The sequence below is a fragment of the Elaeis guineensis genome, chromosome 10 (genome assembly GCF_000442705.2).
Source record: "Elaeis guineensis isolate ETL-2024a chromosome 10, EG11, whole genome shotgun sequence".
Lineage (NCBI taxonomy): Eukaryota > Viridiplantae > Streptophyta > Magnoliopsida > Arecales > Arecaceae > Elaeis > Elaeis guineensis.
The window spans coordinates 81,422,663-81,494,751 of NC_026002.2; the positions used below are offsets into that span (position 1 = coordinate 81,422,663).

The 72,089-nt window shown below is 40.7% G+C and overlaps 3 protein-coding genes across 6 annotated transcripts; 1 reads left to right on the forward strand and 2 right to left on the reverse strand.

Annotated features, from left to right (window-relative positions):
* Positions 1 to 20,607: 20,607 nt before the first annotated feature.
* On the reverse strand, positions 20,608 to 24,594 carry LOC105050549 (probable anion transporter 3, chloroplastic). Of its 3 annotated transcripts, none has more exons than XM_010930621.4 (9): positions 24,142 to 24,594; positions 23,589 to 23,815; positions 23,054 to 23,420; positions 22,890 to 22,934; positions 22,656 to 22,802; positions 22,103 to 22,240; positions 21,963 to 21,996; positions 21,676 to 21,855; positions 20,608 to 20,978 (listed from the first exon to the last, which is right to left on the reverse strand). In XM_010930621.4, exons 1-9 carry the CDS (start codon positions 24,565 to 24,567, stop codon positions 20,974 to 20,976), a joined length of 1,569 nt encoding a protein of 522 aa, XP_010928923.1. In that variant the 5' UTR covers positions 24,568 to 24,594; the 3' UTR covers positions 20,608 to 20,973. The 3 variants fall into 3 exon arrangements, with proteins under 3 accessions (XP_010928923.1, XP_019707664.1, XP_019707665.1); XM_019852105.2 differs by having other exon boundaries at positions 20,699 to 20,978; positions 23,589 to 23,828; positions 24,142 to 24,370; XM_019852106.2 differs by lacking the exon at positions 24,142 to 24,594 and having other exon boundaries at positions 20,699 to 20,978; positions 23,054 to 23,403; positions 23,589 to 23,798.
* Positions 24,595 to 34,201: 9,607 nt separating this feature from the next.
* Positions 34,202 to 37,652, forward strand: LOC105050547 (sedoheptulose-1,7-bisphosphatase, chloroplastic). Of its 2 annotated transcripts, none has more exons than XM_010930617.4 (8): positions 34,202 to 34,491; positions 34,633 to 34,755; positions 34,854 to 35,039; positions 35,145 to 35,226; positions 36,011 to 36,232; positions 36,335 to 36,435; positions 36,533 to 36,604; positions 37,137 to 37,652. In XM_010930617.4, the coding sequence occupies exons 1-8, from the start codon at positions 34,369 to 34,371 to the stop codon at positions 37,416 to 37,418; spliced, it is 1,191 nt and encodes a 396-aa protein (XP_010928919.1). In that variant the 5' UTR covers positions 34,202 to 34,368; the 3' UTR covers positions 37,419 to 37,652. The 2 variants fall into 2 exon arrangements, with proteins under 2 accessions (XP_010928919.1, XP_010928921.1); XM_010930619.4 differs by having other exon boundaries at positions 34,268 to 34,485.
* A 6,256-nt stretch (positions 37,653 to 43,908) lies between these two features.
* On the reverse strand, positions 43,909 to 46,587 carry LOC105050546 (protein OCTOPUS). The gene has a single exon (XM_010930616.4). It carries the CDS (start codon positions 45,993 to 45,995, stop codon positions 44,058 to 44,060), a length of 1,938 nt encoding a protein of 645 aa, XP_010928918.1. The 5' UTR covers positions 45,996 to 46,587; the 3' UTR covers positions 43,909 to 44,057.
* Between the last annotated feature and the right edge of the window lie 25,502 nt (positions 46,588 to 72,089).

The following is a 72,089-nucleotide window of genomic DNA, read 5'->3' on the forward strand; positions in this document are numbered from 1 at the left end:
ATCCAGCACCTGAGGAGCCAGCTCCGAACGCTAGTAAGGCGATCCGAGATGCTTACTTGAAGTGGCTCAATGACCGCACCACCGTTCTATGTATTATGCTAGCAGCAATGAATGACGAGTTTAGCCGAAGGTTTGAGAACGCCCAGCCACAGGAGATGCTTCAAATGTTGAACGACTCCTTTGGCATGCCTGACGACGTTGAAAGGCACAAAACTAGTTGTGCCATTTTCAATGCTCGAATGAGGGATGGGGCCTCAGTCACTGATCATGTACTGTACATGATCGAGATGATTGAGCGCCTAAGCAAATTGGGCTTTCCTCTGCACGAGCAGCTCGGTAAGGATGCGATCCTTAATTCCTTGCCCAAGTCCTTCCTCCCATTCTTACTCATTTTCGAATGACAAAGCCTGCAGTAAACTACCACGGATTGTTGGGGTTGCTGCAGAACTTTGAGAAGGATCACCAACTCCATAAGGAGTCGGTGAATGTAGTGGGAGGGTTTCTTCTCGTCGTCAACCCTTTGGGAAGGGGAAGAAGAACAAGAAGAAGAAAAATAAGAAGGTGCAATCTCATGCTGGGACAGTAGCACGGGGTCAGACCAAGAAGCGCAAGCACGACCAGAGCCAGGCGGAGTGCTTCTTTTGCAAGAAGCACGGGCATTGGAAGAGGAACTGTCCTCAATACATTGCCTCCCTGGATCCGAACAGGCCAAAGAAGAAGCAAGATAATTATATGATAACTCCTTGCAACTTTTCGATTTGTGATACTACTGCCTCGGTATTGGATACCGGAAGCCCTTATCATATTTGTAATTCGATGCAGGGTCTGCAGGTCAGTAGGAGATTTGATGAAGGCGAGAGGTTCCTGAATGTTGGAGATGGAAGCAAAGTTCCAGTTCTAGCTTTAGGAATCATGAGTCTTGTAATCAATTCTCGTAATGTAATTCTGAGTGAATGTCACTATTGTCCAAGTTTTTTATTAAATATTATTTCTGTAGGCCTTTTGGCTATGTACGGTTATGATTTTTTAATAAAAGAAAATATTTGCAATATCATTTTGAATGGTGTTACAATATTTATTGGACAATTAAATAATAGAATTTACTTACTATCACAGCCTATTAATGTAGTTCAAAAATTTGATAAACGCTCTAGAATAGATAATGTGTCAGAAGTCTACCTTTGGCACTGTAGGCTAGGTCATATCAATAAGAACAGGATAAACAGGTTGGCTCAAGAAGGAATTCTTGAAGTTAGTGATTGTGAATCACTTCCAACCTGTGAGTCCTGTCTTCTTGGAAAGATGACCAAGTCACCTTTTATTGGAAAAGGTGAGCGTGCCAGTGAACTCTTAGGTCTGGTACATTCTGATGTATGTGGACCCATGAGCTAAAGTGCAAGAGGTGGATTTTTCTACTTCATAACCTTCACAGACGACCTATCTAGGTATGGGTATGTCTATTTATTGAAGCATAAGTCGGAATCATTTGAAATGTTCAAACTATTCCGAAATGAGGTAGAAAAATAAACTGAAAAGTGTATTAAAACTCTTCGATCTGATCGAGGAGGTGAATACCTTTCCAATGAGTTTCTGACGTATCTAAGGGAGAATGGGATTCTCTCTCAGTGGACTCCTCCTGGAACACCACAGCATAATGGTGTGTCTGAAAGGAGGAATCGGACCCTGTTAGACATGGTTCGATCCATGATGGGGTTTGCTGGTCTGCCGATCTTCCTCTGGGGATATGCGCTCGAATCGGCTTGTTACTTTCTAAATAGAGTTCCAAGTAAGTCTGTAGCCAAAACGCCATATGAGATATGGATAGGACGTAAGCCAGTACTCTCGCACCTTAGGGTTTGGGTGTGTCCGACTTATGTTAAATGTTTAATTACAGACAAGCTTGGACCTAGGTCTGACAAGTGTAATTTTATAGGGTACCCAAAAGAGACCAAAGGGTATTATTTCTACCTTGCTGATGAGCAAAAAGTGTTTGTCAGCCTTAAGGCAATCTTTTTAGAAAAAGAATTTCTTAGTGAAGGAACTGTTGCCTCTAAAGTTAAACTTGACGAAGTTCGACAGGTGGAAAATCCGACACATGTTACTGAACCTGAACCGGATTTGATTAGATCAGATCCGGAGCTCATTGATTATGCACCCTTAAGGCGGTCTGGTAGAGTACCACATCAACCGGACAGATACTATGGTTTCTTGATTCGGGATGGTGATCCTGTCGAACTTGATGAAAACGATGAGGATCCGATCACCTACATGGATGCAATGCAGAGACCTGACTCTGAGAAATAGCTAGAGGCCATGAAATTCGAAATGGAGTCCATAAAGGTCAACGATGTGTGGACATTGGTTGACCCACCCGAAGGAGTAAAACCCATAGGGTGTAAGTGGGTCTTCAAAAGGAAGAGGGGCGCAGACGGAAAGGTGGAGACCTATAAAGCCTATCTGGTTGCCAAGGGATATCGTCAACGTTATGGTATAGACTATGACGAGATATTTTCTCCTGTGGCAATGCTCAAATCCATTCGGATTATGCTTGCGATAGCTGCCCATCTGGACTATGAAATCTGGCAGATGGATGTGAAGACAGCTTTCCTAAACGGAGAGCTGGACGAAGAGGTGTATATGATACAACCTGAAGGGTTCACATCCATAGATGAGTCTAAGGTGTGCAAGCTACAGAGGTCCATTTATGGACTTAAGCAGGCATCTCGGAGTTGGAACATACATTTTGATAGGATGATCAAAACGTATGGCTTCATTAAGAACGGAGAAGAGCCCTGCATTTATAAGTGGGCTAATGGTCCAGTAGTAGTATTTCTTGTATTGTATGTGGATGATATTCTCTTAATCGGGAATGATATCCCTGCATTACAGGGAATAAAGATTTGGCTATCGTCACAGTTCTCCATGAAGGATCTGGGAGAAGCTTCCTACATCTTAGGGATGAGGATCTATAGGGATAGATCCAAAAAGTTGCTTGGCTTATCCCAATCCACGTACATTGATACTATGCTGAAAAGGTTCAGCATGAAAAATTTCAAGAAAGGCTATCTGCCGATAGGTCATGGAATTTCTCTCTCGAAGAGGGATTGTCCGACAACACCTCAAGAGAGAGAGCGTATGGGTAGGATTCCATATGCTTCGGCAGTGGGATCTATCATGTACGCCATGACATGTACACGACCACATGTGGCATACTCACTAGGGGTAGTGAGTAGATACCAATATGATCCAGGAGAGAATCACTGGAAGGTTGTTAAAACCATCCTAAAGTATTTAAGAAATACTAAGGATCAGTGGCTTATATATGGTGAATCGGACTTGAGACTTACAGGGTTTACAGACTCTAGTTTCCAGTCTGATCGCGATGATAGCAAGAGTGTGTCAGGATTTATTTTTACCCTTAATGGTGGGGCTGTCTGCTGGAAGAGTTTCAAGCAGCACACTGTGGCTGATTCAGTATGCGAGGCGGAGTATATTGCTGCATCAGATGCTGCCAAAGAAGCGGTGTGGCTGAGGAAATTCATCACCGAACTCAGAGTAGCACCCTCCCTTGTTGGTCCTGTTCTGCTCTACTGCGACAGCTCTGGAGCCATTGCTCAGACGAAGGAACCAAAGGCACACCAGCGGACGAAGCATATTCTGCGCCGCTACCATCTCATCTGGGAGATCGTGGATCGAGGTGACGTCGACCTTCAGAAGATCGACGGGAAGGAGAACCTGGCCGACCCATTCACTAAAGCCATTGCGGTGAAGGAGTTCAACGACTACAAGTCGAAGATGGGTATTAGATACTGCACCGATAGGCTTTAGGCCAAGTGGGAGATTGTTGGGAATAGTGTCCCAAAGCCAATCGTCAGCCTGTTGATTGTTGTGCTCCTTTTTGTATTAGTACATGAATTATAAATAAATAAAAATTATTTTGATATTTTTTCATCACAAATGTTTCATCTTCTAATGAACTCCTGTGTTGTGGTGAAGTCCTTCGGACTATTTAGACTCGACAAAGGAGGATTTGTCGCTTAGTTCTTAAATATTTTCGCGATCAAATGATACGTTGTTACCAAGGACGACAATGTTTATCGAGCATAGGTCGTTGTGTGCCATATGGGTTGGTTGTCCTCATAACCAAAGAGTGTGGAGACACTGGTATGGCATACAGGTGAGATGTAATGGTATATCTGCACTGAACGTGACCAACTCCGGAGCTATTTCTGCTATCAAGATTTGCTCCGATGGGATATGGATATAAATGTCCCTCCGATCTGAGACCGCCACGGTGACTTGCAAGCAACTCACTGCACTTAGGCACTGGACTACCTGAATTTCTAATTCAGTGACGGAAGGTTGCTTGGTGTAGTCAAGTACTTGACTTGTCGGTGCGTGTGTCAAGATGGGATTGACCACTCCAGTTTAGGAGCTGTGTACAGTCGTGTTTCAATTTAGCAAAATCTTGGCCAGGGTAGTCCTAGTGAGGAGTTACAGGACTAATTGAGTTGAGCACGATTCGGATGATATCATCAGGGTTGACAGTTTAACCCTGAGTCGTCCTAAACACAGGGGTCAAAAGGGATGAATTATACGGTAACCATATTCACGTAGGTTCTGAATGTTGCAATTACGATTATTCGATCTATCCGATCGTCGGGTACCATTGCTAGATGGTCACTTCGATTAGTACAGAAATTGGTTCCTGTGCTACCGGTTTAGGTTCGAACCTGCGGGGTCACACACATTAGAGGTTCCTTTCTGATCTGATGGCTGATTATGAGTCTTATCTATCTGGAACTCTATGATTGAGAATTGGGATTCTCTAATAATGAGTTCCACACATTTTGGGTACCGGGGTCAAAATTTTGAATTTTAAATTTTGAATTTGAAATTTGAACTCTTTGATCAGGGTTTCATATCGATGGTCTCTGATGCCTGATTGCCCATCGGATTTGGACTCGATATTTATGAGAGGTTTAATTAGTGATTTAATCACTAATTAACTCAATTTGATTGAGTAATTATTTTTGGATCAAGTCCAATTGAATTGGATTCAGTTTGGATTGACCCGATTAGGTTAAATGTTGACCTAATCGCTAAGGTGGTTTAGTCTCTGATTTGATCAGGAGTTAGGTTTAGTTAATTCCTGATTTGATTAAGATTTTATTGAGCCTAATTAAGCCTAATTATGTTGGGTTTAATCTGGTCTAATTGTGCTTGATCTATTTTAAACTAGGTTGGCTCAATTTGAATCAAACTACCTTGTTTTGAATTTCCTGCGACACCCAACTTCCTTGCACCCATTTGAATTCACGAGAAATGAGTTAACACATTTGGTGAACAGAAAATAAAGTCTTTCAAATTTGAAAATTATTTTCCAAATGTCAAACCCTGACCCATCAGCCCAAGTACTTAATTAAAAGAATTAAGTATTGTCTAGTAGGTCTAGAATTGTGAATTAAGACCTAAGACAATTGCATAAACTTGTGGGTCAATGGGTTAGATGAATTAGGTCCATAATTGGGTTAGACCTAAGGTTAGTTTAAAAAAATAGACTAAATGGAGTAATTGGTCAAATCTAATCAAAAGTTGAATTAGATTAGGTCAAGGATACTCTAGACTCAACTTCAATAGTTGTAGTTGAATGGGTCCATGTCTTTAACTAGACCAAGATGGACTTAATTCATGGCTACGCGGTGGAGCCCTATTTACTAAGTTGATCAAAATTAAAACTAATGAACCGGTTGGTGTCTAAGGTAAGTTCGACAGTTTTGACCAGTGGTTCTTAAGCGGGAGCTACTCGCATTGATTCGATCATTGACGAGTTAATGGCAAATCCCCACCACTGATCTCACTTACCTGGCCAATCTGGTAAGTTAGATTTTGATTAGATCACTTGGTGATTAGAGCTCACCCATGTCATTAGGTAAATCAGTGTGACTGATTAGGTGCTCCTAATGCCAGTTTTAATTAAATCTTTTTTTAATCTGACTTGGTGAAGTCAGTGGGAGGATTAAAATTGGCTGGATGATTTCTTCTCTACTATTCTTTAATAAAATCCTCAAAATTATTAGGTCCCTAAAATGATTAAGTTATAATGATAACTAAGTCATAGCCTCCCATTAAGTGAATGATAATGAGTCTATTAGTTCAATGATCATTGGAGGCCCAAAGGCCTGGTGCTCATTGGCTAATGAAATTATTATTCATAATATGATAATTTGATTGAGTCTTTCTGATGGTGGTTAGGTTGGCCGGCCAAAGTCGGGCCTGATCATTTATTGATCCGATTCACTAAATTAAGTCATGTTAATGGTTGGACCTAACCAGATCTTTTCAGTGGAGGCCAAAGCCTACTGATTAGGTTCTGGGGCAAAATCAATTACTAGAAGTTGTTTAGAGAAACAACTGGTTAAGAACCTACCCATAGATGCACATGGGTTGACCAACCAAAGTTGGACTCGTGTGTAGTCTGTATGGATTCTAGTACCCATTAAGGAATTAAAGTAATTCCTCGAATTGGAGGATGAGGCTACCAGTTCGTAAAAATATTGGGAAAAACTTTAGACTAAAATCCAAGTCTTTAGTATTAATTTATGTACTAATAGAGGTCTCGTTTTCCTTTAAGCAGCTATGGCCACTACCCTGTCGCTCCGGTCATTATTAGATAATGACAAGCTCATGGGACCCAATTTCGATAGCTGGTATCGAAAATTGAAAATCGTCCTTGAGCATGAGCGGATCCTTTATGTAGTAACGGATCCAGCACCTGAGGAGCCAGCTCCGAACGCTAGTAAGGCGATCCGAGACACTTACTTGAAGTGGCTCAATGACCGCACCACCGTTCGATGTATTATGCTGGCAGCAATGAATGACGAGTTCAGCCGAAGGTTTGAGAACGCTCAGCCACAGGAGATGCTTCAAATGTTGAACGACTCCTTTGGCACGCCTGACGACGTTGAAAGGCACAAAACTAGTTGTGCCATTTTCAATGCTCGAATGAGGGATGGGGCCTCAGTCACTGATCATGTACTGTACATGATCGAGATGATTGAGCGCCTAAGCAAATTAGGCTTTCCTCTGCACGAGCAGCTCGGTAAGGATGCGATCCTTAATTCCTTGCCCAAGTCCTTCCTCCCATTCCTTACTCATTTTCGAATGACAAAGCCTGCAGTAAGCTACCACGGATTGTTGGGGTTGCTGCAGAACTTTGAGAAGGATCACCAACTCCATAAGGAGTCGGTGAATGTAGTGGGAGGGTCTTCTTCTCGTCGTCAACCCTTTGGGAAGGGGAAGAAGAACAAGAAGAAGAAAAATAAGAAGGTGCAATCTCATGCCGGGACAGTAGTACGGGGTCAGACCAAGAAGCACAAGCACGATCAGAGCCAGACGGAGTGCTTCTTTTGCAAGAAGCACGGGCATTGGAAAAGGAACTTTCCTCAATACATTGCCTTCCTGGACCCGAACAGGCCAAAGAAGAAGCAAGGTAATTATATGATAACTCCTTGCAACTTTTTGATTTGTGATACTACTGCCTGGGTATTGGATACCGGAAGCTCTTATCATATTTGTAATTCGATGCAGGGTCTGCAGGTCAGTAGGAGATTTGATGAAGGCGAGAGGTTCCTGAATGTTGGAGATGGAAGCAAAGTTCCAGTTCTAGCTTTAAGAATCATGAGTCTTGTAATCAATTCTCGTAATGTAATTTTGAGTGAATGTCACTATTGTCCAAGTTTTTTATTAAATATTATTTATGTAGGCCTTTTGGCCATGTACCGTTATGATTTTTTAATAAAAGAAAATATTTGTAATATCATTTTGAATGGTGTTACAATATTTGTTGGACAATTAAATAATGGAATTTACTTTCTATCACAGCCTGTTAATGTGGTTCAAAAATTTGGTAAACGCTCTGGAATAGATAATGTGTCAGAAGTCTACCTTTGGAAGATGACCAAGTCACCTTTTACTGGAAAAGATGAGCGAGCCAGTGAACTCTTAGGTCTGATACATTCTGATGTATGTGGACCCATGAGCTCAAGTGCAAGAGGTGGATTTTTCTACTTCATAACCTTCACAGACGACCTATCTAGGTATGGGTATGTCTATTTAATGAAGCATAAGTCGGAATTATTTGAAATGTTCAAACTATTCCGAAATGAGGTAGAAAAATAAACTGGAAAGTGTATTAAAACTCTTCGATCTGATCGAGGAGGTGAATACCTTTCCAATGAGTTTCTGACGTATCTAGGGGAGAATGGGATTCTCTCTCAGTGGACTCCTCCTGGAACACCACAGTATAATGGTGTGTCTGAAAGGAGGAATCAGACCCTGTTAGACATGGTTCGATCCATGATGGGGTTTGCTGGTCTGCCGATCTTCCTCTGGAGATATGCGCTCGAATCAGCTTGTTACTTTCTAAATAGAGTTTCAAGTAAGTCTGTAGCCAAAATGCCATATGAGATATGGATAGGACGTAAGCCAGTACTCTCGCACCTTAGGGTTTGGGGGTGTCCGGCTTATGTTAAACGTTTAATTACAGACAAGCTTGGACCTAGGTCTGACAAGTGTAATTTTATAGGGTACCCAAAAGAGACCAAAGGATATTATTTCTACCTTGCTGATGAGCAAAAGGTGTTTGTCAGCCTTAAGGCAATCTTTTTAGAAAAGGAGTTCCTTAGTGAAGGAACTGTTGCCTCTAAAGTCAAACTTGACGAAGTTCGACAGGTGGAAAAACCGACACATGTTACTGAACCTGAACCGGATTTGATTAGATCAGATCCGAAGCCCATTGATTATGCACCCTTAAGGCGGTCTAGTAGAGTACCACATCAACCGGACAGATACTATGGTTTCTTGGTCCGGGATGGTGATCCTGTCGAACGTGATGAAAACGATGAGGATCCGATCACCTACATGGATGCAACACAGAGACCTGACTCTGAGAAATGGCTAGAGGCCATGAAATTCGAAATGGAGTCCATAAAGGTCAACGATGTGTGGACATTGGTTGACCCACCCGAAGGAGTAAAACCCATAGGGTGTAAGTGGGTCTTCAAAAGGAAGAGGGGCGCAGACGGAAAGGTGGAGACCTATAAAGCCCGTCTGGTTGCCAAGGGATATCGTCAACGTTATGGTATAGACTATGACGAGACATTTTCTCCTGTGGCAATGCTCAAATCCATTCGGATTATGCTTGCGATAGCTGCCCATCTGGACTATGAAATCTGGCAGATGGATGTGAAGACAGCTTTCCTAAACGGAGAGCTGGACGAAGAGGTGTATATGATACAACCTGAAGGGTTCACATCCACAGATGAGTCTAAGGTGTGCAAGCTACAGAGGTCCATTTATGGACTTAAGCAGGCATCTCGGAGTTGGAACATACATTTTGATAGGACGATCAAAACGTATGGCTTCGTTAAGAATGGAGAAGAGCCCTGCATTTATAAGTGGGCTAATGGTCCAGTAGTAGTATTTCTTGTATTGTATGTGGATGACATTCTCTTAATCGAAAATGATGTCCCTGCATTACAGAGAATAAAGATTTGGCTATCGTCACAGTTCTTCATGAAGGATCTGGGAAAAGCTTCCTACATCCTAGGGATGAGGATCTATAGGGATAGATCCAAAAAGTTGCTTGGCTTATCCCAGTCCACATACATTGATACTATGCTGAAAAGGTTCAGCATGAAAAATTTCAAGAAAGGCTATCTACCGATAGGCCATGGAATTTCTCTCTCGAAGAGGGATTGTCCGACAACACCTCAAGAGAGAGCGTATGGGTAGGATTCCATATGCTTCGACAGTGGGATCTATCATGTACGCCATGACATGTACACGACCAGATGTGGCATACTCACTAGGGGTAGTGAGTAGATACCAATCTGATCCAGGAGAGAATCACTGGAAGGTTGTTAAAACCATCCTGAAGTATTTAAGAAATACTAAGGACCAGTGGCTTATATATGGTGAATCGGACTTGAGACTTATAGAGTTTACAGACTCTAGTTTCCAGTCTGATCGCGATGATAGCAAGAGTGTGTCAGGATTTATGAGAGATTTAATTAATGATTTAATCACTAATTAACTCAATTTGATTGAGTAATTATTTTTGGATCAAGTCCAATTGAATTGGATTCAGTTTGGATTGACCCGATTAGGTTAAATGTTAACCTAATCGCTAAGGTGGTTTAGTCTCTGATTTGATCAGGGGTTAGGTTTAGTTAATTTCTGATTTGATTAGGATTTTATTGAGCCTAATTAAGCCTAATTATGTTGGGTTTAATCTGGTCTAATTGTGCTTGACCTATTTTAAACTAGGTTGGCTCAATTTGAATCAAACCACCTTGTTTTGAATTCCCTGCGACACCCAACTTCCTTGCACCCATTTGAATTCATGAGAAGAAACTTCTCGTGAAGTTTTTCTCACGCGAAATCTTTCCCCACGCCCTCATTTGTGCGCCATATGGATGGATAAAATAATTAGTTAGCCATTCAAATTCAAAGCATGTTTGAATTTGAATGGATAACTTATCACTAGCCCTTTCATCCTTATCCATTTTGTGCGCTACATTACTTACACGAGAAAAGGTTTCTCGTGAAACATTTTCCATGCACAATGAGCCACGCCCCTTCTCTTTTCACGCCCAAAAGGATAGGGATATGTTGGTTTTCGTTTGAATTCAAATTTGATTTGAATTCAAATGTGTAACCTCTTGTCTTTATCCTCTCATGCGGATAAGACACGTTCGACGTTGTTTTAAAAAGAGGAGAAAGGTGGGACGTGTGTAAAAATTTTAGGAGAGAAACCTTGGGGTGTGAGGAAGGCTTCTACGTAAGGTGAAGGTCCAAAACCTTTCGAGAGAAAAAGAAAGAAAAGAGAGAAAATTGGGCGCAGGGATTTTGGTGTGTACCCTCGGGTTTCTACCTAGGGTTCGGGAAGTGAGATTGGTGTGCCACGAGTGTCGTGAGTCCACCAAATTTTAGAGAGAGATCCATCAGCCTCTCAAGCAACTGTGAAAATGATCCGGAGTGTCCGAGAAGTCGGCACATATCGATCGAAGGAGTTCGATCAACATCTGCCATCAAAAGGGTGAAATCACGAACTAGCATTCGTGAGGAGCTGATCAGACGGGAGCTTCATGTGGATGATCCGCAGAGGTCAGACATTTGTGTGGCTGTGACATGATGATCAGAGCCCCCCAACGGTTATCAGATTACGGTGATCGACTACCCGCAAAAGGTGATGTGTTCTGAACACAGTACTGTAAAACGTTTACTGATTCAAATTTGAATTTCAAATTTAAATGCATGCTGTTGTATCATATTTAGATCCTAGTGTAGGGTTAATTAGTATTAATTAATGAGATTAATTAATAATTTCGCTGTAAAATAGTAATTTTGAAAAAATTTTAAAATTACCATTTTGCCCCTGCACTAAATTTTTGCTTCACCGAGGCCCCTGGTTTTGTAATAGAATCTTTATAGGAACAGATGTATTCTCTTCTTTTGATGAATATGAATCATACTTTTAAATATGTGAATCAAAATCTTTAACATATGCTCGGCCTTTGGCTGTCACTACAAAATTTGTTTGGAGTAATAGTCTAGACGAATACTTAGTCTGTGTTGTGCTTCAAACAAAGCACAAGCTGAGCTAAAGTTAGGGCAGAAATCCAAGCTAGCTCTAGCTGTGGTTAGAATTATAATTGTAGTAGAGATTATAATTCTCATTTCGATCCAGGACGAAATTCCATACCTGTTGTATAAATTTTAAAAAGACTAAAATTTGAATTGCATCTACATGGGAGGAATTGACGTACGTCTGCATACATTCCTTCGAAAGTGGTATAAAGTGTGATTCGCCTGTCATTGGCATTAACTAATATATCGGTGGCAGCAATCATGCCCATTTGTAGTCTCTACTTGTTGTGCATACGCTAGTCTTCTATCGATGCACATCTCCTACAATTAATACGCTGATGGGAGGCGGCTTTTTGAGGTTCTATTCAAATCTGAGGTTATTTAAAATCTCTAGACAGAACGAGATGCGGACTTTACAAAGTTCTAGTTTTCTCCTTCCATTGTGAATTCCTCTTTTTTCATCTTTTCATGGCTTTCCTACATGAGAGAGAGATGGCCGCCATGGAGCCTGACTTTGTGCTGCTAGACTTCAAATCAGAGTTGACAAAGCGGGACATAATTGTGCTGCATGAGCAATATCAAATACCTCTCGCATTCCAACTTGAAGTTCTGGATCGGGTGATCGAGTCTGCCGTCTGCCTTCAGGACGTATGGATTTCTACAAGAAGTACTTTCGAGCTGGGTTGAGGCTTCCTTTCCATCTCTTTTTTGTGGCGCTCCTCTAATATTTTGAAATATCATCATGTACAGTGGTGCTGAATGTATGGTGACATATCTGCGGCTTCATCTTGGTATGCGTGCTGGTTGGGATTGTACCTAATGTCACATTCTTCCATTTTCTCTTCAGTCTCAAGCGGTACCCAGACTCATGCGGATGGTAGTATGTGACTCTGCAGAAAAAGAAGGATGGCTTCCGTCTGATATTTTTGAATATGCCTTCCACCGTGTACGGTTGAAAGCCAAGATTTCTCTTCATCTCGCAGACGTCAGTTAAAAACTGAAATTTTACCATCTGGGGTGAACCTTAAGAAACTGCACTAAAGGAACCTTCGACGAACGAGAGCTTGGAACAGGAGATGGCAGCTCTGTGGAGCTTTAGGGTTCTAGAGTTGAAAGAGCCGCTGTCGGCTCAGGCACTGTTTAATACTGGTATCAGCCAAGTCCCTCTTCAAAGTATGCGAGTCAGCTGTCTTGGCTTTAAAATTTTCTGACTCTGTTTGTCTTACAATTTGATCACCATGATCGCAGAGCTGAATGCTGGAAAGAGCTTAAGCCCGCCAAAGGAGAAGAAAATCCTATAGAAAAGAGGTGCCAAGCCCGCCACCTGACGGAGCCTCCAGGTTAGAGTCAGAGATCCCGCACAACCGACTTTGGAGGTCAGGGAGTTTGAACCTTCTCATCCGAAAAACTATGATATTATGCTGATGAAAAGCGGCTTGCCTACCACTTCAACTATTGCAAGTTAATAGGTGGGCTGTGTAGACCAAGATCTGGAGGAGATGATTCTGAGCCTATCTGCTACTTTCAGCTCACCGACCCGACCAGCTTCACCCACTATTGAATCCTTCTCAAATGAGGCACCAGTCGAGGTTGCCGGTGCATCTGAACTGCACCAGTCGGGCTGAAGCTTGAGGCCTCGGTGCTGAGGGATCCCATGCTGGTGAGCGAACTACTCTTCGGACTACTCTTTACTGACATGAATGAGCTATTGAATGTTCCTCAAAGGAAGATGAGGAGAGGAGCCATGGATTGTCTCATCCAGATATGGTGAGATTTTCTCATTTAGTACTTACTGTATGCTCATTTATTACTTATGAATTTTTTTTCACTTACCAGCTCACCCATTACTTGAATGGATACATTGAAAGCTCATATAAGCTGGCCAAAGAGGCGAAGAAGTCTGGGCTTGAAGCTGAGATGCTCAATAGAGCAAAAGAGAAGATCGAGAAGAAAGTTGGAGAAATCTCCATGAAAGCCGATGCCGTCGAGAGGAGAGCTGAAGATACTGAGATGGAATTAAGGAAGACTGTTGAGGAGAATTCTCGACTGCTGGACAAGGCAGTAGAGTTCGAAGCTCAGGCAAAGAGGAACGCGGTCACTAGCGAGGAGAATTCTTGCCTGCAAAAAGAAATAAGAGAGCTGAAGGCCTAACTGGGGGTGGAGGAGAAACAAACAGTCGAGACCGCTTCTAAGGCTGTGGAAGACTTTCAGGTCTCAAAAAAATATGAGGAAGAAAGAGCTAAATATTCCGCCAATGCCTATGACGTCGGAAGACAGTTTATCCGAGCCTGAGTTGTTGCCAAATATCTGGATTTAGATTTGAATTTCTTAGATAAAATCTGAGATCCTACTACGGTGGATGTCTCAGCGGCTGGCACTTCAGCTCCAGACACCATCCTGTAATTTTTGTATTTCTCTTTTTCGTATTTTAAGGTCATTGTAAAAAATTTTTGAAAGGAATAAAATGAATAGAATCTTTTTTGTTATACTTCTGCTATGTGAACTTACTCATGCTGATCTGAGGTAATTTAAGTGAATGGTAGCCTCATTCTGCTTCGTTAAATGTGGACGATTATGGAGAATGACGATCGATGACTTACCTGATAAGACCACACTTGGGAGACAGCACGGGGTCCATGAAGATGCATCATGTGGGCACATTTTGTTTTGCAAAGTGTCACAAAAATTTATTCCCACTCCAAAGAAGGCACGTCTTTAATTGCTTGGGCATTAACCCTTGGGAAGCATTGATTGGCAATTGATGTGGCTACTAGCACTTATAAATAGGAAATCAGAGAGCAAATGGATCTCTACCCCTCCTTCTGTGGCAAAAAGTCCTCTTCTTCACCTGCTGCCATATCGTTGTCTTCGAATCTGCCACACTTGGAGTTAATTAAGCAATGGATGAAAGAGCAAAATGCCTTTGCAAGGGATGTCCGTCGGAGGTATTTAGCCCATGAAAAGGAGAGAGCTAGGCGGGCCGGTGCATCCTCTTCTCATGGGGTCCCCCCTTCTCTGTCTCCTGTGACCAGGCTGCCCCCTCAGCTTGAGTACATTTCACCTGCAATTTGGGAGCACTGCATTGCAGAGTTTCAGAATTCTACGGCATTCAGGAGGAAAATGCTCGACGTCGCCACTGCCTTCATCCAGGACTTCGATGATTGTAAGACCCGTTTGCTGAGGATAATGCTATATCTAGAACTTCACGGCATACAAACTGGCAGTACTGATGAAGAGGTGAAGACCTCAACAGATGAAGATTGAATCAGTTCACTCGAATGGTGAGGAGCTGAAGTCCTCGATGGACCAAGATTGAACCAACTCACCTAGCCGATCCGATGCTCCATCAATTGCAGTAGGACGTCCCTCCTCATCTCTCTCTTATTTTTCTCTCTTATTCGCAAGACGGTGCCTGGAGCAACCATCCTTTAAAATGTTCGAAACATCAACTTTTTCTTTGTAAAGTGCTTGGAGCACCGACTTTTTTTTGTAAAGACTTTAATGAATAAAAAAGGAAGGCTTTGTTTTGGAAGTCGTTGCTTCATTTTCAACTTTAAATTTACATCTATGGACTTTATGAGTTTTATTTGGCTCATAGAGGACCGCATAAATAGATGCTCAGATCAGTGTGAGAAAGTACTCAGTGCTCAGTTTAGTACGAGTAAAATTCTAGATAGCTCAGCTTTAGTATAAATATATTTAGGATAACTTCGATTAAAGTGAATAAATTTAGAGCAGTTTAGAATAACTTGAATATAATCCGACCATCTATGGATCTGAAGCATCATAATAATCATCTCAGCACTATCCTCCTATTCCTGAGTCTGAGATAATGCCTCAGACGGAAGGAGTACTATTGAGATAATATCTCTGGCCATACGTTGTCCGTCTTTTTATTCTTCTGAAGAAGTAGTGTGTGCCGGCGGCGATCTTGTACCTATGGCATTTAGGGCTTTTTTAGTGACATTTCGACGGTTTGATTAATTATCCCTCATGAGTGGTATTATATGCTTGTGGCGATCTTGTGCCTACGACATCTAACACTTTTTATCTTCGCACGAGAGACAATATGTGCCGGTGGTGAGCTTATACCTACGACATCTTGCACTCTCGACAGTATTCTAAGAGTCTGATTAGTTATCCCTCCAGAGATTTTCTCAAGGATCTCCCTCCACTTCTCGCACGACTCAGACTCTGTAGGGATCTGGTAAGTTAGCCCCACCTCGAAATTCCTAAGATCTTTTTAGGAGTTTGATAAGTTAGCCCTCACGAATGGCGTTGTGTGCCTGCGGTGTTTTATACTTACGGTATCTAGCATTTCTCGTCTTCACGGAAGAGGCAGTGTGTGCTAGCGGCGAGCTTGTGCCTACGGCATCTTGCACTTTCGACAGTATTTCGAGGGTCTAATTAGTTATCCCTCACGAGTGGCGATGTGTGCCTACGGCGATCTTATGCCTACGACATCTAGCACTTCTCGTCTTCATACGACAGGCAGTGTGTGCCAGTGACGAGCTTATGCCTACGGCATCTTGCACTCTTGACAGCATTCTGAGGGTCTGATTGGTTATCCCTCACGAGTAGCATTGTGTGCCTGTGGCGTTCTTATGCCTACGGCATCTAGCACTTTTCGTCTTCGCATGAGAGGCAGTGTGTGCTAGTGGCGAGCTTGTACTTACGACATCTTGCACTCTCAATGGCATTCTGAGGGTCTGATTAGTTATCTCTCCAGAGGTTCTCTCAAGGATCTCCCTTCGCTTCTTGTACGACTTGGATTTTGCAAGAGTCTGGTAAGTTAGCTCCACCTCAGAGTTATCGAGGTCTTTTTGAAGGTCTGATAAGTTAGCCCTCATATTATTTAACCATAGTTATAATTCAGGATCTTAAGTAGAAGGAGGAGGCAATTCTTGGAGGACTCGAGTGCCCATCGTAAGTTGATAGCTCTGTAAATTTTATTTTTATAAAAAATATTGGTACATCATTGGTAATATATGCTAAGGTTCACCAAGTTCTATGGCTTGAAGATTGAAGTCCCATCGAGCTGCTTTAGCCTACAAGTTTTTAGGCATACCACTTTATCCACCTGGTAAGGACCTTCAGTTGGGTAATAGCCCTCCTTCTAGCACCTGCTCAGTAGGCTATGAGATTTCGGCTAGCCGCATCACCAAATCACCAGCTCAGAACTCTTTTGGCTTAATCGGAGAAAAACTTCGCTTCTTTTGTTTTACCGATTGATAGATTGGGTCCACTCTTAGTTGATGGGATATCATCTCAGAATCGATGCCGGGCATGTCTGCAGCAAATCAGATGAAAAAATCTGTATTTTTCTGCAAAAGATTAATTAGCCGGTATTTGGTTACCTTATCTAGTCGCGAGCCGATTTTCACCATTTGACTCGAATTCTCCTTCCTTAGTGGGACATCTAAAAGGTCCTCAATTGGTTGAAGATTTTATCGTCAGATGGTAGCTTGAGACGTTAGCTTTCAAAGTCCACAGACTAGGACGACCGAGGTTGGCATTGTAAGCGAGAGACTTTTCTGACCCAGACGACCCTCTAGTAATCATGTGGATTTCTCTTCGGATGGATCGCTCTTCTTCCACCATTTGCCCTCCGACCTGCTGTCGTTCCTGCCGCGCTGGCGTTTGCTACGGCTGAGGCAGAGGGAGAGACTACTGAGGCAAAGGGGGTGGCTGCCGAACTCTCAAAGCTCGATGTTGAGGGGTCGCTCTTCGAAAAAAATGATTCAGCCACCTCTGCCTGACAAGCCTCTCGATCTCATCACGAAGCTGGTGGCAGTCTTCAGTATCGTGACCATGGTCACGATGGTAAAAGCAGTATCTATTCGAATCTTGGTGGCATTTTGATTTTGTTCTCCTCAATCGAGGCTCAAGTAACTCAGGCCCCACTTGTAACAATATCTCTCTCCAAGGAACAGTCAAGGATGTGTAGTTATTGTACTAACCAGAAGGTGATGATTGCCGAACCCTCTTAGGAGGACTGTAGGATCGACGATTTTGATCCCCATTATTCCACCTCGGGGGCGGGAACCGAGAGCGCTGGCGCCTTTCTCCTCTCACCTTGGATAGCACTCCTTACTGGATCCCGTCACGGCTAAACCGACAGGAGTATCATCGACAAAAGGCTTCTTGAATGCGGGCATACTTCTTCGTATGCGCAAGCATATATGGGAGATCCCGAGGATAAATTTTAATTAACGACTTTTTCAAGTCGTTCTTCAGCAGACCGCTCATCATTGTGACCATCGCGGTCGATTGGTCCAGATTTTGAACCTCCAAGATCATCATGTAGAATCTATTCATAAAGGAGCAGATTGACTCGCTCTCCTTTTGCTCGATGGTATAGAGGTAGTTGGACCGCTTTTGCTATCATCAGCTACTGATGAAATGAGTCTTCAAAGGAATGGATAGACATCGACCTTAAATTCGAGTACCATTGTCGAACGGCCCCCTTAAGGGTTGGAGAAAATGCTCGACAGAGGATTGCATCCAATGCTTCCTAAAAGAGCATGGCTGCCTTGAAGGTCTCCACATCATCGACAGGATCGGTGGTCCCATCGTAGACCTCCAGTTGAGGTAGTTTGAAATGCAAGGGGAGTGATTCCTACACAATCCTTGAGGCGAAGGGTGGTTGACTGTTATACCCTTCGTAGGACAGTGCCAAAGAACTATTATTATTGAGGGTCTTTTATATTTTCTGGTCCAACTGCTGGCCGAGCTCTTGGAACCGTCTTTCAAAATCAACTTCACGGACAGTACCAACCTTGGAGTGCAGAGAAAATCGACGTCTGAAGGTTGAGTCATGGTTCGACTGTGGGCTTGGAGATCGTCGCCTGGCTGGCTGCTGGGCCCTAAGGCAACTTTGATGAGTCAACCTCCTCTCCGGACTTCGAGGAGATGCCTGCGGCTTTGGTTGAGGTGGTGACTGCGAAGCTGCAGTCAAAACAGGATTCTACGGTGGTGCCGCTGTGGAAGGCACAGGCGGCATCGTCGAGGGAACTATATGATGCACCACTGTAAGGGGTGCAGGGACAACCTAGGGAGGTTGTGGCACTGCTTGAAAGAGCACTAGAAAGGTCTTGACTATTTGGATTGCGGTCGTTAGATGTTGAACTTACTGGAAGAGCTGATCGAATTGATCGATCGTGACTGGCACCGGTTGGACCGATTGAACTAATGGAGGGACAACCGATTGAATCGACGGAGAAATTTTCAGTGCCAGCAGTTGAATTTGATTGTCAGCTTGGCTGGTCGTCTGTCGGAAAGCGATGGCATTGAAAAGTCGGAAAGATGTCCATCTTGGAGCCATGAATACGAATGTAGGCCCTTCCTCTATCTATTGCTGCTGAAATCAATCGAGATCGGATGACGGATATCTGATCCTCGTGCAGAGATACTGGTGCTGGAGTGACCTGCAAAACAAATCTCAAACTAGAGGTTGTGGCTTTGACAAAGACCCTTCGATGCTCAAGTCAGAAAAGCAGAGAACAAAAAAGCAGCAATGGATCCTCTGAGAGGGATTTTTTGGACTTATCTGGATCCTCGGGGCTCTAGTTGTTTATATAGAAGGATGTCGAACAACTGGATTATTAGCTGTGAGATCGTATGATCTTAAGATTGTCGGATCGTTGGACATGTCAAATTGGACGAGATAATTCAGCCCTTAATCGCTTCCGCGAGATTAAGAGAGACGGTTGCGTTAAATCTTATCTATTCGGGATAGACAACTGTCGCACATGTTAAAGAGATAAGTCAGCTGAACAGTTCATACACAGATTAGACTTTGGGGACGTCTCAGCTCAGCATGAAGACGCATTCCTCAGCTCATGCAGTGGTCAGCAGTCTTGTTGATGATCCGAGAGCTTAAAATATCTTATGATATAATACTGATCCGAGATGCTCGTGATAACCATCATAATAGGAAGAAAAATAATTAATTTTTATTTATTAATCGAACGGCTGTCTCAAGAACAATGGCTCAACACCGTTCCCTTCGTGCCAGTGCATCACCGACCTACCCTTCATACAACATACATAACAAATTCAATTCTTATTTTTCTATGCTGTACAAGAACTGACTATGACGCGGCATGTCACTTCCCAGTTCCGAAATTTGAAGGCGGTCGATGATGAAGAGCATGTACAAATTTCAAAGCACTAGTTTGCCATGGATGTGTGTGATCCCGCATCACCAAATCCAACACTCGGGTTGTCGGGTGGTATACAAGGGAAGCAAAGAGAGACATGCAACCAGATAAACTTGTAGCGCGAGATGACTGCCCGATCTCTCACCAACTTTGCCAACACCTATGCAAATCAACGGGCCTCCAGCAGCCCTTGGCGTAAGCAGACGAAATACCATTACGGAAGCACATGCAAGCATGCCATCGATCTGCAAAACTGTTGATAGCTTCCAAATTGGGGCAGCGTTTGCCCTTCCCCACAGATGGACCGGTCTCCGGGGAACCACCATGGTTACTTGCTCGAGGCATATGGTGCTGCTCTTCCAATTGATCATAATATCTGTTTAGGCACGCTTCTCTGCAAGACATACGATCGCGATACAAAAGCATCACGTAAGTGGATGCTGGCATGCTGAAGCTTTGAAATGAAAATAGAAATGGCTGATTTCCATTCTATTTACTTAGAAAGAGTCTCACTTCTATTCCCATCCTAAAGAGAAATGAAAATAATCTAACCCTCCAAATCCATTCCCCACTTTCTTAATATTCAAAATCCATTTCGATCTGAATTTCAATCCTGATCATAAACCAAATACAGATATAACCATTCCAATTCCTACACCGTTCTAATTCCAATTTCGATACCATCTTTTATAACTGCACGTTTTGTATGCCTACCGGTAAACAACCCATCTAGAAACCTGCAAGAGCACATTCGCTCCAGAAGAAAAGATGCACAAAGCAACTGGAGACATAGTTCTGATCAAGACCGATGAAAATTTATCCATTTTCTTAGGCTATTTTGCCCAGTCTAGCAAGGTCACACCCAAACCAAAAGGACAACATGATTTTCCTCTTTAAACCAACACTTTTTCTTGCATACGAAATTCTCTAGTCTCCAAGATCAACACGGATTATTTATAACATTCACATTACAAAAGAACAAAACCATTCAACTTCTGTCAATTTTTTCTGATTGCCTTCAGAGCACTCATTTCACCAGGCATCATCAAGTTCTTAGACTTGGGCTCCTTGTCTACTCTCAGAATTTACAATCATTATGACATAAAATATCTCTTCAACTGGGATAGCAAAACTTTCCAGATGCTGCCAGTAAGTTTAATCACCCTGCCAATAGAGAAGAAATCATCATCTCTATCTGCATGTAAATAGATAAACTACAAATACCACACAAACACAACAATTAATTTGAGACAAACCATTTGTTCTATGTGGATGAAGAAGTTGTTAATAAGGTTCTTAAGAGCCTATGGATCACAAGAACCTGTGGAGGTAGATGTCTGAGCAAATAAAGAACAACAATTTTATGTGGATTACATAACAAATGTTTCAGGACAGAATCCAACCCAGCAAATTATAAACTATGAATTGATAGGCTCCAGAAGAAAACTTCCTCAGGCAACTTTAGAATTACAAGACTGCAGGATGAATCCAATGGTGCGAGACAATTCGCAGAACCACATTAAACACACACACAATCTATTTCCCTGTTATGTTTCATTACTTAATTTCCTCTAGCATGCGGGATCATCTTTGGTCCTATAAGGGAAGACAATCCTTAAATATCACCATTTTAGCAGCCATGCCTCTTAAGGCCAATCAAGACCAATTACTACGAATTGGCATAGTTTTTCCATATAATAAATAGCGATGGACAAGCATTTAAGTCACCATATGTGCACACATTGATTTTGTAATTTTTTTTGTCAGGATATAGCCAAAGCTTCTTTAAACTAGGACAGAGAATGAGCACCAATGCACAATTCTATCAAACAGAAAATTTAGCCTGTCATATGTTACTAACCAGCTCCATTGAAATTAATACGCTCTCCGGTAGCAAAAATATCCCAGAAAATTGCACTGATGAAATATAAAAGTGATGTAAGCATCAAAAATCCACGAAAGGAACCCATCTGCTCAACAAAGAAACCTGCCCCAACAGTTCCTATAATGGCTGCCAAAGTTCCACCGGTATTCGACATTCCTATCACCCATATCACACAAATCAGTAATGAAGCACTAAGAGCTGTTAGTGTTATAGATCAGATTTGATACTTGGTACAAATATGTCATTAAGAATAAAAATAGTACCATGTAGGACACCAGCATACTGTGGGGCTATCTCCTGAGAACATAATAAAGGATCAGAAGGAATTAGCAAAGCAGCAAAGCTAGAAATTTTGGATATTCTTTTTTTAATTCAACTGGGAAGTCTTCGACAGTCGACCAACCTGGAGATTCACCAGAAAACCAGAGTGGCTAAAAGAATTCAACCCAACAGCTGCTGTAAGCCAAGCAGAAGCCACAAAAGGATTTCTTGCCATATTCAAGCCAAGAAGAGCAACCCCAGGACCAACAAAACCAATTGACTGCAGAGAAGCGAATAAAGCAGTTGTTATATTCAATCAAAAAATAAAGTAGTTGCTTTACGAATATGAAAAGCAGGCAGTCAAAATTTTGAATTGCTAGAGGATCTCAAGATTTCTTTTTTTTTTTTAATATAAAAAAATTTCTAAGAGAAAATAAAAGGAAAAAAGTTCACGCTTTCAACTTTGACACTCTATGAATGAAGCTGATAGATTAATTAAAACATTATTGTGAATGTAATAAGCAACTCCACTTTCAGTAGAAAAAGCATTAAAACCTTGGTTCGCAGATACAAACTGCTGGTGCATTTCATTGTTGTTCTATCACAAGTAACAGCATGAAGGATGCCATAGTTTACCTAAGCTTTGTTTCTATTTGTTAAAAATGCTTCAATTCACTCAAAAAAAAAAAAAGTACCTGCATGATTTTTCGAGTGGAAGTAACACTTGTACCATTTCGAATTAGCATGTCTGAACCAGCACCAGCAACATACCCCAAAACCGCCATCATGACCCATGGAAGCGCGCTAAACCATGCAGCCTCCCTGAGGTTCACATGATAAATCTGCTCCAAATATTTCACAGATTAATAAATTGGATGCTAAAACCAGACTGTTGATCTATCATCCATACCAGAATCGAGAATACATACAGTGTTGAAGTAAATTGGCATCCAAGAAAGAATAACAAAGTAACCCTGCAAATACAATCAAAGCATGGTTCTTAATCTCTGTTTACAGAAGCGAGAACAATAGGTTATTTATTGAAATACCTGACAATTAAGTTATCCATAAAACAAGGGTGTATCGAATTTACCCAGCTATGCATGGCGTTTGCAGAAATTAAAGCCCATGTTGGCATCTTTGAAAGTAATTTCCTGAAGGGAGGGATCATTCTGGATTTTTCAGGTTCCTTAATATCAGGCATCGGAAGTTTTTGACTCTTCATAATATACTTTAACTCATATCTTGATATCTGGGGATGTCTATCAGGCGTACTTGATGTTGCAAACAGCCATACCAATACCCAAAGAAATCCAAATAATCCAAATATTACAAAAGGTCCAAAGACTCCAGCTTGTGACATGATTATAGGGGCAATGAGTAGACCAATTGCATTGCCAAGCTGGAATCCAGCCATAGCAATTCCAACAGCTCCAGATCGTTCTGTTTGAGGAAACCATCTATAAGAGAAGTCCAGTTTAAACAACTTCAACAACTTGTCAAGGAGTAAAGAGAAAGCAAGCTCAGCTGAAATTCTTCATTTACTTGGACTGTTAACACGTATTTGATACTAAAGAGCAGCTTAACTGAAGGGGAAGGTGCTGGGGGTTGAAGGTTCAGATCAATACCTTAGGATCATGTTGTTCATACTAGGTAGTGCCACTCCTTCTGCAACACCCAAAAGAACTCTCATAGCAAGTAGAGCCCGCAAAGAAGTCTCAGCAGCCCAAGGAGTGAGGAAAGTGGCCATCGACCAAAGAGTCACACCGCACGCCATGACTATCTTGCCACCATAGTAATCCACTAGAGCTCCTCCAATTATGGGCGACATGAGATAACCCCAAAGGAAAGATGACTGCGGTGAGCAGCTGGTACACAATCAGAGAACAGAAAGCGACTCTAGAGCACATGAAGATGGAAACTTAATTTTTTTCAAACGATCTTGAAAATAACAATTAATCAACGAAACTGTCCCAGTTGAAGTTCGAGGTAGAAATTACGAAAAGATGAAGAGACAACAAGAATTTAATCCCGGCACATAAAAAATTTGTCACGGCTACAGCACTAAGAACCACTTCCAGAATTGCTAACATCAACAGAATCCAAGTCCTTAAAACCCTCGTTCCATTTCCTAGATCACAATCCACAAGAAGCTACGCAACAAGGATAGAGGAGGATTACCTGAACGATGCCGGCAAAGGACTGGCTCCATCCGTGAGCCTGGGAAAGTGGAACGATGGCCACCGACATCACCACCCGATCGGCATTGCAGAGCGCGAGAGCCAATCCCAGCATCGAGACCACCTTGACCCTCTCAGAGGTGACGAACTCCAGGAAACTAGGTTTCTGTGGCTCGCTTTCTGGAATAAAAGAACCAGAAGCGGCCCTACGAGGCCCCGGAACTTCTCCGTGGGACTGATTCCTTAGAAATTTCCATGGATGTAGTGGAGATAGGGAGGTTTTGGCTCTCGCGGATGGGGAAGATCGCCATGGGAAGTGATGAGAGAGGGCGATGTTCGTCCCTCTGCTAGCGTTAGGGCTTCGAGAGAGTGGCCCTGGTGAGGGAGCGAGCAAAGCTCGATTATGGGAGAGCAGAAGACTCGCCATACCGGCGAATGGCGGTGAGAAGGGACAAGGGGAGTCGGGGTCCTTTCGTACTTTGGCCTGCTGGCTGGTAAGAATCAGATAAGCCCTGCTACATCCCAAAAATTACAAATAAATCCAGATTGAAGAAAAGATGGAATAGAACGGCAATCGTGGCAATGAGGTGTACATACACATTATTTACTACTAAATTTAGTATATTTATGAAATCAATTTAGTATGTGTATAAACCTCGTAAATCAATCTTTGAGATCTTATCAGATCTCATAAATCCATCTGCGATAAAGTTGTCCAAATTTGATCAAATAAATATAAAAATATTTTGATAAATATAAAAAATTTAAAGAATCTTTAGGATTCTTATCTGATTCTGTAAATTAATTTATGATGGAATTATCCAAATTAATCAAATAATCATGATAAATATGTAAATAAATATAAAAAATTAAATAATTTTTAAAATTCTACCAGTAAAAAATTCGTAAAATCTTTAGGATCCTGTTACGGATTGCTTCTTATTAGTCGTTTATCTATAAAGTTTCCTTCATTTGTAAAACTTGGCGGCTTGACCTTGTTTGTAATTTGTGACATGGACGGAGGCAATTCGTAATCTTAGAAGGTGGCCCTCCATTGAAAGTACGAGTTACCAAGCGACGAGGAGAACAAGCGTGCTAAAAGCAAGCTGTGTAGAAGTAGCGGAGGGTAAGAAGAACAGGTTTATTGGTGCATCACCGTTTGGTTTATGTGAAGAAAACGCTGAGCGGGGGAGCCCATTAGTTCAAACATCCAATTATGGGCGACCAAACAGAGCCGTGACTTAACAGTCCTTGATTTGACGCAATGATTCCTATGAGTCGACGGATAAATTTGCTCCTTCCGAGATCTGTCTTCTAAGATTTGAGTCTAGCAAATGATTCTTTAGGTACTTAGGATATGCTCCTCATCAAATTTTTCCAGTCAATGAACGAGCATCGAGATATTACCCATAAGCTCTACAAAGGCCCTCAACGAGATGCCCCGCAAACATGTAAGCTGGCAAATGTTTTTTTCCTTCAGCAACAAAAATTTATCCACTATAACTCTGTTGCAAGTCATGTTTCTCTTGTTCGCACCCTGGTGCACTGACAAAGTCTATATCCTGGCCGTCAGCCAGAAGAATTACAATATTAGGAAGTATGATGTTATATGGGATTTCCGCAAGAAATATGTATAGAAGTAGAAGTGCCTACAGAATGGCAGTCTTGCAACAAAGCAAGTTGCTCTGAGCTGCTAATAGTATTCCCCTTGAAAGCCTTCCAACAAAATATTAACGCAAACTTAGGAGTAACCAAGAGGTTATGAACCTCGAGAATAATACTTGAGATGCCAAAGATGGTACCAAGCATGATTACCCCGTTAACATAGAACAAACCATTAACTTCTATACAAAACAGAAAAGTAAAGCAAAAAAAAAAAATCTAAAGCCCTTCTGCATTCTCCACAGAAATAATGTATGACCAGCAGCACCACATATCACTTGGTTACTAGAAATATAGTAGAAATAAAGGTCCAACCGCAAGTTACCGTTGACATGAGTATCCAAAACACAAGTGGCGATCATTCAGTCCAACTATAACCATGAAAAGTATCAGGCACTTTCTTTCATGGTGTGGAACATAATTTCAAGCTCATATCGGTGGAATTCAATACTTAATCATTGAATATATACTTTGATTCCATCAGATTCTCTATCTGCAAGAAAATTACCCTTATGGATTCATGATTGACAAAAGCATCTTCCACGCATACCGATGATCTAAACAGCAACAAGTTTTAATTTGGATGATGTCCGGAAAAGATTTAGAGGATGTTTGATTTGTAACCGAAATCAGAATGAGAATGGTTATTAGAAGGATTGAGCTTAATTGAAAAAAAATATCTAATTAAAGGTCCAGAGATTTATTCCGTAGCATATTCTTAATTATTCTTTGGCATATTCTTGTTATTCCCTATCTATATTTGAATCTACATATTTGTATTTATAGATCTTTGTACACACTTTTGATTTAGTGTGAAGAAAAATAAAAATAAATATCTCCTTCTCTTTTTAATCATGGTATCAGAGCTTCCGGGTTCTGATCCATTCTTTCTTCCTTCTCCTTCTTAAAAAAAAAAAAAATCTTCTTTTCCCTCCGCCCACCTCTGCCCTCGTTTTCCATTATTATTATTTTTTTCCTCTCTTCACAGCAAACTGCTGCCATCTTTCTCTCGGGCGTCGCCTGCGAAACCCTTTCTTCCCGGCCGAAACCCCTTCGCCGGCATCCGCCGAGTCCATCAGAGCCCCTTCTTCCCGACCGAAGCCCTTTCAAAGCTTCCGCATCCGCCGAGTCCATCCGCAGTGATCGCCACCGCAGCTCCCTTCCTTCCCGGCCGAAACCCCTTCCTCCACCTCCCGGCCAACCTCCTCCTCGTCTCCCACCCCCGCTTTGGCGTGCCCGGCGTTGTGGCGGCCTCTGCTGCCTCCAACCTCTCCTCCTCTTCCTCCTCCTCCAGCCCCTGACGACGTCGCCGGCGACGGCAGCAATCCTGTGCTTCACGGGATACATAATTGGTAAAAGTCACAGCTTCCTTTTTTAACCCTTTCTTTTATTTCATTTACCAAAAAAAAAAGAAAAAAAAAAGAAAAAAAATGGAGAACTTTTATGCCTAGATACTTAAGAAGCATGTGTTTATGGTGTGTCCGGTGATTCGTGTGTCTGGTGATTCATTGATAATGTGTCAGTGAGATTATCATTTTGTTTGTATGGCCAATCCAATTACTATGCAAGATCTTAAAGGTCTGCTAGATCGGCTTATTACAGTTGCCACTCGATCAGGGGGTTCGTCAAGAGATAGTGGATCGCTGAATGCTCTTCAAGTGGCTGTAAAACTTGATGGCCCAACGACATATTTACAATGGGAGAGGAGCACTCGTCTACTTGTACAAGGGCGAGGCTTGGAGGGATATCTCACCGGCACAAAGAAGAAACCTGCTAATAATGAGCAGGATATGGCTCAATGGAGAATGGAGAACTCTGTTGTTCTAGCATTTCTTCTAAATACCATGACACCAAATGTGGCAAGAAGTGTGCAACTGCTGGAGATTGCACAAGAAGTCTGGGAGACGGTGGCCCAAATGTTCTCACAGAAGCAGAATTCTGCTCAAGCATTTGAGATCCGTTCTCAATTACGTCAGCTTCGTCAGGGAGATTTATCTATCACTGAATATGCCACCGAGTTAAAACGTCTTTGGTCTGAAGCTGATCATTATAGAACTTTTGCTCCACAATGCTCCATCGATGTTGATGGATTTCAGAAATATTTAGAAGAAGAACGGGTCCAGGACTTTCTATATGGTCTGAATCCGGAATATGAATCTGTCAGAGTTCAGCTCCTCGCCAGAGATATTTTACCTAGTTTAGGTCAAGTTTTCTCTACTGTTTTAAGCGAGGAGACACGGCGACGAGTGACTTCTGACTCCAATAGTTCTATAAGATCAGCCCTTACCGTACAGCCACAGCAAGTAGGTGAGAAGGTATGTTTTCATTGTAAAAAGCCTGGGCACACTAAGGCATTTTGCTGGGATCTTCATGGCCGCCCAAATCAGCCTGGGCGTGGTAGTCGGGGCCGTGGTGGTCGTCGTAATGGTGGAAGAACTGGAGGACAGAATCATGTTCGTGGATCTGCCCAAGCCAATCTCTCTGAAGAGACCGAGGGTGCTATACACAGCTTATCTACAGAAGAGTATCAGACCTTCCGACGAATGATGGAAAAGTATGAATCATCTTCTAACACCACACCTTCTACTCTGGAACAGTCTAGCCACCAGGACGAATATCTTGATTCCTCTCTTTTTGCACACTCAGGTACTTCATATATGTTATCACATGCATTTACTTGCGGGACATCCAACTCCTGGGTAATAGACTCAGGAGCATCCAGTCACATGACAGGGGCACCTAATAGTTTTATTTCATATTCACCATGTTCAGGACATGACAAGGTCAGAATAGCTGATGGATCTTTTACCCCTATTTCAGGAAAAGAATCCATTGACTGTACTCCTAACTTAAGATTATCATCAGTATTGCATGTTCCATCCTTTCCTACAAATTTACTCTCTATCAGCTCTGTTACTAGAGATTTGAACTGCTCTGTCACTTTTTGGCCTTCACATTGTCTATTTCAGGAGCAAAAAATGGGGAAGATACTTGGGGGTGGTAGAATGCACAATGGACTCTATTATCTATCAACTGATGAGAAAAGTATGAGCTCTTCTTTGACGGGGTATGCATTGTCTGCTGAAGGTGCCACTTCAGAACTTATGTTACATCATCGTAGGCTGGGTCACATTCCTTTTTCTATTCTTAGTCGCTTATTTCCATCTTTATCAACTAAATGCAATAAAAATTTGTTAGTTTGTGATCATTGTGAATTGGCTAAACACACCAGAGTGGTATTTCCTATATCTGAAATTAGAAGTTCTCAACCTTTTGCTTTAATTCACTCTGATGTATGGGGACCATGTAGTACCAATACTCTCAAGGGCCATAGGTGGTTTGTTACCTTCATTGATTGTTTTAGTCGAGTAACTTGGGTCTATTTATTGAAGAAAAAAAATGAAAGTTTTAAACTGTTTTAAAGAGTTTCATAAACTTGTAGGTACTCAGTTTGGTGTTGAAATTAAAATTCTACGTTCTGACAATGGTACAGAATACATTAATCAGGAGTTCCGTGCGTATCTTCAAACTCACGAAATTCTTCATCAAACCACTTATGTTGATACTCCTGCTCAAAATGGAGTTGTCGAAAGAAAAAATCGGTACTTATTGGAAGTAGCCCGATCCTTACTTTTTACCATGCAAGTTCCTAAATTTTTGTGGGGTGAGGCTGTCTTGACCGCGGCTTACTTGATCAATCGTATGCCTCTAAGAACACTCGGGTTTAAGTCCCCCATACAATGTTTGAAAGGGTCTACTGATTATGTAGTCACTCCTAGGGTCTTTGGATGTGTTTGTTTTGCTCGTGATCATAGACCTTCAGTAGAAAAACTAGATCCATGAGCATTAAAATGTGTCTTTGTCGGTTACCCTGCTACTCAAAAGGGATACAAGTGCTATTATCCCCCTGAGCGACGAATGCTTGTTACTATGGATGTTACTTTTCGAGAAACTGAAGCTTATTATGGAAGTCGTCTATCTGATAATAAGACACCAGAATTACTTCTTCCGGGTGATTTTCTATACACACCAAATTCTGGTGTCCAGGGGGAGTATCATAGTAATGATGTTCAGAGGGAGCCTAGTATTGAGAATGATGTTCAGAGGGAGCCTAATATTGAGAAAGAAGAAGAGTCCAGTGTGCATTCACCACCAATTGCCCAGGTATCTCCACCGCTTGAAGCTTCTTCTCTAGAGTCTCCTAATGGTAACAATATTTCTACTACTTCTTCCATTTCTAATCTTAATATTCCTATTGCAAAACGGAAGGGTACTCGCTCAATTGTTCCTCCTGCTCGTTACCGTTATGATATCACTAATTATGTTTCATATAAGAATGTGTCTCCATCTTATCAAACTTTATAGCTGCATTAGACTCTGTCTGTATTCTTAGTACCTGACAAAAGGCTATGGCAGAACCTAAGTGGAAGGAAACAATGTTAGAAGAGATGACTGCTTTATCCAAAAATCAGACGTGGGATCTGGTCACTCTACCAGCTGGGAAGCATCCTGTAGGGTGTAAATGGGTGTACACTATAAAGCAGACTCCAGAAGGCAAGGTAAAAAGATACAAAGCTCGGCTAGTAGCAAAGGGATACACTCAATTATATAGAGTAGACTATGATGAAACCTTTGCTCCAGTGGCTAAGATGAACTCTGTTCGAACACTTATATCATGTGCTGCTAATTTTGGCTGGGAATTACATCAGTTAGATGTGAAGAATGCATTTCTTCATGGAGATCTTCAAGAGGAAGTATACATGCAGATACCACCAGGATTTGAGACTAGAGCAACAATTGGAAAAGTCTGTAAGCTAAAGCGCTCACTTTATGGTCTTAAACAGTCTCCTCGAACCTGGTTTGATCGATTCAGTCGGACTGTAAAAGGAATGGGATATAAACAGAGTAATGCAGATGATACTCTATTCTATAGACATCTCAAGGGAAAGAAAACTATACTCTTGGTTTATGTTGATGATATTGTAATAACAGGAGATGACCATCATGAGATTAAACAACTCAAAGGAAAACTAAAGCAAGCATTTGAGGTAAAAGATCGGGGTCCACTAAGATATTTTTTGGGCATAGAAGTTGGACGATCATCCAAAGGTATTTTTCTGTCACAACGAAAGTATGTATTAGATTTGCTTTCTGAGACTGGGATGTTGGGGTGTAAACCTGCTACTATTCCAATAAATCAGAATCATCGAACAGTGACAAATGGTGGAACTCCTGTTGATCGAGAAAGGTACCAACAGTTAGTTGGAAGGTTGATATATCTTTCACATACAAGACCCGACATAGCCTATGCTGTCAGTGTCATCAGTCAATACATGCATGATCCACGAGAATCACACATGGAGAGAGCTTTCAGAGTATTACGCTATCTGAAAAGATGTCCTGATCGTGGTTTGTTGTTCTCCCAACACAACACATTCCAGGTTGAGGAATTTACTGATGCAGATTGGGCTAGATCATTGGATGATAGGCGATCTACTTCTGGGTATTGTACATATGTAGGGGGTAATTTAGTTACCTGGAGAAGCAAGAAACAGTCAGTGGTAGCTAGATCATCAGCAGAAGCTGAATATAGAGCAATGGCTCTAGGCATATATGAACTTCTTTGGCTTCAGAAGCTGCTTCAGGAATTACAACTTCTAAACAAATTTCCTCTTCGGTTATATTGTGACAACAAAGCAGCGATTGAGATTGTAAGCAATCCGATACAGCATGATCGTACGAAACACATCGAGATTGACCGTCATTTTATCAAAGAAAAGATTAATCAGGGTCAGATCTGCATTACCTATATTCGGTCTTCTGATCAGGTGGCAGACATTCTAACCAAAGGGCTTAGCTCATTGTCTTTTTCTGGATTGACTGACAAGATGGGGCTTCGAGATATCTTCGCCTCATCTTGAGGGGGAGTATTGGAAGGATTGAGCTTAATTGGAAAAAAAATATCTAATTAAAGGTCCATGGATTTATTCCGTAGCATATTCTTGATTATTCTTTGGCATATTCTTGTTATTCCCTATCTATATTTGGGTCTACATATTTGTATTTATAGATCTTTGTACACACTTTTGATTTAGTGTGAAGAAAAATAAAAATAAATATCTCCTTCTCTTTTTCATCAAAATTGAAATGGCTTGAAATCGAAATCAGAGTGGTCAAATTCTCTGAAGTGTTTAGTTCGTGACCGGAATCAGAATCGAAATCGAAATTGGAATAGAAATTTGAATCCATGGAAGAAAGTAGGGATTGAGTTCTATATAAATTGAGCCATTTCTATTCCACCTTCGAATCGGAATCAGAATGAAATTTCTCCCAACCAAACGGTTGGAATGGGAGTCATTCATTTTGATTTCGATTTCAGATCCCACTCTCCCCAACCAAATACTTTCTTATTTTATATTATTTAAAAAATATAAAATTATTGAAATTTGAAACTAAATAGAATTTTTGACTGAGAGAGCAAGTCAGAAATCTATTCAGAAATAAGCACGATGGCCTGTTTATTGCAGTGTTAAACGATGCATTGCGTAAAGGTTCCTCGTCATAGTGGTTTTTTTTTGCCCCCTCTTTTGACACAAGAAGGAGAATAATGGAATATACCACATTACTCACCAAATTTATTGAGAGGAAGAGAATGTACGGTGGGTCCACATACATCATCAAAAGAAGTGGAAGAAAAACCTATACAAAACAGGGATACAGCAGACGTAACTGATAAAGGGCAACTGTCTGTCACTAAAGTTCTCAAGGGGAACAAATTATTGATTTCCAAATTTCTTAGTTTATCTGGTAATCGTTCTTCATTCACGGCATCGTATTCATTGTAAACTGCACTTGCCGAAATATGTGATAACTCTTGATGGACAGTCTAATACAAAATAGATATTCAAAAAGAACACCCAAGAAAATAATAAATTCATAAAAGAATTGCATATGTTCAAATTTTAGAATCGTTGGTTATTTCTTGACAAGATCTTGGGGTCACACGCTTCAAGCGCAGCTATGAAGGTTGGTTATTTATTTACTACTGAAACTTCGGTTTTGACTAATGATATGAGATCGAGTGAGGGTGTGACTAAAGATCTAGCTATCGATAGGAGAAGGAAAACACAGATGAGTAAGGCTTCTTGGCATGATAAATATTGCAGTTATTTTTGGATATACATAGATACATCGGTACGCTTGAATTTGGAAGCATTATTTGGATGGTACAAATCTTATGATATAAATACTACAATTTATTCGCCACGGTTACAACTTCACAACATGAAGAGGATCTTTTAACAGAAAGTACATGGCGTGGAACAGTTGAACGAGACTGATGGAAGAAGCTCCGCAAGGTTCAAGTCGGTGGTGATGGTCGCCTCAGGGAACGCCCAGGCGATTGATGGTATCCGTAGCTTGGGCTTGGGCCGTCTGGCCCTGGGAAAGGCCGCTGCCGGAGAGGGTGGGGGCGTCCGTGCCGCCGCCACGGCGGGGGTGGTCCACAGGAGGCTGGTGACCCTGGGTGCCGTAGCCCTGCAGCTTATAGTCCTCCAGGTCCTTGTACCTCGTGTAGGGGCTGCTCTCCGTCGGCAGCTGCTGCCCCTGCTTATCCTCCTGCTCCGCCGCTCGTCTTTCCTCCTCCATCACGATTCACCCCCGGGACCGGACGCCGCCGCTGCAGCTGTAATATAATTTTGGTCCCCAGCCCGTAGAGATACACGCGGCACTGGAGAAGAGCCACTCCTTCCGCGTGGCACACGCAGCAAATTGCCATGCAAGTCATCCTCTGGATGAAGATGCTGGAGAGTTTCAGTTGAACCGGTAGGGATCAGATGGACCCTTATCCCTATATACCGTGTCGGGGTTCGAATAGGCTTTCGGTTCTTGTAAAGCAAATGCGAAATATTGGACCCCTTTCAACCACTCAGTTGGAGTTGCTTGGAGGCATGAAGCCGGCCTCGGTCTAATGTAAATATTACGAGCCTAATTCAAGGTCGGTCTGGACCAACTGGACCCTAGCTGCAGGCCTCGACCGACAGGCTTAAAAGAAAACGTTAGACAGACCAGGCTTTGCTGGTTGCTAGGCTTCGGCCCGTAGATGAAGGCTGGATTCAAGGGGACTTCAGCAAAGGCCGAGTCTGAAAAGCTTGAGGCCTCGCCCCACTTATCGTGAAATCGTAGGCCCTCAGCTTTCCAAAGAAAGCGTGACGGCTAGCGTGCAGTGGTGGGTGACTGTTAGCCTCGGCTCAGCAACTTACGTAGACGTAACTGCTTCTTGCTGGCCCATGAGAAAAATTTAAACAACCGCAAGAGCCGTTGGGAGCTCTACATGTGGATGACTTTGTTCGAGAACCACACACTCCAACCAACGAGGAGAAAGAGCCTCACTCCGTAACGCCTATCCGAGTGCACGACACGTGGCAGCTCAGGAAGCACTGCTTATCTTCTTTACCCTCCGTTCTTCCCTCCCTCCCTCGAACAAAGTGACAATCCAAGGATACAACTTCAGCACCACCAACACCCTCAGCGGTCCGTGTGGCTTTCTCTTTGTTTGCTGGAGAAAATGGAGAGTGGAGCAGCGGGCTATGTTCGCGGGACACTCCCGCATAATGTACTGAACCACGCACGCTTGGCTGCACCATCCTCTGCTCCTTCCTTCTCACGATCTCTTATGAATCATGTGAGGGTATAAAGATTTGCAAATCTATAGTTCATGCACAACTTGAAGTTTAATCTTTGTTCTTTCCTTTTCTTTTTTTTAGATGAAGAAAAAGAAGATACTTGAAGACTATCATAGTTTTGATTGTGCTTAATTACCTACATGCAGGGTCTTAAATCCTGTTCTCTCTTTGGCGAATCTCTGCGAGTGATGTCGAAGTCTTTGCCAAGAATTTCGAAGGTAGCCGGCAACAAGTCGCTCATCACCAAGTGTGAGATCGGGGATAGCTTGGTAAGCTTACTTATATCTAGAGAAACGCACTGACGTTAGTTGCATAGATTTTGGTTGTTGAAGATCACCATGTTACTGAGAATTCTATGAGGCTGCAGGAGGAGTTCTTAACGAAGGCAACCCCAGATAAGAACCTCATCAGGCTGCTGATGAGCATGGGGGAGGCGCTGAGGACCATATCCTTCAAAGTGAGGACTGCATCTTGTGGTGGGACTGCTTGCGTTAACACGTTTGGTGATGAACAGCTTGCAGTGGACTTGCTTGCCAACAAGCTACTTTTTGAGGTCAACAACAATGAATTGCCTCCCTATCTGCTCTCCTGATTTATTCACTAAACAATTCTTAACTGTTGATTTTTGGGTTAACCGCATCTGTACCAAACCCTCCAGGCTCTGCAATATTCCCACTTTTGCAAGTATGGTTGCTCTGAGGAAGTTCCTGAGCTACAAGACATGGGTGGGCCAGCTGAAGGCATGTGACCGAACTTTGTTGTTTATCAATTTTGACAGTTTCCTATTCATGACTTAGTCGAACTGGTAGACATTCATAGTAATGATCGATGGATGTGTTAATCCTTAGTTTCTTAGATCCATGATAAACTAATTATCACAAAAAAGATCCATGACATACTATTGCTGTCTGCTACTTCAGTCCGTAATGGATGTGTTTCTCCATTAATTCACTGCCATGAGACACTTGTGACAAATATTACTTTGCTCCATGATTTGGACATTATAGTTCAGAGTCACATCAACCCATTCTTCAAAAACATAACTTATATACACATCTTTTCCAAAAAGGTGAACAAATAATCACAGAACTCAAGCATAACCAGTAACTCAAGTACTGAACTTCCTCCAAGAAAGAAGTCTGTTTGCTCCCACTCCAGTAGTCTAAAGTAATGTTTACTGTTAGTTAGAATTATTGACTGTAAAAAAGCTTAGCGTCATGCAGCACCTTCCAAAGCAAGTGTCTACGTACCTAATCTCACCATAGCCCTCATTCCAGGCTTTTTCCAGAGTCAACACTATGCTGGGCAGACTAGTGTTTTAGCTTTAGTGAGAGTTGATTTCCAGGCAGTATACTCTTTTAACTCGTAGTTACTCCGACTATATACTTGGTTTGGTTCCTCAATAAATTCATGCCGATCTTATGATAACATGCTTCAGAATTTTGTAATACCAAACTGTCGGGCTAACCGGCCATGAGACACTCAAATATAAGAAGGATCTTGTGACGGTCTTCTGAAACACAGGTGGTTTTAGTGTGGCCTTTGATCCCCTCGACGGTTCCAGTATTGTTGACACAAATTTCACTGTCGGAACAATATTTGGTGTTTGGCCCGGTGACAGACTTACGGGAGTGACCGGAAGAGATCAAGCTGCCGCCGCTATGGGCATATATGGACCTCGTACGACATACATTATTGCTCTAAAAGATTGCCCTGGAACCCATGAATTCCTTCTTCTGGATGAAGGTTGGTTGCTCACAATGTCCACCGATTTATCTAACATTATTGGCTCTGGTCTCCTCTGTTTTTGCAACGATAAAGGCTTTCTGACAATTGGTCATGGTCTAGGCAAGTGGCAGCATGTCAAAGACACCACATCCATTGGTGAAGGGAAGATGTTTTCTCCCGGAAATCTAAGGGCTACAAGTGATAACCCTGCCTATGATAAGGTATCCAACGACATCTATCATTTCTTTCACTGTAACCTTCCTATCAGCGAAGATTTCACCGGATCCAGGTTTAACTAATGAACATGTGTTGCTGCAGCTGATCGACTACTATGTGAGAGAGAAGTACACATTGCGCTACACTGGAGGAATGGTGCCAGACGTTAATCAGGTAATAGTTCTCACATTGCTTATATTTCTTTTCATGGAGACAAGCAAAGAATTATGTCAGGTGATTAGTAATGCAATAAATTATGAGACTAGTAGGCTTAGTTGAAAATTAGCAGAACTGTGCTTCAGATCTGATGAGTGTTTCGTTGAGTCGATTTGTTTGTTTTTTGACAAGATGAATCTCAAGCAACAGCTAGCTAGGATCATCATTAGAAATCCTTCCTTATAATTGAACAGCTCGTCGATCGCTTAAAATCACTTATGTGATATTGCTTATTAGTAGAAAAGTATGGTTTCTTAACCGTAATAGCAGTAAGGCGTCTCCATAGGTCAAGTATGCTTGAGACTTCTTTTCTCTTTCAAGCAGTCTCACGCTGTCATAACTAGCTGTTTTTGATGCTTGCAAGAGGTGGATGAGATAGTGATTCATCAGAACACGTAATAAGCTCGTGGTGTACTTTAGGATGGGAGATTGGTACTCGAACTCTTCCAACTTTTCACATGCTCATCTTTTGATTGGTTTCTGTCTGCAGATCATTGTGAAAGAGAAAGGCATCTTCACCAATGTATCATCTCCAACTTCTAAAGCTAAGCTGAGGCTTTTGTTTGAATGTGCTCCCCTGGGGTTCCTAATCGAGAAAGCAGGAGGATATAGTAGTGATGGCACGCAATCTATACTAGACAAGGTGATCAACAACCTTGATGACCGCACACAAGTTGCTTATGGATCCAAGAACGAAATCATCCGGTTTGAGGAAACTCTATATGGCTCATCTAGACTCGCAGCTGGCACACCTGTCGGGGCCACTGTCTAAACTGAGTTGCCTGTGGTTGTTCAGCTTCTTATTACCAATATTTTCAAATATGACATTGTAATATAGTGCCCATATTTGTTCATCAAAAAAGACATTGTAATATAGCGCACAACCGGCTCAATTTCCAACTTCACATCAGTGTGATGAAAGGGTGGGCGAGAGAAGAAGTAACATCCACTTATAAGCATCTACCAAACATATTTTTTGAAAAACAATTTTACTCTCTCTTGTCAAGTTCCTCTTTGCAATGCTCAAGCTTTTTTTAACTCTTCAGAGGAGAAAGAAATTGGAAGAGTGGAACTTCTGCTGGGAATTCTGATTAGTTGAATTTCTGGCTAACATGATTGCTATGACATTCTTTTTTATTTTCCCCGTATTCTTTAATATCCTCAACAGAAACTCTATTCAGTATTTTCATCAATCATGAGCTACAATAATATTCATAATACCATAAAAGCTACATAGAAGGTTGCATTCTTGGTTTTATGGTGCATCGATCTTCTTAAACATCAAGGAGTTCATTACACGATCCATTCCCCCACAATCATACATCCCATAGGCCATAGCCTAACTTTAGGTGTAAATTTTTGCTCGATCTCTCGAAAGATTTGCACAGCTTTTGCTACCAGCTATGCATGCTGCAAAAAAATTTGCTCCTGTAAATGCATCAGTCTCGAAATGATGATCTTATCGGAAGGGTGATGGGCACAATCACAAACTCAAATACTACGGTTTTGATAGAATATAATGCTCATAGAAAATACTTGGAGTGGAAAGAAAAATTGGATAATGCTCTTGTATTATAGAATCATAGATTACTCCATACTATTTGACTCATTACATAAGGTCCTATATATAGATGCATGAATGTGACTCTTAGGCTATTCTCATGAATATAAGATAACTCTTGATTTTCTAAATGACCCTTAGTTTTCCTAAGTAGACTCTTTGATTTAAGAGTTACATGACTCTTTGATTTTCATAATATATTAATGACTAGACTCTTGAACTTTCACTAACATTAATTACAAATTAACTTCCTACACTCCCTCGTAATTTGTAATTTTCATAACATCTTTAATCACGAATTTGGACCACAACAAAGAGAAAAATCACGTACAACATAAGCTCTTCCTTTTGTTCTATGAGAATATGTCCCAGTATCTTCTTCAATCACTCTTTCTTCTATCTTCAGCTCTTTCATTGCGTTCTCATAATTTTTCTTCAAATCTTCATAACTTTCATACAAATCTTTCATAATAGTCTTGACTTCATCCATCTCTAGAAAATGAACATCTTTAATGATACTATTACAAATATCTTTCAAATATTTTATTGTTTGTAGCTCAACATTATTCTCAACTTCTTTCTTTGTAGCACCTTCATAACTATCAATCACTAATCTTTCACTCAAATCTTCAAATTCAACTGTTGCTACAAAGATTGATAAATGATCTGGTTCAGATTTTTCACATGTATACCTTGCTGGTGACAAATATAATTTTTCAAGTACCTCCTTGAACATTAGTTTGAATGGTGCAACTACAGATATAGACATTTCACCCTCCATTGCACACACTTGTTGTTGTTGATAAAGAGGTCTCTTTGCTTCAACCTCTCAATTTTACTGAAAAACTGCACTTATTTTTTTTTCTATTTTTACTTTTTCAAAAAACTCTCAAACTCTCTGGCTCTGAAGCTCGGAGGCACTTTGGCTTTAAAGCTCTGTGAGTTGCTTTGGAATCAATCCTATGCTTTGATAGTTGCTTTAGGATCGATCTTGCTCTGTTACCAATCTGTTGGAAGGATAATGGGCACAATCACAAACTCAAATACTACTACTTTGATAGAATATGATGCTCATAGAAAATACTTGGAGTGGGAGGAGAATTGGATAATATTCTTGTATTATAGAATCATAGATTACTCTACACTTCTTGACTCATTCTATAAGGTCCTATATATAAATATATGAAGGTGACTCCTAGACTACCCTCATGAATACAAAGTAATCCTTGATTTTCTAAATAATTCTTAATTTTTCTAAGTGGACTTTGATTTAAGAGTTACATGACTCTTTAATTTTCATAACATATTAATGACTAGACTTTTGAACTTTCATTAATATTAATTATAAATTAACTTCCAACAGATCCTACTGCTAAAAATAAACGAACTTGAAGAAGGATAGAATTCAACCAGCTCTGTTCAACTAATATCACATCCAACCCCACGATATGTTTCATAGTTGATTTGTTACGGGCTTCAATTTAGTCACCCCTGCTATTGTAACTTAAACTAATTCGCAGTGTTCTTCTTACTTTCATTCAGGAAAAAAAAGATTCATTATAAAAAACTTCAGATAAAATTAAAATGAAATGCTTCTATGCAAGTTATATATAGAAAACTAGAGATAAATCTTCAATTCTACTTTCAACTTAAAATCAGCTCCCTAAATGAGTTTTATGTAAAAGTAGCTATCTATTCTAAACATAAGCTAAAAGCAACTACTCATTTTGATTGAAATTATCCTTATATCCTTTAAAATACTGCAGTATTATATTATCATAGTGCAGTATTGCTTTACAATAAGATAGTATTAAATTATATTAGTATAGTATTTTTTTTATAATAATATAGTATTATTTTATTATATTATATTACTATAATATTTTTTATAATAAAATAATATTATATTATATTAATATAATATTTTTTATAATAATACAGTATTATTTTATTATATTTTATTAACGTAGCATTCCTTTACAATAAGATAGTATTATATTATCATAGTATAGTATTTTTTTATTATAATATTACTTTACAATATTACAGTATTACTTTATAATAGTATAGTGTTGCTTTTATTATAGTACAGTATTATTTTATAATAATATAATATTATTTATAATAATATAATATTACTTTATAATTACAAGAATAATTAGATCATTTCATCTTATTTGGATACTTATTTTTAAATTATATTTCAAATAAATTTTTTTTACTTAAAATTTAAATAAATAATTATTTTTAAATTTAAATTTAATTTAATATTTTTTATTAATTTTTTTAATTATACATATCAAATTTGATTATGTATTTGATAGAATGCATGCTATAATAGGAAGATGCCAAAACGGTTGATGAGATTGGATAAGCGTCTTTATGAACCGACAGATGCAGAATTAATGCGTTGTGACAGAAGCGTACATGGGGCACCAACAGCACATACGCATCAAGCAAGTTCCAATGGTTGCAGATGACAAGTTGCCATCACTTTCCCACGGAGGCAGAGAATTTCAATAAATAAACCATGGTACCATACGGAATGAAAATGACAGAGACCCAAGTTTCATTTCCATCCATGCTTTCCTACTGACTGCTAGAAGAGGATATGGGAACAGATTTAGCAGAATTCTTACTTGTCAACATAACATTATTGTTTAGAAGAAATTGATGAAAGAACATGTGCTTTCCTGTGTTGGGAGCACTCCATGCTGATTGAGCTAGATAACCCAGAGGGCATGCCATGTTCAACTCCGATTGCTGATTGATACTCTCGACAAAACTGTACGATCAAAGGCTGCTGATGCCTCAAGAGAAAGACTCGTACAGTCACGTTCCACCATATCTAACTTTAGCCCATCGTATGAACAATGAAACCAGCGTTCCGCCTCTAACCTTAAAGCTGAAGACTATGACCCATGGGTGTGGAGTAGCCGCAGTATCCTTTATGTATGGCCACACTAATTTACTTTCCTAGATGGTAGCAGGAAGTTGCATCCAAAGGCTCATCCCTCATCAGACTGATCTATCATTAATTATCCCGTCCCGTCCAGTTCTATCCAGCATGCTCTTGGCTATAGGCTCTGATATTTTGTTGGCCCCTCGATATCATTCCAATTGCCTGCTAAAACCTCAAGAGTATTTTCTTGGGGTTATATAAGAATTTAGTACTTGGCGGATTCTGCATTTTGGGAGTATTTTTAACTGGAAATGTGAAGCAGGCAGATTTCACAGTGGTGTTGCCATTTTAGAGAGGAAAAATCTGGTCATTCAACATAAATCTTAGGTAAAAACTCTTCAGACCACCATGGAGAAGGAAAGAACTGCTACTCTGTCATTTTTGTTTTCATTTTGCAATTGTTATACTGCATTAATCATTAATCAATAGTTCTCAAGACTTGTACAAGATCAAGCCCTTCTTCTGAGTTATACAATGAATTTACCCTGCGCAGCATGAGCACAATTAGAAATTTCCTTACAACGCAGTCATAACATTTCCAAAGTCATTACAGTTATCAATTTTTTTTCGCTTTGTTACTTGATCAAGTAGCTCTCCACAAAGAACAGTGCAACAGATTCCAAATTCTCTGATCTGATGACTCATGAGATTCTGTAGCCGGAGCATTAACGGTAATTAACAAGATTTCGGGCGGATTCAAGGTGACAACACCAACTTTTGGGTCCATTTATCATTCTCATTACTGAGGATGAATGTTACAGTCTGGTACTAGAATACAGTTTCTGAATCCCCCTATTTGCTGTTGCTCGTCTTCACACTTCCAACATCAGCTCTTGGCAATTTCAACAGTGTCCACCCACATGCGTTGGTGCCTCTTTTTACTTGATCTCAAGCCAGGGCTGCAATTTCGTCTGATGCATGATCTTATAATTTTGCATTGATCTGTCCAAAAAAACTGGAAATTGAAAACTTCTTCAAAGGATAAATGGAGATTCTCCTGTAGATTGGATTACCTGGAAAAATGAAAGGAAAGCAACAACCTATAGCATCATGCATTTATTATTCGAGTATTACAATAAATCAGTGACTGAAACTAAAATGCAAAACCGCACCACTGAACTGATAGTTAGAAACTCTACATGGCAACTACTAAGCCAAAGCCCCTAAACTATGGAAGTATGGGCTTAGATATGTTCGATTGTCATAATATTAACTCTATGTCAGGAACTTGGGATCCTAGTTAGTACAAAGCCACAGAAACTCAAAAATTTGTTTTTCAATATTATGATTAGCTTCACAGACAGTCGAAACAAATTCATGATTTGCTCCTCGTAAGTCAGAACTTTTGGAAGTGTAAATCTGTGACTTCTGGCTTGCCTCTAAAAACTGCAGTATCCTGTCTTACAGTTTCTTAAGTTACTTCTTTCCAAGTTTTGCTGTCCATCTTTAGAAGGTGCACCTTGCTTAAAGAGCATCCAAAGATCACAATCAGGGCAAGCAGCAATCATGTATTGCAGAAAGATGGTCGGGTAGACTACACTGCTTTGAACTGGACCAAGATGGGACCAAAGGTAGTGTTTCGGTATGCAATGATCTAAAAGGCATAGTATTTTAATTTGATTGAACTATTGGAATGATGAAAAGCATGATCTCCCTGAAAAGCATAGATAAGCAGTAAGTCCATTTGTTCAAAAAAGAAGACACTGATTGCAAAATAGTGTAGCTTGACATGAAAAGTCAAAAATATAAGATTGCAAATACTGTTAGAACATGCTCGAAGACAAGCAAATGAGTCCTCTGTCCTGAATAGTCGAACCATTACGAGCAGTCAAAAATGTGATAGCTTCTGCCTTGTATCATGAAGTGCAATCCTGCATCAACCATCTAGCTTTTTGTTGTTTGAAAGCTAGTGTAACTTGAAAAGCAACCATGAATTCTAAAAAGGTTCAAGATTGTAAATACAAGTAAAGCTAATTTATAGCTTGAAGCATCAACTGTTCATAACATTCTACACTAAAGTAGCTTTTAAAATGAGAATTGCATAAACCGCAAGCATCAGAGGTAAAAATTTTGGGGAAAATATAGCTGGTGTACATAAGCCCACCAAAAAAGAGTTTTGAAAGAAAGACAAGCTTTAGTATCAGGTAGCGCTGTAAATGTAGTAAACCGTATAGAAAAGAAGTATAGGTGTATATCGTGCACATATGGCAAGGAAGATAACAAGCTTGCAGACAGAGGATGCAATACAGTTTAAAAACAGCTAATTTCTACAGTTACACTAGCAACATGAACAAAAAAATATATATATATAAATAAAATAAAACAAGGTAGATAAAGATTAGCCCAGCTCATTTATAAGGTAAATTGAAATTCCTTGAGTTTGTATAGTTTGCAATCCATAATACCATATGGTTCACCAAAAAGTCACATTTCCTTAACGAAGTTAATGACAGGATGATGACCAACAAGTTCTACAGACTATCTGTTACCAGGACACCGCAAGCTTCATAATATTGCCTCAGCATAGCATTGTGAATCCAATTGGAATGCCAAAACTAAAGCAAGCAATTTTCCTAGCCAACTACCAAAAATATCTGCATGAGAAATTTCATCAAGAGCTAATCCTCCAGTAGTTGTTAGAGATTTGTCACCTTAGTGTGAGGTAGAATGACATTCTCCTTCAGTATTTTCAATCTCATTCTCTTATCAATGCGATTAAGAAGAACCAACAAACAGAAATGAGATCATCAAAGTGACCAACATAATGGGATAAAAGACAAACGTAAGCCAATGCAAATATTATGCTTCTCCTCCCAGCAAACAGAAAATACAGAAATATAAGTTTGCACCCAGGAAGAACATGAACCCGATTCAAGCCGGTTACTGGCTCAGTGCAATCGTAGCATGCTTCTGGTGAACGAATGAGAAATCATGTGCCTTTCCTTTGCCGACCTTCCATTCCTCCGGTTGCTCTGAATTGGTGGCAAGTAGAACCTCAGCAACCCATTATCAAAGTGGCTTGGAGAATACCTGGCACTCCGGTTCCTCTCCAACAGAAACTCCTCCCTCCTCTTCTTCTGATGCCCATTGGTCTCCACACTGCTCCTCCTCATGCTCCCAAACCCACCATTGCCGTTGAATGAACTCCTTGAACTCACACTGCTGTTGCTTCGCAAAATCTTGCCATTATAACCCCAACCCCGCAGCTCAGGCCATGACTCCGAGAAGGATCTCTCAACCACACGGGCTCCTCCTCTACTGCTGCTTCTCCGGTGTATAAAACCCCAAATGTTCCATGCCTTGCTCCACCTCCTCGACTTCTTTGCAGAACTTCCTTTACAAGAGTCTATGTAAGCCGACTCGAAGCTCTCGGACCGGTCATCCCTCAAAGAGTTCGAGCTCAAATCTCTTAAATCCCTATCAAGAAAGCTCCCCGCGTGGAACGGAAAGAACTCGGCGCCACCGGCAGGGGACACCTTGGCATTGGAGGCTGGCTTTGGCTCGCTGATCTCGACCACCGGTTTCTGGACGGAATTCGACCGCTCGAAGCTCCGACGACGGCGGCTAGATGTGTCCGAGTAGTAGTCCCGGGTCTGGGTGGAGCCCCCCGGGATAACAGCGTCCTCCTCGACAGGGATCTGGCCGTCCGACCGCTGGACGGCAGGGGCGGGAGCGGGAGCGGGAGCGGGAGCGGGAGCAGGAGCGGGGGCGGGGGCGGGGGCGTCCTCCACAACGGAGATCATGGGAAGGAGGCGAGGGAACATGGATCGGCCTCCGATGAGATAGCCGTCCCACGAGGCCCTCGGCTCGTCCCACGAAATACCGGGGTCGTCCAAGGAGAGCCGGCCGGCGTCCAGGGAGAACCGGGGATCGGTGTCGCAGGACCGCCGGCCGAAGGCGTCGACAGCGATCTCCGACTGGGTGTCGCGGAACCCGCGGGACGACTTGGGAGGTTTCTCCGGCGGCATCGCCGCTGCCTTGTCTCCGCCCTGCTTCTTGAACTTCTGCTTCCTCCGCCATTTCTGAAGCTTCTTGCTGAAGACGGAGGCGGCAAGCCAAAAGCTGCCCGCGAACTCCTTGAGGTCTTTGGAAGGGGGCTTCTTGGCCTGGGCGGAGTCGAGATCTATGTGGTCCTTCATCGGCTTCAGCTCCGCCTCCTCCACCTCTTCCCGCTCTCCTCCCTCGATCTCCCCAGACGTTCCGACCACCAGGGCGGGATCCACGACCCTGATTTCCTCCACATTGTCTTTATCCTCCTTCTCCTCCTCGTCCTCTTCGCGACTCTCCAGGACCGGAGCGGCGACGGAGGAGGGAAGAGGGAACCCTAGATTCCCGCACTCGGCCTCGATCTCTCCGGCAGAGGCAGCAGAGGGTTCCCGGACTCCGTGCTTGTCTCTCTCCTTGTCGTCCTGGTGGAAGAGGGACCAGAGGGTGTTGCGAACGCGGACGTCGCAGGACCTGCGCTGAGGCTCGAAGGCGGAGATGCGGGGACCCGAGAGACCGTCGCCGCGGCCGCAGGAGAACGACTTGCAGCGGCGGAGCTCCGGGCGCGAGAATGACGAGGAGGTGGCGTTGGAGGAAGTGCGCTGCGCTCCTCCTCCTCCACCGGAGGTGGCGGGGGCCTTAAAGAAGAGGGATTTGAAGGCGGAGGAAGCGGACTTCCGGCCGGAAGCGGAGGAGGTATCGAGGCCGGCGAGGCGCTCGCGGAGGCAGGAGGCGCAGAAGCCGGTGACGTGTTCGTCGGGATGGAGGGGGCAGGAGGAGGCCGGGAGGCGGTGAGGAGGCGGTGGGAGTTGGTGGTGAGTCGTCTGGACTTCGAGACTCATGGGTGCGTCCGCACGATCGTGATGATGCCTTCCTCCTCGACGTTGGTGCTGCGGTTGCTGCTTCTGCCAGTATTTGATGCGGCGGCGGCGGCGGCGGCGGTTCGGCTTCTTCTATTACTACTCGTGCTGCCGCTAGTTATTGTTGTTCTACACGTTATTATTCTTGACATGGTGACATCTCGACGTTTCCAGCTGTGCTCAGGCCCCGGCTGGGCTCTCAAAATGTGTCTCACTTCTCACTGAGCTCTCTATCCGGTCTGCTTCTTCGTCATTCAACGGTGGTCGATGGAATGTAGTCTGTGTGCCAGAGAAATTCCTCGTTGTTGGATTTCTGAGAATGGGAAGCAGGGAAGGGGAGAAGGATTGTGGGAGCAAGGGCGAAGGGAGTGGGAAAAAGGATATCTCAAAGAGGAGAGACAGATAGAGAGAGAAAGAGAAAGACTCGGAGCTGTCCGCAGAGTGTAACTAAATGAAAAAAAATAAGGAAAAGAGAAAAGCAAAAGTAATCACGCTTCGTCTTCCCGTTACACCTCCCATCTACTTTTCTTTTTCACTTTTTCTACTTTCAAATTTTCTTTCTCCCCATGTGTATTCTGGTTTTTGCCTTCCTTCTTTTAAGGGCCGTTATTTGTTCCCATATTCTTTGCAGCTTCTTTAATACGTACTTTTTTTTTTTTTTTTTTCCCCGAAGGATTTAGGACATCGATTATTTAACCATAGGCTTTTTAAAAAAAAAAAAAAACCAAAGGCTTACTCAATATGTGGAACCAGCCAATAATTATTTAACCTACACGCCTGTGGGATAAAAGAATTCCTTCGACAATAAAATAAATGCCATTTAACAAAAATGATAATGCACAAAGAAAGTTTAGGCACTCGATATATCATTCTCGTATTCCTCAATTTGACTACTAAACAGTACTTGCTGCTATATATGCCATTGGCAAGCAACTAAAAAAAAAAAACAATTACGTGTTCGATGCTTCACTCTTTTTTTTTAATAAAAATTTGTACTTTTGTAGCACTGCTTGAGAACAGAGCAATATGCTTGATGTGTAATTGTTTCCTTTGTTTTTTTTAATAATTAATAAAGAGGCCATTAGAGGGACAGAAAAGTTAACATCAGCCAGGCAACGTACTCTGGATCAACAGGAAGAGTTGCTGCGAAAAGCATTTTCCTTACGTTTGCTCCTATTTCTTCGAGAATATATATTCCTACAATTTTTGAAGTTTTACTCCTGGGACATGTGAATCTGGATAAAAAGCAACTATCTGTTCTACCAAAAAAAAAAAAGGCAAAACCATGTGGACAAGGTATTCATGTAAATTTCCCAACGGCAAATACATGGAGGGAACACGGTTTGTGCTGGTGCATGGCATTACTCAAACCACTAGCTTCCACCTCCGTCCGTAATAAAGCGCGACAAAGCACTAACTTTCTGCTATAATGGAGCTTCAAGAATGAATTAATGAGCGGAAGCTCTCCGGCTCGATGGCGGAAGAAGAAATAGTACGCCGGTCGCCAGGTCTGCCGTTCATCACTCCGTTCCATGGAATCAGACGGCTAGGACACGACTTAGACGCGGATACGAAGAACTGCAGCGGTGGGCCACACGTGTCTGCGGATCCCGGGAAAAAGGAAGGGGAGGCCTGGCGCGGGTCGGAAGGACGGTCGTCCGTCACGGAGATCACATGATGTTAGTAAGTGCCGTGCCTGCTATCGCTAATTACGTGGGGATTGGCGAGCGATCGAGAGGCGTCACGTCCATGTTTTAGTTTTTAGCGGGGCCCCTCCTCCCCATTGCCTTGGGGCTCGGAGCCTATAAAAGCGTCCTCCTGTCCTCCACTCTTTCTTTTCCGTCCTCTCTCTCTCTCTCTCTTCTCCACACACATGAGGTTTTGTCTCGTGTGTGGGGTGTGGTATCTATGGTGAGCTAACCCACACCAGACGACAAGACACGCCAAGCTTCACTCCCCCCCGATCAAAGGGAAACATAATTGATGTCATGCACTGGATGGTCACGAGAACCGGAATTTTCCATGAGAGAGAGAGAGTGATCATAAAAGTTATCAAGGGCCTCTGTAGCTTGCACATAAATAGCTTATACATGACCGAAGGACTACTATGGAAGCACAGCGGAGGAGAACGGATATGTTGGTTGCGACCGGGAATTAGCCGGATCTGGCCCTGGCTCGGTCGGGGGTGAGATGGGCCTATAGCTTTGAAACGTGGGGCTACATGGATACAAAATTTGTACCTAATGATGGTGTTAAATATTGAATTATTGTGCTTGGATTGTCTAAACTCTTCTGTCTATATGTATTATTATGGTCGATAATGTTCTTTATGCTTTGGTGGCGACTATAGAAGGATTTTGGTGGAGGGCAGTGCCGCGCGTAGGTTTTATTTTCTCTTTACTTCTCCTTCAAATCACACTTTCCGACGGGAAGGGATGAAGGAGGTCATTCCATCCGGGAGCGCATACAAAGAAGCGGACTTGGACGATGCCGAGGCCCGTTCACATTTTGTCGTGAATTCTTTAATATTTGGGGAAGATTCGGAGAGGGCAGGCAAAGTATGATCGGCTTGTCTTTGGAGCTTTTGGAGATGGGGTTCGAACTTTCTCTCTCCTTGCCTTTGTTTTTTTATACCTTCATCTTTGTTTCCTTCTCTCCTCTTTCGTGTAGTTCCCGATTCTTTATTAGAAAGTTGCAGCTCCATTTGCAATTATTAATCCTTCAACAGGATAACAAAAAGGCACCGAGAATTTTTATTGCTTTCTTAAGATATTGCTTTATCTCTGGAGATTACAGGGGATGATGTGCCGATGCGCCTCGATTACGTGTTGGAGGTGAGCTTAATTAACAAAAGCTACATAATAGTTGTTGGGATAGGTCCTCATCGTTAAGTCGGTCTCATCGGGAGACTGATTTCATTAGAAAGCTGAAGTCATCAGAAAATCGATCTTGTCGGAAGATTGATCTCATCAGAAAGCTGAGATCATTAAAAAGTCGATCTCGTTAGGAGATCGGACTCGTCGTAAGTCCGACTTTAACATCATCTGGATACATGGTATCGGCCCATGATCAATCTGTCTCAAAACTGTCTGTAAACGGAACACTCACCTCGGTTTGCTTCCGATCTTTTTTATCTTTCTTTCGATTAGCGGCCGACCTGAATCGGCGATTGGGTGATACCATTTGATAGGCTCATTCAGTCGACTTTCGGATCCTCTTCCTTCGACCCACGTTGGGCCTAATCTCAACTCTGGGTTCTCATCCTCTCGCCGACCACAATCCCCATTTGTGAGCCAAGATCCCAGAACACGAACATCGACTGAGCAGGTAAACCTCAAGTGTGGCAGCTATGCCAACCCATCGAGTCACATTAAGTCACATCATCTCTGAGAAGCTCACGTTGCTCTCAGGATTCTATGAGATGGCTCTTGCCTCTGACTACGACGGCCTCACACATGCTATGCAATGACAATATTCAAAAAAATCAAAAAAATCAGATTATGATGCCGCTCAGAGACACATTTAAATATCATATTTAAATATTTTTTAGTATAAATTATTGAAAAATATGAATTTTATATGTTGGGTATAAAATACCACCAGCCGAAGTTTGTAAAAGGCCAACCCTTCCAGGGCTTTTCCGGCTTTCGACCTTGTGTGGCGTCTTTCTGAACTCCCTCGACCGTCCGAGCTTCCATAATACCATTCGAACTTCTCCAATAATGAGCTCCCTCATTCATCTACCGGACTGCTCCAAATGCTCCCTGGGCTTCATTATCAGCCGGCTTTCTACAGTGATTGGCTACCCTCTGAATCTCTTCTAGACTTCCTCCTGCCACGAGCAACTTTACTCCGAACTTCTTCCGGACTTCATCAATGATCGAGCTTCTCCAACAACAGGACGTCCACAGTAACCAGACCACATCCAGGTTTCTACGGCAGTCGATCGCCTTCCGGATTTCATCCGAGCTCCTACAAGAACTGGATCTCTACCCCGAACTTCTATTGCAAGCGGACTTCATTCGAGCTCCTACAAGAGTCGGACTCCATCCGAACTTCTACAGTGGATGGATCATAGACGAACTCCTACAACGAACGGGCTCCACCAGCCGAATCTCTATTTCGAACTTCTTTCAGACATCATCAATGACCAAGCTTCTCCAGCAGTGGGACTTCTATAATAAGAAGTCTCCATCTGAGCTTCTACGACAACCGATCTTCGTCCGAGCTTCTACAATAAGCGAACTCCTTTCAGACTCCTACAAAAGCCGGAATACAGCAGAATTGAATCCCGAACTCCTCCAACGTTCGATCTTCTACAGTATCCTCAAGACTCCTCCAGCAAACAAACTTCCACAACGCCATCCGAACTCCACTGTCGGACGACCCCCTGTCGGATTTCTCATGAAACTGGACCTCTCCGGTGGACAATCTTCAGACGAGTTTCTACATCAGGCAAATCCCAAACAGACTTCTCTAGCAATCGAACTCCTACCGGACTTCACCAATAGAAAGTCCTTGTCTGAGCTTCTACAGCAGATGACTCTCGCCTGTAGCATCAGTGCCTAAAGCATCCGACAATAGTAGACTCGTCAGCAACCTCGAAAACATTCGAGCTTTTTCTGGATTGTTGAGACAGAGAGCCATTCCGCTCCATCAGACGTCCTAGCCGAGCTTCAGCCGTCAGGCCCGAACTCTCTGGCAAGTCACGACAATGGCCACTACCCTACTCCACTCTTTGTAACGGATTCCACGTGGCTCCACCACTCTCTGGCAAGTCGCGACAACAGACACCACTCCACTCTCCATAACAAACTCCACGTGGCCTTGAACGGCCTCCTGACATCACTACTCTCCGTAATAAACTCCGCGTGGCCCCGAACGGCCCACTACCAGACGGTTACAGACGTCGCTGTCAATCAGTTACGCTCTCCGTCTATAAAAAGAGACCCCCAGATACGTTTTTCTCTAAGCTCTAAACTCTATCTCGAAACTTTGCTAAAATCCTATTTGAGTGCTCCATTTCTGTTGAGGTAGAGTACTGACTTGAGCGTCGGAGGGTCTTGCCGGAGCACCTCCAACTCCGATTTAGACTTTCCTTGCAGGTCCCGACGGCGGACGCGATTTTCTCGACTCCATCTTCTTCGGCGTCAGCGGAATTCTGCACCAACATTATACAACCAGATAAGTTAGCTTTTTCGATCTCCATTATTCTACATTTATTGCATAAAAATCATATTTAGATATTTTTGGATGAAATATTCTTATATCAATATAATTAAATAATAAAATATATTATTATATTCTATTGTATATTGCAATAATGCAAATTATACTGAAATTTAATATAGTAAAACATAAAATCATATAATAAAGTATAATATATTATATAATTAATATAATGTACTTCCTATTTTTTTCTCTCGAGAAGGGATGGAAAGGAGAACTGTTATAGCCCAAACCAAGCCCACTAAAGCCCATTAAACAAAAAAAAAAAAAAAAGAAAACAGAGCAGGAAGACTCCCGATCGGAGTCTTCCTCTTCTCCGATCAAGAATCGGAGTCCTAGGGCCATTGAAAGACCCTAGGACGAGCTCTATAAGAACCCTTCCCCTCTCCTCTATGGGTAGACCCTTCCGTCGCCGTCGATTGCCGGAGATTTTTCTCCGATTTTCCCGTTTGAAGCCGTGACTCCTCGACCCGTGTTCGCCGCGATTTCTCGCCGGTGGGGGTCACCGGAGGTTGTGGTAAGGTCTCCCTCCTCTCCCTCTCTTCTCTCCCTTCTTTCCCGTGCCTGTGTGCACGATGGCCGGCGACGGGTGTCGCCGGATTTAGTTGGAGAAAGAAACCCCCTGTTCGCCGCCTCTTTCCTCTAATTTTCCGGCGCCGACGGTCACGCCGACCGCCGGCCCTGGTCTCTCCGAACCCGGGAGAGTCGGCCGTTGCCGCCGGCCACCTCCGGCCATGAGATGGACGTGATCGGCCGATCAAGGCACGGGGACCTCTAGGTCCCCTGTTTCGGCCCAATGAAAGCCCGGGAAGAAAAGAAGAAGAAGAAGAAGGAAAAGAAAAGAAAAAGAAAAGAAAAAGAAGAAAAAGAAAAGAAAAAGGAAAAAGAAAAAGAAAAAAAAAAAAAAAGAAAGAAAAAAAAAATAATAATAATATAATAATAATAAATAGGATTTTCTCTTCTCTCTCTTCCATGAAGAAAAAGAAAAAAAAAAAAAGAGAGAAAGAAAGAAAAGAAGAAAGAGAAAAATAAAATTAATTAATAAATAATGAGATAAATAATAAAATATGAGAAAGAGAGTTTCTCTCTCTTCCCTCTCTCTCTTCAGCTTGAATTAGTATTTTTCTCTCTCTAAAATTGGATTTTCTCTCTCTACTTTCTCTCTCTAGAATTCTCTCTCTAGATTATCTCTCCTAAGATTTCTAGAATTTTGAGAAGAATGATGATGAATTTAAATGATCCTCGTGATGGATTTTTGATCCGTGATCGTCGGACGGTACACCGACATCCACTTTGATCAGATCAAGTATTTTTAGATTTTATTTCTCATGATCTTATTTAATTATCCACATGATAATTTTAACATGATTTGATATGATCAATCAGAATTTGTTGAATCATATTGTCTGAAGAATTCAAGATGGATTTTCTCTCTCTAGAATTTTCTCTCTCTAGAATTTTCTCTCTCTAAAATATTCTCTCTCTTGATTGATTCTCTCTCTAAAAAAATGTTAGTGAATGAAGAAATTTCTTTTAATAAGTCTGATCTGATTCTAATGAAGAACCTTGATCCATGATTGTCAGACAACGTACTGGCACCCACTCTAATCAGACCATGAATCTTTAGATTTGATCATTCCATGATTTGCGATCTAGCCATGACTTGATTTGATCACATTGATTTCACCAATCAAGATATTGGACCCATCGTAATATTGGATTGTGTCACCTGATCAATTCGAATTGTACCTCATGAATTCTCTCTCCTCTGATTTTCTCTCTCCACTTGATTTTATGAAATCGATGAAGAAACCTTGGTCCTATCACTTCGAATCCGATTTGATCTGATAGTCAAACTTTGGATCGTTTAGGTCCTAATTAGATTTTGATTAGATGAAATTAGATGATCGGACCCAATCTAAACCGTTGAAATATAGAATTCGTATTCTTTCTAATTATTCAAATTGATTCTGTATAGGATTGTGGATGTTTGATCATGGGATATCGCGATATGATCTACGAACAGAATTTTTGGAAGAAAATTTATAGAATTTTATGGATTTATTGGAAATGCGTTCGAGGTAAGTAATGTTTCACCTTTTCTAGATTCATCGGCAAATTATAGTGTATTCTTCTGACATGATTTGTGAAACGATGCATGAATTGGATGAATGGTATTTTTGTTATGAAAATATCTTATTTGAAATGTTATGATGAAGCATGATTGAATATATTGATTTCATGATGCATTATATTGATTGATTTCGATACTACATGATTATATGTTTTATTATCGAAATTAGAATATGAAACATGATTTATGAAGAATTATGATATAAGAAACAATAAGAATTGACAACCTGACTGTGTTGAGGACCCCGCCAACGGGGGCATATACGTTGGCAATTGACTGTCCTGAGGATTTGTGTCGCCAGTAAGACCAGCGACATGTCGCCAGATAGACCAGCGACAAAACCGCCAGTTAGACCAGCGGTTCCAAAGGACTTGGCTGCCAGATGATTCGCAGCCCACCGCAAGCAGATACGCGGTATTATGACCCTGCCACAGGGATAATGTGGTCATAGCTCATGGTTGACGAAAAGAAATCGAAGAACAAAAGAAATTGAAATCCCGAAAGAAACTTGAAATTTCGAAAAAGAAATGAATTTGACATGAATTATATTGCATAATTGAAATTGATTTCGAATTGATGAACTCTATATGCTTATTTTCTATAAATGATTATTTACTTATATGCCTGATGAAATCTGTTGAGAAGTGATCGTTGCTTACTGGGCTGTCTAGCTCATTACCTCTTATTTTACTGTTTTTACAGATATTGAGGAATTAAGATGATACAAGATATGAATAGAAGAGTGATCAGAAGCAGAATCTTCGTACTTTTATTTTAGGTTGGAAGGCTTATTGAATTTGGTGTAAGACCTATGAATCATTGTTGAATTTATTAAGATATTAAAGAAAAAAATTTAGATCGTTATATTTTGGATTTAAATTATTGACTAATTATTCCGCTGTTGTTTTAGGATAGTATGATAAGATGCCTTGCATGCTTATGGGAAGAGTTTTCTATGAGTATGCGGCGGTTGCCATGACCCTCGATTCAAAATCTCGGGTCGGGGGCGTGACAATTAATATGGTATCAGAGCATAAGTGGATGAATTATGAAACATAGAATCAGATATAGAATGGGTGTAAGTGGATAGACACCAGGGACATTATAGTATAGATCTTTGATGATTGTAGTTGGAGAAATATTTATAAATTTTGATTAAATATTGAGATTTTGTTTGAAAGGATCACAATAGATTATAACATATAGAATTTGAAATATGATGGATGATCTATTGATCATGATATGATTAGTTAGATCTTGATCGAAAGTAATCACAAAAGGATTGATATAAAATTGTATTGTGCATTATGGTTATTAAATTGATCATTGATTATTCAAGTGAATCGTAAGTTCAAATTCGATGTGAGAATAATACTATGATATTACTTCTAGTTGAGAAGTTGACTATTATTGGCAAGATAAAGATTTGATAATAAAATATTATTCCAGAATGGGCTAAGAAAAATCTTTTATGATGCTTGATTGGAATATTTATTGAAATTGAACTTGGTATGTGGATCATATATATAAAGTGGCATATTATGATGAATGTATATTTGGAGATATTGCAAAGAAACCTATTTCTTATTGATGAAATCGATTATGAGGTTGTAGAATATTCATCGTACCGGAATCTTTGAATCATCATCCTTAGATCTAGAAAATAGATCTTATTATATCTCTTGGAGACTACCTGATATGTATGAAATTTTAATTTAAAGATTCCGTATCTAAGTTGATCAAGAGATTTTCTGATATTATTATTGAGGTTGTTAATAAAAAATTGATACCTTTAGATTAAGATAAAAGATCTGATTTATATTTATCTCAGATTAAGAGATCCATGTGATTTTACAATTTAGAAAATTGGGATTTAGGAATTGATATGGAGTTCCTTTGCTTTTGTTAACGAGGTCCCTAATTGAATCTATTATTAAATAGAGATTTGATTTTTGAAGCTTGTATGATTATTATGAAAGGATATTTGATAGATATTGAAGATCCTGATGATAAAAATTTTAGAAAAGAAAATATTAATAATTTGAAATTCATATATATTCAGATTATGTCCAAATTTGATGGAGCATCGAAGAATTTTCTCGTTGATTTGACTTATAAAGATTTTTTTGGTTTGAAAATTATCGAATTGAATTGATATGAGAATTGAGATTTGATTCATATTGATTATAGTAAATCTATATGATGGTTTAAATATGATATTGGACTAAGGGTTAATCAAGATTATTGTACATCAGTAAAGATATGAATGAGAATCGAAAGTTAATCTTTGATTTCAATTAAAATTTGAAATTTTAGGATAAAGAAATAATTTGATCCAATTTTTTTTGGTGAACCTAAGAAATTTTGATTGTTAGATCAGAGTGCGCAGCGGAAGCATGGTAATCTGAACTACTTTGAGTAAGTCAGGAATGTTGATTCTCTGAGTCAAAGAATTATAATAAATGATATAGTTTGATATAAAAAAAAAAAAAAAAATTTAGATATCCTAATGTGACTTTTAAAAGTAGTGCTTCCACCTACTATGCTACAAAAATAATTAGCATCCTAATTCTAGGATGGGTGGACCTTTGATTTTTGATTTTAGATTTAGAATATTTAGAGATAAATTTTCTCTATTCTAGAAATAAATTTTATAATTCTTTATTTATTAAGAAGAATTTGAGATTGTTTATCGAATGATGATTTTGATCTTAGATTAGTATACTCAAATAATTATCTCCAGGGTATAATGAAATTTGAAGTTAGAACTCTTTTGATTATTATTATTTCTCAGACTGAATGAAAAAGATTGAGGTTATCTGTTGATATTGACGATTGTTCTACAAAAGATAGAATGGAGTTATTCATAATTTGATAATGAATCGATTAATTAAGAGTTGTTAATGTTTAGATAAAGAAAATTGATATACTTACTTAGAATAGAGACATTGATTTTGATTATAAGAAAAATATAGTTTTGATTTAGATCAATTTTTGAGTTATTGATTTTTATTATGGAATGACTTAATGATAAAATTTGCTTCAAGAATTAGAATATTTAAGAGTTTGAGGGTTTGAGTAAGAGAACTTCAATGACTAGAAAATAGTGATATTGATTTCAATCAACAATGGTGATATTGATCTTTATGAAATGACTTAATGATGAATGAAGTTCTTATGCAAGAATAGAGACATTGATCATTTTCTATTCACAAGAGATAGATTTGATTTTAATTTGAGTCATGAGATATTGAATATTAATTTTTACAGGAAATGAGATCATAATTTTGAAATCTTGAAATATTGAAAATCTTTGAGATGTTGATCTTGATGAATAAGAAAATGAATAGTTCCGTATCAGATTGATATTAATGTATTGACTTTTTCCTTATGAAATGATTTAAGAATGAATTTGTATTAAGAATTAGAATTTTGAAATAATTGAGGATGAGATTCAAGTAAGAAACTATGAAGACTCAAGCAAAAATATCCCCAGCTCTTCGAGACTACAGGTATGAAAATTTCGAGGACGAAATTTCTTTTTAGGGGTGAAGAATGTTATAGCCCAAACCAAGCCCACTAAAGCCCATTAAACAAAAAAAAAAAAAAAAGAAAACAGAGCAGGAAGACTCCCGATCGGAGTCTTCCTCTTCTCCGATCAAGAATCGGAGTCCTAGGGCCATTGAAAGACCCTAGGACGAGCTCTATAAGAACCCTTCCCCTCTCCTCTATGGGTAGACCCTTCCGTCGCCGTCGATTGCCGGAGATTTTTCTCCGATTTTCCCGTTTGAAGCCGTGACTCCTCGACCCGTGTTCGCCGCGATTTCTCGCCGGTGGGGGTCACCGGAGGTTGTGGTAAGGTCTCCCTCCTCTCCCTCTCTTCTCTCCCTTCTTTCCCGTGCCTGTGTGCACGATGGCCGGCGACGGGTGTCGCCGGATTTAGTTGGAGAAAGAAACCCCTTGTTCGCCGCCTCTTTCCTCTAATTTTCCGGCGCCGACGGTCACGCCGACCGCCGGCCCTGGTCTCTCCGAACCCGGGAGAGTCGGCCGTTGCCGCCGGCCACCTCCGGCCATGAGATGGACGTGATCGGCCGATCAAGGCACGGGGACCTCTAGGTCCCCTGTTTCGGCCCAATGAAAGCCCGGGAAGAAAAGAAGAAGAAGAAGAAGGAAAAGAAAAGAAAAAGAAAAGAAAAAGAAGAAAAAGAAAAGAAAAAGGAAAAAGAAAAAGAAAAAAAAAAAAAAAGAAAAAAAAATAATAATAATATAATAATAATAAATAGGATTTTCTCTTCTCTCTCTTCCATGAAGAAAAAGAAAAAAAAAAAAGAGAGAAAGAAAGAAAAGAAGAAAGAGAAAAATAAAATTAATTAATAAATAATGAGATAAATAATAAAATATGAGAAAGAGAGTTTCTCTCTCTTCCCTCTCTCTCTTCAGCTTGAATTAGTATTTTTCTCTCTCTAAAATTGGATTTTCTCTCTCTACTTTCTCTCTCTAGAATTCTCTCTCTAGATTATCTCTCCTAAGATTTCTAGAATTTTGAGAAGAATGATGATGAATTTAAATGATCCTCGTGATGGATTTTTGATCCGTGATCGTCGGACGGTACACCGACATCCACTTTGATCAGATCAAGTATTTTTAGATTTTATTTCTCATGATCTTATTTAATTATCCACATGATAATTTTAACATGATTTGATATGATCAATCAGAATTTGTTGAATCATATTGTCTGAAGAATTCAAGATGGATTTTCTCTCTCTAGAATTTTCTCTCTCTAGAATTTTCTCTCTCTAAAATATTCTCTCTCTTGATTGATTCTCTCTCTAAAAAAAGGTTAGTGAATGAAGAAATTTCTTTTAATAAGTCTGATCTGATTCTAATGAAGAACCTTGATCCATGATTGTCAGACAACGTACTGGCACCCACTCTAATCAGACCATGAATCTTTAGATTTGATCATTCCATGATTTGCGATCTAGCCATGACTTGATTTGATCACATTGATTTCACCAATCGAGATATTGGACCCATCGTAATATTGGATTGTGTCACCTGATCAATTCGAATTGTACCTCATGAATTCTCTCTCCTCTGATTTTCTCTCTCCACTTGATTTTATGAAATCGATGAAGAAACCTTGGTCCTATCACTTCGAATCCGATTTGATCTGATAGTCAAACTTTGGATCGTTTAGGTCCTAATTAGATTTTGATTAGATGAAATTAGATGATCGGACCCAATCTAAACCGTTGAAATATAGAATTCGTATTCTTTCTAATTATTCAAATTGATTCTGTATAGGATTGTGGATGTTTGATCATGGGATATCGCGATATGATCTACGAACAGAATTTTTGGAAGAAAATTTATAGAATTTTATGGATTTATTGGAAATGCGTTCGAGGTAAGTAATGTTTCACCTTTTCTAGATTCATCGGCAAATTATAGTGTATTCTTCTGACATGATTTGTGAAACGATGCATGAATTGGATGAATGGTATTTTTGTTATGAAAATATCTTATTTGAAATGTTATGATGAAGCATGATTGAATATATTGATTTCATGATGCATTATATTGATTGATTTCGATACTACATGATTATATGTTTTATTATCGAAATTAGAATATGAAACATGATTTATGAAGAATTATGATATAAGAAACAATAAGAATTGACAACCTGACTGTGTTGAGGACCCCGCCAACGGGGGCATATACGTTGGCAATTGACTGTCCTGAGGATTTGTGTCGCCAGTAAGACCAGCGACATGTCGCCAGATAGACCAGCGACAAAACCGCCAGTTAGACCAGCGGTTCCAAAGGACTTGGCTGCCAGATGATTCGCAGCCCACCGCAAGCAGATACGCGGTATTATGACCCTGCCACAGGGATAATGTGGTCATAGCTCATGGTTGACGAAAAGAAATCGAAGAACAAAAGAAATTGAAATCCCGAAAGAAACTTGAAATTTCGAAAAAGAAATGAATTTGACATGAATTATATTGCATAATTGAAATTGATTTCGAATTGATGAACTCTATATGCTTATTTTCTATAAATGATTATTTACTTATATGCCTGATGAAATCTGTTGAGAAGTGATCGTTGCTTACTGGGCTGTCTAGCTCATTACCTCTTATTTTACTGTTTTTACAGATATTGAGGAATTAAGATGATACAAGATATGAATAGAAGAGTGATCAGAAGCAGAATCTTCGTACTTTTATTTTAGGTTGGAAGGCTTATTGAATTTGGTGTAAGACCTATGAATCATTGTTGAATTTATTAAGATATTAAAGAAAAAAATTTAGATCGTTATATTTTGGATTTAAATTATTGACTAATTATTCCGCTGTTGTTTTAGGATAGTATGATAAGATGCCTTGCATGCTTATGGGAAGAGTTTTCTATGAGTATGCGGTGGTTGCCATGACCCTCGATTCAAAATCTCGGGTCGGGGGCGTGACAAGAACAGATCTAGATTTATGCATAGGCATGCTGCGAATAATTGAACCAGAAACGATAAATGATAGTGGGTTTAGTTGTTGTGATTTTTAAGGGCTTTCATTATTAGGATGATATCTTTTTGAAGGAGGCAGTAACTATGGTCCTACATTAAGAATTATTTATTAAAAGATAAACAAAGGTAAAGAAGATCACTATAAGATAACATAGAAATATTGATCATTGATTCAACAATTAAAGATTTTTCTTAAAATTATAATTTAATATCTATACATTTCCTTATTAACCATCAGATAGGTGTCCACTCTAGCTTCGACACTTGTAATTTTCAGTTTTTATCATCTCTTCCACTTTCTCACGATGGTTGTCACAGTCAATTCTGGTCATTTGTGCTTACTTTCTATGTCCTAGTCTTCCGATAACCATCTCTTGCTTACCTTCGATCAAGTTTTTTTTTTTGATAAGAATACCTTCTATCAAGTTGATGTCTTAATATAGAATGTGATTGGCCTTTAAATCAATACTTGCTCTCTGGTAGGCTATACTTACAAACAGCCGATATCTACCAACTCTTTAGGATTCGATTTGTCTCGAGTAACTTCTCAGCCTGATTCAACTAGTTTCCTTTAGATGTCACTCCGCTTGTCTCATGTAGCTCACGTGGTAACTTGATCGGCCTACATATATATTTTTTTTAGTTCATCATTTAATTTTATTTAAGCCCCCCCCCCCCCCCCCCCACCCGGATCTGACAATGTGGCATCATCTTAGCCGGCCTTTATGGTCCTTGATGCGATGGTGATGTTAGCAGCATCATCCAGCACTTGACTCCAGTTGGTGGTCTTTGTGCTCATTCGATATATCAATCTTAAATGCCCAGTCTATTTTTTATTACCAAGATTAGAACATCTCATTACTACTTCATCCCTAGCACCACCATGTGACTGCTAAGTGGCCTTTTGACTTCTGCTATAATTTAGGATGCGGTGTAATAAACATGATATTATTTCATTGTTTCTTGATTATTAATATATTGTGCAATATAATACGTATGTGAGTATTTACAATATAATAGTATAAATTATAGTAATTATTATATAACCTAATATAATATAGTATTGTGTAATATATTACAGTAGTATTTTATTTAAATATATATATATATTATTATTCCTTGGTTATTATTTTATTATATGGTATTTGTCTATTAGCAGTAGTGAAATGTCATTAATATTTGATAAGAAAAATTGGCTAAGTCCTCTTACAAGAGTTATGTGAGGCTACATGTGTGGTTAATTGGTTTGTGGTGTGATATAAACACCATATTACAATGAAATAATATTGAAACACGTAACGCTAGAACATCATAGTAGTAGAGTATTTAATAATGTTATAATATAAAATATATTATTATAATAGTATTTGATAATTTATTTGAATATTTTAGGCAGGATAAATTTTACACTTGTATATGTGTGAATGAAGATACTGCACAAGTGCATAAGCAAGTTTCATCATGTCGGAGGGTGGAAGTGGATCAAATTAGCCAAGTGCAATTCTAAGTTCATGACTGGTGCAACTTGTATACCATAAGATGGAAGTGAACATAGTAACATATTAATATTATTATATAATACTATAGTATTGTGAGAGCAAGCTATAAAGTAGACAAAGTTCCAATATTGTATTGATAACTACTTGTGCATGTCTCTTCTTATATGACGCATGTTATATGAAAACTATTTGACATCTTAACAACCATAGAATATGTTGAATAAAATGGAGAAAATCTAAATTTTGAAAGGCTTTATATATATATATATATATATATATATATATATATATATATATATATATTCAAATTTTTCATGCTTGATTACGTTTAACCAAGTATCCAATGCTGTTTTGTACGTGGAACCTTGGAAAGAAAAACTCTGGCCAAGCCGTAGAGGCTTGTTCATATTATATGCTCTTGAAGGTTTGAACCCAAAGTCTTGGCAAGGTTCTAGGATCGGATGTATTGGAGGTTTGATAGAAAATATTGATTGTCCCGCAGTTTGGAACGTAAATATTTGCTTAATTTGTAGGGTTACGAGTTGGCAGTTCAAACTTTGAAAATATATGCAGAGGACCGACAACTTCATGTACCTTAACAAGTGAGAAATATCTAGCAGTTTTTTATCAAAAAAAAAAAAATTGTAGCAGTTATACTAAATAAAAACATGCTATCATCATGCAAGAATTAATATTGTAGCGGCCAATTCCCTATTGTCTGTCACCGATGATGAGTACCTGCAAAATAGCATTCTCACAGACTGGAGTTATGTCCGATAAAGACTCTCAGATGCTTAAATCAGAGAAAAAATTGATGAACAGTATATTTTTGAATATCGAAAGTAGCAGAGCTCTGACTCAAATATGTCTTACCGATGCTGTTCACTTATCCTTCTTTTATAAATGATTCTGATGTAACTATCGAGCATGTGGTCCCACTTTTTATGGCGCTAAATTATAGAGCCATAATTGTGGAGTTAGTAAGTTGTTAATTCTCACTAATTATCGTGACACGTAGTCAATAACCATTTATAGCGGTTATAGTATGCAGAACAGATTGGCCGACTATATGCAGGTAGTGCCGATATGTTAGTAGAAGGTCTGAGCGAACCATCGGCCAGTAATTCTGATGTACCAATGGTCTTGGGTCGGAGGTTATTCAAGCTGTCTACTGTTAATCGATAGTAGCCGAATGTCAATCGGTCTACCGACAATGAGTCAGTGTGATTTGTCCAGTCAGTCGAAGTTGTATGTTCGATCGGTCAGCTTTTGTTGAGTCAAAGTTGGAGTTGGTTGACTTGAGTCAAGGGTCAATTGATTTATTCCAACAGTTGCCCATCACTTTCAAGTCCAAGATGATCTGTCGTGTGCCACCACATAGTTTTGTCACGTTGGATGAAGGGAGTTATTTTGTATCATATCGAGCCATGATTTGACTGCTAATTTTTTTTGGGATATGAGCGTCGGCTGTTTTGTCGTTACGATGAGTACAGAATCATCATTAGACTGTCATATTGACAGGATGATTCAGTATCGGATGTCGTTTCAGAAAGACGATTCGATGTTGGACGATATAATTCTGACAAGTAGATCTTTGCCATGTGTTCAAATGTTATTGGGTCGGAGTTGTTCACATGGATAGTGGTGACATGGCTCAATCTAGAGTAGGTGCATCAAATCGTCCGATCAATGGTCGACTCAGATATCACTATGTGTCAACATCTGGTGAGATCTTAATTTGGGTGCTTCGATCCTGACCATTAAGGGATCATATATATATGGGATCACTTTCAGCCAACTTTTTATTTTTTATTTATCTTCTTTACTGCGGAAGCTCTGCTGGAGAATCGTCCCAGCGTCTAAAGACTTCTTTTTTTGTCTTCTTCTTCTTTGAGTTTCAGGTTAAGTCCCTATTTTTTTGAGTCTTCCATCTTCAGTTATCTTTTCTCCAATGGCTAGAGGTTCCTCTTCCCGGGATGGTCGATCGGAGAATCCGACTGACGACTCCTCATCGAGCCTGAAAGTGAAGGTTTCTTCACTTTCGGGACCGAACGTCGATCGACTCTGGGAGCAGTATCGCATTGTGGAGCAATTTTAGCTTTTCGCCTCTGGTGCTGATGGTCGGGTGAACGCCCCTCCTTCGAGCCAGATGGCTTTTTATGTCGAAGATCTTTGGATGGATCTTCGATTTTTGATTTTAGAGTTTGTCTAGAATATTTTGGACTACTATGATCTTTGTCCTGTACAGCTGGTACCAAATTTGATCCGGTTAATAATCAATTTTGCTCTGTTGTGTCGATTACTGCCGACCGAACCTTGTCCTTCTTTTTTTTGTATTTTCTTTATCCTCTGACCTCATCCAAAGACTGGTTCTTAAACCTCTGAAAATATCTTTCTTTTATTACTGGTCTTCCATCGTCTATTCATGGATGAAAGAATCAGTTCTTTTTTGCTTCTTCCTCTCTTTCTTGGGGCTTTCTTTCTCGTTAGGACGATCCCAGAATCGGCCCCAACGATAACAGTCGGATGGAGGTCGATGATCGGAAGGATTTCCATCGGCTGAAGGATATGGCGGTCTCACCGCAAAGGGAGCTTATGATCGAACAGGTTCTCTATGATGTCGGATTTAGTTCAGTCACTAACTTAGGTATAGTATAGTTAGTTACTTCTGACTTTATTTTTTTTATTTATTTTTGGATTGTACTGACTTTCATTCTGATTGTAGCCATACAGCTGAGGGCGCGAGTGTCGAGCGTCGATATTCATCAATATGCTGCGAGAAAGAGGACAGTATCTGAAACTGATCCTTTCCGACCATCCAAGAAGAGTCGAGCTGCTGCTTCAACGCCAGGTCGAGCTACTGCTTCAATGCAATCTCCAGCTGCTGCTTCAACGCTGGCTGGGGGGACCTGATGTATCATTTGCATCGGTTCCTGAGTCGGTCCTAGCGTTGTCAGCTCTGACAATGCTTCCCATTGTACCGTTTGGAGAAGAAGCGACGAGGGAAAGAGTTGCCGCAGCAACATCGGTAGCTCCATCAATCGAGGAAGTTCAGACTGAGGTGGAGCCTGCGGTCGAACCTGAGCAATCTGCAGCTGCATCGATTGGTCCTTCAGTAGGAGTTTCTTTGGTGCAGTCAAGTTCAAGCTTTTCCTTACTTTTGAATGTGGGGCCGTCGATAGGAGATCGAAGAAAAGCTCTGGTGACTTCGACGGACGATGCAATGTCGGAGGGTCATACGATCCATTTCGACCTTAGAGTGCCAGAAGATGAGTCGGCTCTAGCCAATCCGACATTGGTTAAGCGGTTCATTCAAACTGCTCTTCTCCTGACCGACCGAAAGAGTCGAAGAAACCAGATGGTGGCCGAGATGTTCTCATCCTTCTACCCGATGATACTCGGGGTAAGCTTTCATTTCATTTCATTTTTTTTAATCTGATTCGACTTATCTTTTATCTGTAGTTGGTCCACGACATGTTTGACCTGGAAGCTGATTATGTGAAGTTCGGCGACTTCTGTCGAACATGGATGAATAAGGTGTCAATCGTCGATGCTGAGAAAACGGCTACCCTTAAGCAACTTAAGTCGGCAGCTGAACGGGAGGCCAAGCTTCAGCAGAAAGTCTTCCAATTGATTGACGACTTGGAATCTTCTAGAACCGAGCTTGAGTTGGCTCATCAAAATATTTTGGCTCTTGAGTTGCGGGTCAAGAGCAAGAAACACTCAATCCACCGGCTTTGACGGGAACAAGACAGATGTATTGCTGAACTCGAAGCCGAATGTGGATGACATCGGGCCAGCCTAGAAAGATTGGTAGTGGCCGAAGAGGAGTTGTCTTCCGCATGAGCCGATGCTGAGTTGGCGAAGACGGAAGCGGAGTTGGCAAGAGAAGCGTTGAGTCAAGCAATCGAGGACTTCAAAAATTCAGAAGAATTCAAAGAAGAGATCTTCAAAGGCGGGTTCATCTCTTTCTGTGTTGGGTATGAAGACAGTCGAGATATGATCGAAAAATTATATTCGAACCTTGACTTGAACAGTATCGTCCCTCTAGAATCGAAAGATGGAGCTGCAGAAGAAGATGCAGTGTCGGCTGAAGGAAGGATGCTGACAATACCAGAGGTCGTCCAAGTCTCCGATGCTACTCTAGAGCAAAGAGATGAAGGTGACGACTGATGATCGGTGTATTTTTATTTTTCTTCCTTTTGTAATCAAACACTTGTAGCGGGACTTCGGTCCAATTTTATAATCTCTTCTTTGTAATGAATGAAAAGAATTTTCTAAGTCAAGACTTCATTTTGCTTGTCTGATTTTACTTATCTGCAATGCATAGTTATTTAGCTACCGAACATCAATCGGAGAACCGAATGTTTGATAGGACTTGTAAAATCATCCATTAGTTGTATAGTTCTTTTGACATACTTTAAGAATTAGGATAAACGATAATAAGTTGAATATCCTGGGTTCAATGTTTAGTTGGGTTTGTATGTCAAGTTGTTTGATAATCGGTGACAAGCCGAATATCCTTCGACTGGCCGTAGCCAAGTAGGTATAATTCTAATCTAACCTTGATCGTATTGGCATAATGTTCTACTTAGTTAGGACTAAGTCGACATGATAGTCTTTCGATTATAATCGATTTTTACAGTGAAAAGTCGAAGTATATTTAATACTGAGACATAGTCGGTACCATGGCTTTTACAGTGAAATTCGGTATGATTAATGTCGATTTTTATAATAAAAAATTGAGATAAATTCTGAGTTGAAGTATAGTAAGTAGTTCAATTTTTACAGTGAAAGTCGATATACAGTCGATGGTTGATAGAAGTCGATCGTTCACCTATCGGTTCAAAATTATTTCATAATTGATCGAGACTTGTGATTCTGAAAATTTTGCATTTCATTTTGAACAATGTATACATGGACGATTTTATTGATGATACATCTTTAAATTGTTGGCATTCTATGTTCAGAGAATAGTCGATCCTTCAAGTGTTTCTAGCCGATATGTGCCCGGCTTGAGTGTTTCGGTTATTCTGTAATGTCCTTTCCAATTTGGAGATAATTTTTCTTGATTCAAAAATTTTAAGATTTTTACTTTCTTTAGGACCAAATCTCCTGATTGGGAAACCTCCGGCTTGACTCTTGTATTATAGTATCAGGCTATTCTTTATCGATATGCAGCCATCCAAATTTGAGCTTACTATCGGACTTTTGAAAGTAGATCTAAATCGGCTCTCCGATATTCAAAATTGCTCGGCTCACCGTATTGCTCGACTCTTATCGATGGCAATCCGATCTTAAATGGGATCATTGCTTCTATCCTGTAAGCCAATTAAATAGTGATTCTACCGTTGCTATATGAGGGACTGTTTGGTATGCCCATAAGATTGGATATAGTTCTTCCACTCAAAAGCCTTTAGCTTCATTCAGTCGGGTTTTGAGTCCATGCAGAATCATTCGATTGGTTACCTCCACCTCTCCGTTTGATTGTGGATGGCCGACTGATGTGAGTCTGTACTTAATATGGTATTTCATACAGAACTCTTTGAAGTTCTGATTATCGAATTGCCGATCATTATCAGTGATGATAGTGTGTGGCAAATCGAATCTGCATATGATTGATTTCTGAATGAAGTCTTTCATCTTATTTTCAATAATTTGTGTCAGAGGTTCAGCTTCGATCCATTTGATGAAGTAATCAATTACAATCACTATGAATTTTCTCTGACTAGATGTCAGAGAGAAAGGATCAAGTATGTCAATTTTCCACTGTGCGAAGGGCTATGGTGCAATAATCGATATTAGCTGGCTAGCCGGTTGGTGTTATATGTTTGCATACTTCTGATATAGTTCACACCTTCAGACAAGCTCAGCTACATCTTTCTTCATGGTGGGCCAATAGTATCCTTGTCGTAGGACTTTATAGGCTAGTGATTTATCCCCCAAATGATTTCCACAGATCTCTTTGTGAACTTCTCAGAGTGCATAATCGACATCTGTTGGTCCCAAATACTTTAGTAAGGGAAGAAAGAATGACCTTTTGTAAAGATGACTATTCATAATGATATATTGAGAGGCCATCCATCAAAGTCATTTAGCTTCTGAGGGATCTGTAGGGAGAGTCCCATCAGTCGGATACTGAACGATCGGATCCATCCAACTCGGTTCAACAGTAAGTTATAACACTTCATCAACTTTGTTGATACTCGACTGTTCGAGACATTCAACAAATATCTGACCTAACGAGTTGAAGGAAGTAGTTGCAAGTTGGGAGAGTGTGTCGGCCTGAGCATTTTCAGTTCTTGGGATGTGAAAGATCTCAAAATACATCATGGTTGATATAAGGTCCTTCACCTTCTGAAGATACTTCATCATGATAGAGTTTCGGGCTTCAAATTCATCCTTGACCTATCCAGCAATTAATTGCAAGTCGGTGAAGACCTTCAGACTGTCGATGTCAAGTTTCTTAGCGATTTTCAAGCCAGTTAAGAGTGCTTTATATTCGGCTTGATTATTCGATGCTTTGAAGTTGAACCGAAGGACGTATTCGATAATCATCTCTTTGAAATTTGTAAGAATGAGACCAGCTCCACTCCCTTATGCATTAGATGCTCCATCGATATGCAGCACCCAAGTCGATGTTAGGTTGGGTTCGGGAGTCGTGGTATGTTTTATTGTATCACCAGTTTCATCCTCTGGTTTATTGTCTGGTATTGTGCATTCGACGATGAAGTCGGCCAGAACTTGCACCTTCATTGACGGTCGTAGATGGTATTGTATGTCAAATCTACCAAGCTTTACTGTCCACTTTGTCATTCGATCCGATGTATCAAGTCGATGCAAGATCGCCTTCAACAGCTGATCTGTCAAAACCATAATTGGGTGTGCCTGGAAGTATGGGCGAAGTCGTTAAGATGATATGATCAGAACGTAGATCATTTTCTCCGCTCTTGAATATCTCACTTCGACGTTGTAAAGCACCTTACTAGTATAGTAGATCAATCTTTGGATTCGATTTTCATCTTTTTAGATGAGCACCGAACTGACCGCTTCAGTTGAAGTCGCTAAATAGAGATACAACGTTTCTCCAATCTTTAATTTTGTGAGTAGTGGTAGAGAGGTTAGATACTTTTTCAAATCTTCGAAGGACTGTCGGTATTCATCTGACTATGAGAAGTCCTTCGTCTGCCACAAAGTCTTGAAGAATGGCAAGCATCTTTCAGCCGACCTAGAAATGAATCGGCTATGTGCGGTGATTCTTCCATTGAGTTGCTGTATCTCTTTCTTAGAGCTTGAATGCTTCATGTCGATAATGGTCTTTATCTTTTCGAGATTAGCCTCGATTCCTCATTACGATATAAAAAATCCAAAAAAAATTTCAGAGATCACCCCAAATGCACACTTAATTAGATTCAACTTCATCTGATATCGTCGAAGTGTGCTGAAGGCTTCTTCTAGGTCCCGAACATGCTCTGAAGTTTGAGGGTTTTTCACCAGCATGTCGTCCACATATACTTTCATATTTCATCCGATCTGTATCTTGAAGATCTTATTGACAAGCCATTGGTAGGTGGCTTCGATGTTTTTCAGATCGAAAGACATCACTTTATAACAGTATATGCCTTTATCGATTACAAAGGCTATGTGCTCTTCATCTTCAGGCGCCATCCAAATTTGATTGTATCTGACGAAGGCATCCATGAAGCTTAAAAATCGATGGCCTGAAGTTGCATCAACCAATTGGTCAATCTTCGATAGTGGGAAGCTATTTTTTGGACAAGCTTCATTCAAATTTATATAGTCGATGCAGATTTTTTATTTTCCATTGATCTTCCTCACCATCACTACATTGGCAAGTCAATCAGGATAAGTAGCTTCTTTGATGAAGTATGATGTGAGGAGTTTATCGATCTCTTCGTCAATGACCTTCTATCTTTCGGAGGCAAAGGATCATTTCTTCTGTGTCACCGATTTGACATTCGAATTGATGTTGAGTCGGTGAGTTATTACATCCGAAAAAATGCCCGACATATCGATGGCCGACCAAGCAAAAATGTTGGTGTTTGCTCTTAGTAAATTTATTAGTTGCTGTCGCTTCAGATCAGACAGCTGCAATCTAATTTGGACTGTCTTCTCGAGGTCTTCTTCTTTTAATAGGATGAAAATCAATTGTTCAGCTAGTTCACCTCTCTCCTGATTCTCTCTTTGGTCCAATTTATTGACGGACAGAGAGTCTTCAGGTTTATTGTTTTATGTAGAGACTAAGAAGCAGCGTTGGGCTAACTGTTGGTCTCCACGTATTTCTCCAATTCCACTTCTTGTCAGGAATCGAACTAGTAGATGGTAAGTCGAGACCACCGCTCTTAATGCATTAAGGCTAAGTCGTTTGAGGATGGCATATAGGCTGAAAAAACTCAAACAACCATGAATGTTACAAGAACAGTACTCTACAGTGGTTCAGTTTTTGTGGTTAAAAAGAGAGAAATTTTTTCTTCCACAATAATAGCATCCCTAGTGAAATCGATCAATGACGTCGAGACTCTTCTGAGTCGATCAGTCGGTAGTCGTATTCAAAAAAAAATTGAATAAAAAAGAACATCAATCGAACTTTCATTATCTACAAAGATTCTTTTTATATCATAATTTGTTATTGTTGTCGAAACAATAATAGCATCATCATGGAGAGTTTGAATTCTCCAAACATTCTCTTCCGAAAAAGTTATTACATCATTGAGTCGTCGCTTTTTCACTGACTCTTCTTCAGAAGTTGCCCCCCAGTTAGGTTGTTTGGAGATCATATTGATCACTCCTGTAGTCGGCTAATTATTGATGGTCTCCTCAGTTTGCGGCTGAGGTCGTCGATCAGTAGGAGATTAAGTTGGTTGATCTCTTTAGTACTTCCCGAGATAGCCTCATCAAATTAGAGCCTCTATCTCGTCTCTGAGCTGAATGCATTATTTGGTATCATGACTGTGGCCATGATGGAACCGACAATACTTTCTCCGATCATGATTCCTCGAGGATGCCTTCATCGATGGGGGGTGCTATAGGTACTCTGCTCCTTCGATCTCCATGAGAATCTACGTATGGGGAGCAGAGAGAGGAGTATAGGAGTCATACCTGCCGTAGTTCGGCTTCGGACTCCGTCGGGGTGAAGCTTGCTTATTGGAAGATGGCCGACTTGATTCAGTCGGAGCTTTACTCTTCTTCTGTTTCTTCTTCTGATTTTTACCTTCTGTCTGGCATTGGTCAGAAGCAGCCTCATTCGCACAGATGTACTTGTATGCACATTCGAGAAGTTCAGTATAGGTCCGAGGGAGAGTTTTGTCCAAAGAGTAGGAGAATCTAAATTCTCTCAGACTTTTTTTCGTGGCCGATATAGCCATATCCTCATTAAGGTCCCTGACCTCAAGTGTGGCCTTGTTGAAATAGGTCACAAAGTTTCTTAAAGTCTCAGTCTCTCCTTGTTTGACTGAGAAGAGACTGTCAGATATTCATGACGGTCTTCGGCTAGTGCTGAACTAGGCCATGAAAGAATGTTCGAGCTGCTTGAAGGAATCGATGCTTCCCAATTGAAGTCTGGAATATCAGGCCCGAACAGCTTTCCGAAGAGTTGTCAGAAAGTCGATGCATAGGAGAGCGTCGGTTGCCCCCTGAATCATCATGAGAGCTTTATAGCTCTCCAGATATCGATTAGGTTGGTAGAGCCGTCGTATGCTTCCACCTGTGGCATCTTAAACAGAGACGGGATCAGCTCATCCAAGATGTGCTGAAAGAGAGGCTGAGTAGTGTGGAAGTCATAGTTACTAGAGGACTTCTGACCTTCCACTTGAAGTCGAACGAGTCGATGGTCAATCTCCTGAAACTTGCTTTCATAGTCGTCCAACTGTCGTTATCGGGAGACCCCGGGAGTGGAATCTCCCGATGAGTTTGAAGGAGAAGAAGAAGGTATCCGCGGTCATTTCCCCTTCCTAATACTGTGGAGATGGAAAGGAGAGGGAGAACGCCACGAGTGGTGGGTGGCATGGGGAAAGTGTCGAGAATGTAGTCGTCCGTCTCGATGGGAGTGTCAAGACGATCGCTCCGGAGAGGAAGAAGGTGATCGTCGTGGAGGATGGAGGCTGTGCCTAGAAGGCACCGACCGTGCCATCGGTTGTTCCGCTGGCGGCTGCTGTTGCTGTTGGGTTTGCTGCTGTTAGAGGCTTTTGACCGTCTTCGTCAAAATATTCATCTGCTGCACAAGTGCAGCGATCTGAGCGTCAATGGTGACCACAGGATGTGAGAAACTAGGCTCTGCTATCGGAGGTGGGGGAGGAGGATCTTCCCGACGGAAAGAGTGCCTCGCTGAACCAGTTGAAAGTTGGGCTCTGATTTTCAGCATGATCGACTATAGATTTTTTCCCTTCCTGGCATGCCAATCTGTAGTGACCAACTCCCTGCGTTTGTCATCGGTGATGAGCACATGCAAAATAACATCTTCACAGACCGGAGTTGTGTCCGACGGAGATCCTCCGATGCTTAAGTCAGAGAGAAAATTGGTGAATAGTAAATTTTTGAATGTCGAGAGTAGCAGAGCTCTGGCTCAAATGTGTCTTACTGGTGCTGTTTACTTACCCTCCTTTCATAAATGATTCTGATGTAACCCTCGAGTACGTGGTTCCATTTTTTATGACGCTAAATTA

Excerpts from the sequence above, each read along its gene's own strand:
- LOC105050549 (XM_010930621.4), bottom strand. The coding sequence starts at position 24,567 with ATGGCGAGTCTTCTGCTCTCCCATAATCGAGCTTTGCTCGCTCCCTCA. Across the intron at positions 22,241-22,655 it reads CCACTCGAAAAATCATGCAG|TCAATTGGTTTTGTTGGTCC; the intron begins GTACTTTTTTTT and ends GCTTCTCTGCAG. Across the intron at positions 21,997-22,102 it reads GTTTTCTGGTGAATCTCCAG|GAGATAGCCCCACAGTATGC; the intron begins GTTGGTCGACTG and ends TTATGTTCTCAG.
- LOC105050546 (XM_010930616.4), bottom strand. The coding sequence starts at position 45,995 with ATGAGTCTCGAAGTCCAGACGACTCACCACCAACTCCCACCGCCTCCT.
- LOC105050547 (XM_010930617.4), top strand. The coding sequence starts at position 34,369 with ATGGAGAGTGGAGCAGCGGGCTATGTTCGCGGGACACTCCCGCATAAT. Across the intron at positions 35,227-36,010 it reads CATGGGTGGGCCAGCTGAAG|GTGGTTTTAGTGTGGCCTTT; the intron begins GCATGTGACCGA and ends TCTGAAACACAG. Across the intron at positions 36,233-36,334 it reads ATTCCTTCTTCTGGATGAAG|GCAAGTGGCAGCATGTCAAA; the intron begins GTTGGTTGCTCA and ends GTCATGGTCTAG.